This window comes from Balaenoptera acutorostrata, chromosome 10, assembly GCF_949987535.1.
Source record: "Balaenoptera acutorostrata chromosome 10, mBalAcu1.1, whole genome shotgun sequence".
Classification (NCBI taxonomy): Eukaryota; Metazoa; Chordata; class Mammalia; order Artiodactyla; family Balaenopteridae; genus Balaenoptera; species Balaenoptera acutorostrata.
This window is the reverse complement of record NC_080073.1, coordinates 85,263,169-85,324,006: the sequence shown is the minus strand read 5'-3', so window position 1 is coordinate 85,324,006 and position 60,838 is coordinate 85,263,169. Positions and strand designations below refer to the sequence as shown.

The following is a 60,838-nucleotide window of genomic DNA, read 5'->3' as shown; positions in this document are numbered from 1 at the left end:
AACCCTAAGAATTCCACAGCAGCTGCTCTCTAGCATTTAGACAGTTTGGGTCTGTTTGTCTCCATTCTCACCTTCAACTCCTCCAAGCAGAGAGGGTCTAATTGGGTTGGTTGGACACTGTCCAACATGAACCAGTCCTACAGGCAGCCTTTGCCTCAGCGCTGGTCCCTGGGCCAGTCAATTGAGGCCATAGTAGTAGCACTGATTTCAGTCCTTTCTCTTTTATTCATTCAGCAAATATTTATTGAGCAGCCACTATGTGCCAAGCTTGCTTCTCAGGGAATAAACCAGAAAGATCCTGTTTCCGTGGAGATGAGATTGTAGCAAGGGGGAGACAATAAGCATATAAATAAGGAGATGATATGTTAGGAGGTGGCGTTATGGAATGAAGCACAAATAGAACTGCCTAAGGGGGATTATGACTGCTATGGATGGGGCACACAGATTGTAGTTTTAAATAGAAGAATTAAGGTGAGAATTGAGGAAAACTTGAAGGAAGTGAGAGAGTGAGGCTTGCTGTTATCTGAGGTCTGAGCTTTCCAGAAAGAGAGAGGTGCTAGAGCAAAGGCTTTGTGCTGGGGATGCACCCGGGATGGTTATGGATTAGAAACATAAAATACTGCCTGAAGCACCTAGAATAGGAGAAGCTCAGCGCTTGTTCCATAAATGACTGAATGAATGAATGTATACATGAGGTCAGTTTCCTTGGAAAGGGTCACTTGGAGGCTCCCTACCTCACAGAGGGGAGGGAGTTCTCAGGGAAGACTCCAAAGAAGCCACTCTGATCCTGACCCTTCTCTTCCCATGAAGAAGTATAAAAAAAATTCTCTCCAGGCCCCATCCATGTTGGGGTGGACCGAGCTGCATTTCACCAAAGAGGGCAAACCTCCCTCATTACCTAGAGGAAAGTGTTAACACACTGGCCCTTCTGCTTCTAACCTCCTCCTACTCTATGACATAGAGTGACATCAGGATAGAAGCACCTTGCATTTCTGTGCACATAGTGACCCTCCTGTCACTAGGCTCAGGGAACAAGTGACATTTACCTGGTCTTTTTTGTTTCAGATGGAGTGACCAAGACTGAGGACAGAGAGTTGATGCTAAGGAAAGACTGTCCTGAGAGAGTGGAACCACATGGGAAAATGTCTTACGGACAGACCTGGGAGATATCACAGCAGGATCCGCGACACAGAGAAGTTGATGACCGCAAGGGTGGGGTAGAGAGGCACTGGGGAAACCCCTTAGGAACCGGACCACACAGATGTGAAGAATGTGGGAAGAGCTTTGCTCAGAGCTCAGGTCTCGTTCGACATCAAAGAGTTCACACTGGAGAAAGACCCTACGAATGTAATGAGTGTGGGAAAACCTTCAGTCGGAGTTCGGGTCTTTTTAATCACCGAGGAATCCACAATGTTCAGAAACGGTACCACTGTAAGGAGTGTGGGAAGGCCTTCAGTCAGAGTGCCGGTCTCATCCAGCATCAGAGAATCCACAAGGGAGAAAAGCCCTATCAATGCAGCCAGTGCAGCAAGAGCTATGGTCGGCGTTCATTTCTCATCGAGCATCAGAGAAGCCACACAGGGGAACGACCTCACCATTGCAACAAATGTGGGAAAAGCTTTAATCGCCACTGCAACCTTATCCGCCATCAGAAGATCCATGTGGTGGCTGAGCTGGTCTAATCCAAGCTGTGTGCAAGTTTTCCAGATCACTGGCCAAGTCGTGCAGGGTAGGTTGAGACTAGAAAACACCTTTCTTCCTGTCTCCACTAAATGTATTTTGGTCTGGGGACATTCAAAGAGGCAGGTTTGGGTTTTTGAAGCTGCTACTTTCCCTTTGGTTCCTTTGCGCCTTCCTGTTTCTTACTACCCCCATCTCTCTTATTTATTCTCTTTGAGATGGCTGCTAAACTTTTCTAATAATTTAATAAATGGCACTGCTATAGCCAACATGCCAGGAAGATCTGTATCTGTGTTTAATCCCTAAAGATCACGTAGAGCTCTGCTGATGTTTTACAGTAAATGGGTCTTTGGTGTTCCCCGTAACTAGTACCTGCATAGTAAACACATTTTGTGCCTACTGCTTCCCTCTGACACCTGCGTGATGCTCCCCTGGGATAGTGACCAGCATTGGCTGGGTGCGTCGCTGTTTTTCAGAGTGCTTCCACTTAACCACAGTTGGTCCTCACAACAACCACACAGGGAAATGAGTATTATCATTATCCTGTTTTACAGATGAGGAATTGAAGATTCACAAAACCCAAGCCTCAGCACCAAGGCTTAAACCCTGGACTTTTATTTTTAGTAAATTTAAATTATGGAATAATTTTAGACTTATAACAAAGTTGCAAAGATAGATAGAGTGCTCGTATACCATTCACCCAGCTTCCTCTAATGTTAACATCTCACATCGGGTCTTCTTAGTTAAACCCTTGGCTTTTGACTCCAAATTCCAATCTGTTTACAGTGTCATGCTTCATACTGGTATTCTCAGATTTCCTCATTTAAGCTTAGTCACCTGAAATTCCCTTAGTGCTTTCCCATCACATCTTCAGTGTTACAAAAAGTCATCGGTATTCTGAGTACAAGACATCAGAGCGTTGGATCATCATCCATAAGATGCTTTAAAAACTACCGTATTAAATCTCCTGAGTTTTTCCCTTCTGTTGCTTTGTTTAGGTCTGAAGTTGTCTGCTGATGTTCTGATCTGATCTCATGTCCATTGTTTTTTTCACACTTAGGATCCTGGTGAATGCTCCCACTCAGTGTTCTACATACCTTCCCGTATAACTCTGTATTTTCTTTGGAACTGCTATCCTTTATCAGTCCTGACCTTTCCATCTGAAACAATAATCCAGTGAAAAGAAGGGACCTGTTGTAAGGGAGAAAATCTTCCAAATGAAATGCAAGAGTAGGAAGTTTGTGTATATCTGAAAAGTATATGAAGAGGGAATAATATGAGAAGGGCATGAGAAAGATAAAATCTGTGGTGCCAGGGGCCAAAAGAAGAAACAGTGGCCAGAAAGACAGAGAACATGTACGTGGGATGAAGAAAGGAAGGAAAAGTTCAGACAGTGGACATCAGTCGGTAAAAGGACTGAAGATGGGCATAGGAACTTATCCAGAATGGTACAGAATGGTTATGGATGTGTCAAGATTTGACTGTGCAGGGAAAATATGCAACAAACTGTCAACATGGTAACTAGGGTGGATGGGGGATTATACGGCCCTTTCACATTCTGTTACATATCTTTGAACTGTGAATGTGATGATCCTACAGAGGTGGTATGGACCCCCCTTCCCAGTTACTAGGGATGATGCCATGCACACACACAAGAATGTATGAAAAATTTATTACTCTCATCATGGAACTCTCTGGGGATAGCAGGGTAGCACCCAAGCTGGTCCAGAACTGGCTTGAGTAGCATAAGGAGAGTGAGAGCTAGTGGCCCTGGTTTTTATTGTGGTTAGGGGATGGGTCCAGGAAATAGTTCTCATTGCACAAATAGATAAGGGCTTGCATAGCTTGAACTTCCTTCAGGTGCCAAGTGAGGAGGCACTGGGATTTCTTATAAATTTGCCCAAATGTGGGGCAGAAGGGAAGGGGAAGATGGAGGTTGAAAGCTGTCAGTGATCAAACATCAAAAATGGAGTCAAGATTTTTTTTAAATTACAGTTTAAAGAGAATCAATTCAGGAGATGCTTTTATTTACCATGTGATTCTGGTCTCTCTGTCCTTATAAACTAAGGAGTAATTACAAATTTAGCATTCAATCAATTTTTTTAAAAATGTGTGTAACCAGAAAAAACATGTGTTAAAAAACCAAAAATCCATACTTGTCCATTTGACTACCTGAAACTCACTTCTGCAGAGTGGCTCACCTCCCACTGAAGTCAGCTGAGGCTTTCTAGAAAAGGTGAGCCCCCAGAGGCAGCCTTTCCCCTCACCAGCCTCTTAAAGGGGATGTGGCTTATGGGACCAGAGGTGAAGTTTCAGGGATTCCTGATCTGTTTGGAGACATAACAATTCCTTCTTTCCCACTTCCTTCCCGAGAGGATCAGCTGGGACCTATGAGTAATTAAGAACATTTAGATTCAAACGGGCATTACTATGGTAGTGGTTAATTTTAATACACTGAGGACCTATAGTGTCCATCATATTTTCAGAAGGGTTGGAGAACTAAATGAAGTTAAGAACCACTTCTGGAGGGGTGGTGGAATGACAAGAAATAGATGTGGTGGAGCCTATTCAGAAAGAGCCCTGATTCACCCACTTTCGTTTTGTATCATACACACACACACACACACACACACACACACACACACACACACAGTCCCACTTCAACCTTTTCATCTGCTCTCCTGGTTCACCAAGTTCTCTCTCCAGATCCTCCAGCACAGTCACCACCTCCTCTTCACATTCTGGATGACATCCTCACACTCGGACCAGTTGCTGGTCATCCTACCCTTGAATATTTAACAAGATGATATCCAATGCATCAGAGGCCAATGCTTTGGGGGCACTTTTAAGGTATAGAACTAATGGTTGAACAGAAAGGTATTACTATCAGATGAGCTAGATGAAGGCTGTAACCAGGAGATTCTCTGAAGCTCATATAGCAAGAAGTTAACTCAGAACTCAACTCACAATTTGGGAAATTCTAGATGTCTTCTACATTCTGTTCACCCTTAGGAAACTTTCTTTGACTCATAGAGAAAATGCAGGTATCTAGGGCAGTGTTTCCAGGTTTGCCCAATCCCCTTGGGAGCAAGGTAGAGAAATGGAGAGAGAAGGAATATACTAGACTTCTCTTTGAGATCACATCAAAGGCTGGCTTTCATCACAGCTCATGCTGTAGCCTTTCACAGTGACAGTACCTAACCAAGTGCTTGGTGTCATTTGCCACTTTCCAACTTCCTCCTCTTCTATTATTTACTTTCCTGAATCTGTTTCCTTAGGTATGACTGAAATTCCAGTCTTATTCATTGGACTGTGGACTACCCAAGCCAGGAGAGTCACCACTGTTACCTGTACAACAGCTGATGAATAATGTAGGTGAGGGGTACTGTTCATGAGAAATAATATAGGTGGGTAGAAATCTTACTGGATAACTGAAGCTCTGGGTAACAAATCTTCTAGTGCTAATTTTGCTACTAATTAGATGGGGAACTTGAGCAGTCCCTAAATTTCTCTGTGTTTCAGCACAGAAGTGAATCTTTTAGTTTCTAGGGGGTCTTTAAAAGTGACCATGGGGAGGAGTTAAACTAAAATATTTTTAAAGAGTCTACAAATTAGCCATAATACCTTTAATTTTGTCTGGTAGCAAGGTGACTGTTCCTCAAGAGGTAAAAGCAGTGCAAGAGTTAAAATGTGTCTAGAGTGAGTGCTGGCCTCCTATACCAATATATGCATATATCTTGAGGGAATTAGAATTATTAAAAAAGCATTATGCATGCAAAGCTTTATCACTATAATACTGAAAGGGAATATATGTCTAAGGAAAATTCATAAGTAATGCTCCAAATCATGAGATAGATGTGTATGCATAACCAGAGTCTTTGACCCAAGAACAAATACATGCAAAAGGACATCGACAAAGACTGTTGGACATATTTTCTCAGATTTTAGGGGTCTGGGATTTCATTTTACTCTAGTAACAAGCTAATTAACTTAGCCTGTGATTGTTTCATGGAATCTGGCATAAAATACGAGTTCCTGGGTCAGAAACAAAGGATTTTATATGATTCCAAGGAGGCCCAATGCCTTTCACATTTTGCCTTCAGAATTTCATTGTGTTTCTCCAATGCATCGATGTCTGCCCACCTCCCCACCCCCAAATAGCCATACTATTTCAAAGTCCTTGTAATTGTTATTCTTCTCCAATTCTCAAAAACCTTAGGCATGACAGTCCTCCTTGGGCCTTTTGTGCTCCTACATGTCTTGTTGCATGGGTCCAGGATATAAGGCCCTGATCTTTTTTTTACTTTTTTTCTTTTTTTCCCAGCCCATTACTTATAGATAGCAAGCCTAACACTTGTTATTCATAGATAGCAAACAGCATGAGATCATCATATTTGCATCAGTTGCCCTTGCCCCCAAGTCCCAAGGAGGTGACATGATGTGCTCAGGTGGATGCTATACACACAACATGCCTATGTTGCATCCAGGGAAGCCTGAATTTAGGAAATCCTCAGCTTTTATAACAAGCAGTAAGTAAGCCTGGTAATTGACCACTGGGATATGTTATCTCATCTTTCAAGATTACCAGCTACATAAACAATCTTGAGGAATAGACTGGTAAAAAAATGACCAGGGTCTTGTCCTAATTCTGTTTTGTTCTTTTATTCCTTTTTTAAAAACATTGTGCTCGTGACGTCCTATTAAAATTTATGTATTTATTCTTCTCATAGTTTATTTTTTTGTCAATCCCCACTGGAATATAAACTCCATGAGGGCAGAAATCTTTGTCCTTTTATTGTTACTGTTGTGTCCTGAATATCTAAAATACTGTCTGGCTCAGAAAAGTGACTCAATTAACATTATTGTTCATGTACAAGACTCCTACAGGTTAAATAATTTAAAGCTGTTAAGTCCATGTGTATATCATTTTCAACTTTACTATACAGTATATACTGACATTGCTTTTTTTTTTTTTTGGCTGTGCCATGTGGGATCTTAGTTCCCTGATCAGGGATCAAACCCATGCCCCCGGCATAGGGAGCACAGAGTCTTAACCACTGGACCACCAGGGAAGTCCCTGACATTGCTTTTTAAGATGAGCATACCAGCTTACACACCCATCAGCTGTGTACAGGGTTCAAAAATTGTCACATTCTTACTAGCAAATATTATTGAAGCTCTGCAAAATTTTGCTGAGATATGGGTATGAAATGGCTTAAAATTTGTTTTCTCTTAGTAAATAATGAGGTTAAGGATCTTTGCTTATGTTTGTTGGTCATTCCAGATTCCACATCTATGAATTGCCTGTGTATAGTTCTTGTCAATTATTCTGTTTGATTGTTGGCTTTTTTCTTGTTTATTTGTTAATGCTCTCTGTATAGTCTGGATATTGATCCTTGTTGATCATATGGCTTGCAAATATCTTCTGTCAGTCTTCTGTTTGTAGTTTCTACTTGTTTCCGGTATCTTTTGATGTAGTTTTAAATTTTAATGATGTCAAATTTACTAAATTTTTCCTTCACATTTTGTGCAGTTTGTGTATTTTAAAAGAAATCTTGCTTTATTCAAGAGCATAAAAAAATGCTTCCAATTTTTTTCTAAAAGTGAAAGTTTTGCTTTTTGACTTTTAAGTCTTTAAACAACTGGAAGTAATTTGTTATTTGTCAACCAAATTTTATTTTTTTTCCATTTATATCAAAACATTGCAGTGCTATTTATCAAATACTGTATATACACATATACACCTACATGCCTACATCTATATTTATTTCTATAAGTAACTGTAGATATTGGGACTTGAGTTCACACTAATACCTTCAGTTCCAATCCAACACCACAGGATTCATTTCGGCCTTTCTCTTTTTCAGGTTTGTAACTCCTTTTCTGACATGAGGAATCTGGCTCCCAATATCTTGTATATTTACTTAATTGATTAATCCTTCCTGTGTGTAATCAATTTCCCCATGTCGTCTTACTCCTCTCATGGGCTCAGACCTCAGATCTTACGTTGGTGAAACGTGAATGGTGTCTGTGGAGTAGGTAGTTGTAATATTTCAGTGTAAATTCTCCTGCTGTAGCTTCCTTCCTTCACCCCTCTGAACACTCTTCTCACTCACTGGGGCTCCGAACTCACCCTGGGCTGGGCTGCCACCTCCTCTCCCACTTCCTTTGGCCCTACCTAAAGGCTTTTGGATGGAATTATTCAGGAAGGAAGGTAGGATTTTGTTTAATTTAAAAGAAAATTACTATGGAAAATTTCAAACATATATAAGTGTAAAGAGAATATTACAATGAACCCCCCTCTGGCTGTCACGCAACTTCAACAACTCTCATCTTTGCACCATTTTCTTTCTTTCTCTGTTTCTTTCTGAGTATTTCAAAGCAAATCTAGACAGTCTATCAGTTCACCCACAAGTACAAATTTCAGTATGAATTTCTAACAAATGAGGACTTTTTTCTTAACATAAACATAGTATCATTATGGCAACTAAATTGGTAGTGATTCCTTAATGTCACTGTGTTATAGTTTTCCCAGTTGTCTCAACTATGCCATTTTACAGTTGTTTTGGTCTGATTAGGGCCCAAATAAGGTTTACCGTTGCATTTGGTTGGTATATCTATTCAGTCTCTTTTAATCTATGACAGCTCCCCTTTCTCCCCTGCCTTTTTGAAAGATGCCATTTATTTGTTGAAGAACCTGAATCTTCTGTTCTATAGAATATAGAATGTCCCACATTCTGGATTTGGTTGATTACTTCTTTTAAGTATCATTTAACTCATTAATTCTCAAACTCAACTGCATACTGGAATCACCTAGGAAATATTTAAAGTCATTCATGCCTGAGTCCCACCCTCTGACATTCTGATTTAATTGATTTCGGTTTCAGCCAAGGTATCAGGATGTTTTAAAAGCTCCCCAATGATCCTAATGTGCTGAGGTGTTTGAAAACTGCTTAACTTGCTTCTATATCTCACCTATACAAAGGCATTAGGATCTAGAAACTAGATTCAGTTTCACTTATTTTGCCAGTACTTCATGGCAGTGCCCTGTACCTCCTGTGGCAGCTTATCAAGAGAAGAATATTTTCTAGTAGTTTTCCTTTGTAACAGCCTTGACATCTCTCATTTTCTTAAGTTTTATCTCTTTGTTATCCTTTGAACTGCAGAGGGAATAAAAACTAAGGAATAAAAACTCAGGAAGGGGGCTTCCCTGGTGGCACAGTGGTTGAGAGTCTGCCTGCCGATCCAGGGGACACGGGTTCGAGCCCTGGTCTGGGAGGATCCCACATGCCGTGGAGCAACTGGGCCCGTGAGCCACAATTACTGAGCCTGCGCGTCTGGAGCCTGTGCTTCGCAACAAGAGAGGCCGTGACAGTGAGAAGCCCGCGCACCGCGATGAGAAGTGGCCCCTGCTTGCCACAATTAGAGAAAGCCCTCGCACAGAAACGAAGACCCAACACAGCCAAAAATAAATAAATAAATAAATTTATTTTAAAAAACCAAAAAAACTCAGGAAGGTATCAGCATGGTATTCTTCCATTTAATAAACTTCTATCAAACTTGTATTCCATGGGTAGAAAGGGGACTTACTGACATCTTGGTCCACCAAAATAACTTTGCAGTCATTTCTGGCTTAAAATCTAATCCTGCCTGGTTCAAAGGAATCTCGGGGCTTCCATTTTAGGGTAGGCCTAATTTATTATAGGCCAGGCATTGTTCTAAGCACTTTACACAAAAACTCACCTTAATGCTCACAACATCCCTTTCATCAATGCAATAATCAATAAACAGTCTATAATAATAATAGAAAAGAGTTTCATTCGAGCCAAACTGAGGACTGTAACCCAAGAGACATGGATTCAAGAAGCACTTGAATTGTGTTCTGTCAGACTACAAAATGGGGGGCGGGGGCTTAGGTAGGCAAAAAACAATTTGTACACAAATTGTCAAGAATTAGGATTGGAGGGGACTTCCCTGGTGGTCCAGTGTTTAAGAATCTGCCTTCCAATGCAGGGGACATGGGTTCGATCCCTGGTTGGGGAACTAAGATCCCACATGCCACAGGGCAACTAAGCCCACGTGCTCTAGAGCCCATGCGCCACAACTAGAGAGCCTGTGTGCTGCAACTACTGAGCCTGCACGTGTGCCACAACGAAAGATCCCACATGCCACAACTAAGACCTGACACAGCCAAATAAATAAATAAGAATTAGGATTGGAGCTGGCAAGAAGTAAGGGTGCTTGCTAAGCAAGGGTTGGTTGGGGTCCAAAATGGGTTACATAGTTACAAGGGGAGACCTTGAGACCGTAAGGTTGCAGCTGGCAGCTACTAGCAGATATTGTTTTGAGAATAGCTGGTAGTGTCCTTGAGTTTGATACAGTTCAGAAAATTCAGGTTCTCAGTGACGCAGGAACATTTCTGAAACCACATGCACAATGGTTACCCGGTTCCGTTTTGGATGCCTGAACCACAGTTTCATATCTTGTCAGAACAAAGAACAAATATCAAACATGACAGGGGTGCATTCCTTCAAGGTTTCAAAAGAGACAGATTAGCACATACACAGCGAGTCAGCATGACCTTGGTGTCTGGGAAGGGACCCTCATCTTTGAAGGAGTAATAGCATTGGCATCATGGGCGGGGTGGGGGGGCATTTATCTCTATCTTCAAAGTGGACATTGTGAACAATATGGTAAATGCATTCTTTTTTAATGGTTAGAACAGATGTACATCATATAAGTCAGAATGACTTCCCCATACCTCAACAGGTGAAAATTTCCTCCATCACTATCTACTGTTACTATCCCCATTTATAGATTGGGAAAGTCAGGCACAGAGAGGATAAGTAATTTACCAAGGTCACCCAGCTAGTACGTGGTACAGCCAGGATTACATACCCAGGTATCTTGGCTTGAGAGTCGGTGGATCTAACCACTATGCAAGACCATAAATGAGGGCTGGAAAGAAACAAGAAGAATGAAAGCCCAAGATAATATGGTCTCTGATGCCAGGGACTAGAGAGTTTCTGGAAGTGGGAAGCCTGGAAATCCTGGTTGCCTGAGAGGAAGCCATGGAAAATAGAAAGTGGTAACTGTTGTGTGTGGAGGGTAAGAGGGACAGAATCTCTAGTTACTTTTGCAGGAGCAATTTCAATGGCTTTGTTGGCAGTTTGCCGCCTACAGTGTGTTAAGGTGAGGACTAGAGTCAGGGATAGGAGGGCTTTCTTTCAAGTAGTTTAGCCTTGAAAGGGAGGGAAGAATGGCAGTTGGAGTGGAGCAAGAGCCAGGGGCAGCCACTGCTTCTCCAAGCAAGTGCCTGGTGATGTGTTTTTCGATGTTTCTGAGAGAAAGGGCATGTCCTCCTGCCTGGTGCTCTGAGGAAGCCCTGTTTTCTTCTGAATTTTAGTGTCAATTTTATGCCATCTCTGTAGTCAAGCTTTACATCAGAGCATGGGGTGGGGGGCACAAGAGCATCCTTACAGGACTGTAAGATCTAGTCTTATTTCTTATGGTACAGAGCCTGTCATCCTTTTTTTCTCCTTCCCCTAACTGCTTCCCTTGAGTGGAGGTAAGGGCATGGTTGCTAACGGGTTAACTCGGGGACAACCACCGAGAGGTGCTTCCTAGAGAGCCCGGGAAGTGGCATTGATTCCCACTGAGGCTTCCTGTGCCCCAGCCTCAATTTTTCTCCAGCATTTGGAATCTGTTCATTCCACCAAGACATCCTTTGGGGTTACTTATTGTGGGATTCGGGGTGGGGTGCAGAGGAGGACGCTGCAAAGGCACGGACTACAGGGGGCAATCTGTGAAGTTGCGCCCCAGGGGTGTCCTGGGCCCCTGGACACGCGGAAGGGGACCACTGCAGTTTTACAGTAAAATTGTGATTTCCCACCTTTCAAGAATTTTCCGAAGAAATACAGCTCCCAGCTATAGTGAGGCCCAAGTACTGCCTTGGTCCAGGATGGCTAGAGAATCGAAGGAAAGCGCAGCCTTGGACGCCCAGTCTGCAGAGGACCGGACCGGGATCCTGACCGTGAAGGTGGAGAAGGAGGAAGCCTCCGCCTTGGCTGCTGAGGCGGGCGCCCCAGTCAGCCCAGCTCCGGGCTCCGAGCACTCCCGCCAGCGCTTCCGAGGCTTCCGCTACCCAGAGGCTGAGGGGCCCCGCGAGGCTCTGAGCCGGCTCCGGGAGCTCTGCCGACTGTGGCTGCGGCCTGAGGTGCACACTAAGGAGCAGATCCTGGAGCTGCTGGTGCTGGAGCAGTTCCTGACCATCCTGCCGGGGGACCTGCAGAGCTGGGTGCGGAAGCAGCATCCCGAGAGCGGGGAGGAGGTGGTGGTGCTCTTGGAGTATTTGGAGAAGCAGTTGGATGAGCCGATGCCGCAGGTAGAGAGAACAGGTTTAGCCTCTGAAAGCTGTGGTCTGTTTCTTCCTGAAATCTCCAGATCAGAGTGAGGGGCTTTTCTTTAAGATCCAGAAGTTCTCAGTCTCTTTTTGTACCATGAACCTCTTTGCCAGTAAGGTGAAGTCCCTGGACTCCTTCACATAATAGTATTTTTTAAATACATAAAGGAAAATATAAAGCATTAAAAAGAACTCAATTATATTGAAATACAGTTAGCAAAGCATTAAATGTATGATAAAGTTATATATGTGCTTTTTAAAATTAATGCACTAAATAGTAACATCTAGGGACAGGCCTAATAACTAGTATAATTTCAAAGTGGTGATGAATGACTTTGACATTTACCTGGTTGTAATGTGATATGAGAACATCTGCAGTTTCAGTTGGTGACAGATTCCTGTGTACTGCTTATAGCACCTTGGTTTGTGGCTTCCATTCATAATTGAAGGAAATGCTAAATTTTGCTTAGACGCTAGTAAAAATAAAGTTATTTTTCCTATTCACATTCACGGAATACGTGGGAGGGAGTCGGTGGACCACAAGTTAGAAACCCCAGGGTTCATTTTTACTTGCATCTTCCTGAATGTTGTATGAGTCTATTTTCCCTTTGCAGCATTCTGTGTCCTTGTGTGTTCCTTTCAGCGTGTACATAACCAGACCAAAGACTTCTAACCTGTGACCCAGAGATCAAGGTTCTTGAGTTGGCATTAGTGCCCCTTAGCCCTGTAACAGAGAAGAATCATTTCAAGTCTCAGCTTCAGGCTCTTCATTCTTTACAGAAGATATGGGAGATTCTAAGCTGCACATGAGCTAATTATTATGAAAGTGACTTGAAAATTAATTAATGACAAATGTCTGGAAGGAAACCTTCATTTAATGAGGACATACCATGTACCGGGCCCTGTGTTAGGTGATTTCACACACTGCAATCTTATTTGCTGGTCTCCAAAACCCTGTAAGCTAGAAATTATTATTTTCATTTTTTAGATAAGAAAACATATTAGTATTCTCTGAGAACTTAGCCCCAATTCCCAAAGAGTTTTCATAAAAGCACAAATATATATAATGAGGGAGCACAGAGTAATGCTTAAGAGCGTGGGCGCTGGATTCATTCTGCCTGAGCTCCCATCCTAACATTTCTGCTTTTAGCTGGGTGACCTTGGGCAAGTTGCTTAAACATTGTGCCCCAGTTTCCCCATTACAAAAATACAGATAATAAAAGTACCTAGCTCATAAGGTTGTTGCGCTCTGCATCAAGTGAGTTAATATTCATAAAGCTCTTAGAAATAGTGCCTGGAAAATAGAAAGTACTAGCACATAGAGAGTGTGATAGAAGTGTCTGATGAATAAATAAATGAATGACTTCTAGGTCCCAGGTGGTGACCAGGGGCAAGAACTGCTCTGTTGCAAGATGGCAGTGTTGACACCAGCTCAGAGGTCACGAAATACCCAGTTCCAGCCAAGAAAGGCTCCACTCAAGCATGAATCTTTGGGATCCCAGTCCTTACCAGACAGAGGTGAGTATTATCTTCTGGGCAGTATGAATTCTGCAGACTCCAACCAATTTCATTTAAGGATCACCTAAAAGATCTGTTGATAGGTGTCTTATATGCCCCTTGCAGATCTACTTTACTTTGAGACTGAGACTAATAGGGAAATTTCAAACAATAGTGGAAAGCTTTCCTAACCAAACCTGGACATGGTAAATAAGACTTTATTAAAATTGGTGTTTGGAAAGAGTTGATTTTTGTAGCAACACAGTGATCTCCATTCATTCAACATATATTTCTGGAGGCTCCCTACATGATAGCCAGTGTTATAGGTACCAGGGATAGCATTGTCAGTAGGACAGATTTCTTCCTCCAATGGAGCTTACATTCTAGTAAGGAGGATAGCAAATAAATTAATATGATTTCAGATATTGGTGAGTGCTATGAGGAATATAAGGCCGAATATGTAAAGCCAGTCAGAATATTCCAGAATTGTAGGATTTCTACAAACCAAAGAGTATAAATCTTCTAAACCTGTCAGTTAGAACAGGGTGAAAATCACTCAGTAGGAAACTGTTATATGTTCCCGAGTGTTCCCCATGTACTGTGAACATCTGGGCGGATTTCCAAGACAAACAACACTAGGATACACCAGCCAACAGGAAATCTTTATTTCTGAACAGAGGCCCTAGCCTAACCTAACTTGTTTCCTGCCTCCAGCAAAGTTCACCTTTTATAGGAAAACCTAAAGTTGCCCTTTACTTCTCTCAAATCTGAGCAAGTTCTATATAAGCAGACTCCCATTTCCTCCTTTCTGGGCGCAGCCTTATCTGGCTCCTCTTAGTCTTTCAGAACTAAAGAATAAAGCACCCAGGGCTTCCCTGGTGGCGCAGTGGTTAAGAATCTACCTGCCGATGCTAGGGGACACGGGTTCGAGTCCTGCTCCGGGAAGATCCCACATGCTGTGGAGTAGCTGAGCCTGTGTGCCACAACTACTGAGCCTGTGCTCTAGAGCCCACAAGCCACAACTACTGAGCCTGCGTGCCACAACTACTGAAGCCCATCTGCCTAGAGCCCGTGCTCTGCAACAAGAGAAGCCACCGCAATGAGAAGCCTGTGCACCGCAAGGAAGAGTAGCCCCCACTCGCCACACTAGAGAAAGCCTGCTCACAGCAACGAAGACCCAATGCAGCCAAAAATTTTAAAAAAGAATAAAAAAAAAAAGAATAAAGCATCCAAAGAGCTACTAAAGAAATTTTAACAACAACAAAAATCCTTGGCACTTCACTGGTGGTCCAGTGCTTAAGACTCCATGCTTCCACTGCAGGGTGCGTGGGTTCAATCCCTGGTCAGGGAAGTTCCTCATGCCGCGTGGTGCGGCCAAAAAAAGAAACCACAGAAATCCTCTTATTCCCTCTCTCAGCAAAATTCAAGATTAAAGACTCTTCAGATGGAATGCTTTGTTTTGTTTTTATGTTGCTACCATTTCTTACCAAGGATCCAGCCCATCGTTTTGTGCATCTGTGGAGTACACCACATCTCTTCAGGCCCTAGGATTTGAGCTGGCAGGGATCAGGAATTTTGGAAAGACACACTGTATAAGCTTCTTTATGGGAATTTATGCAGTTTTTGAACTTGGACTTCACGGCTCAGGGAGGCTGAATGCCAGGGAGGTTGAATGTCAGGGTCAATCTCATCCAGAGCTTCTTTCCTTCTTAGTTCTCCAGGTTCCTAGGCTTGCCTCTGGAGGGCGCTGCAGAGAAGATGCAGTGGTAGCCACCAGGCTTGCTCCAGAGTCCCAGGTGAGGTGGAGCCCCTGTCCCTCCCCCAGCACCCAGCACCCTTCACTGCTGATGGGCTTCCCATCAGATCCCTTTCTCTCCATGCCTCCTCCACCCTCATCCTGGATCTACATGGAGTTTGAGTATTCTCATTTATCCCAAGGTTGCTAATCATCATCTGTCATTATTTTGGTGTTCACTTAAGAGGATTTTCCTGTTTCACTCCTAGCTTGGAGACTGTGCTTCTCTGCTTTTCCTAGCCATCTGTTTGGTCAGCTCCTTCATCAAGGAGATTTTCTTCTTCAGCAAGGGAAATTTAGCAAATACAAACTGAAGATTTTGTTGTGATGGTGATTTAGTTTTGTTTTTTTAAGTATCATAAACTATGCTGCTAGTGAGGGATATAAAGTCATGCCCGCTGCCCTCTAGGAACTTAAACTTGAAGGAACAGATAGGGCATGTGCTTTTAGTCTAAGATTTAATATTACAATTTGAATAGTCTTTACTTAACTTGGATTTTAATTTCTTACCCAGTCTTTCATGTCCTGCTTGAAGATCTCAGTATTTGAGGCTCTGTAGAACCTATTTTCCCTGGTTTTTCCTCACCTCAGACCTAGATTTCATTGTATTTTAAAATCATTAATACAAATAAGCCCACATCCCCACTTTGCCAAAGCACACCACAAATATTTTGAAAAGTTTGGATATGGTTCCACTCCTTTCACTGCACTGGCCCTTGTTTTTCCAAACCTTTCACCTTCTGGACTGTTCAGATGTTTATATGAAAGTACTGATAATGTGTGTATTTCTTTCCTTTAATGGTTATTTTTTTGACAGAGATATTATTAGAGATAGGGTTAAGTAGGCATAAGTATGCCATACTTGCTTTTTTGTAAAGAGCTCCTGTAAAGGGGACACTCCTTCATTGCATGTACCCAGCTTTGGGAGTGATTTTGGGCAAGAGGAATTACATGGAATTCCTCACTGTTTCAGGGGCTGCTGAAAATGGAAGATGTGGCCCTGACCCTCGCTCCTGGATGGACACAGCTGGATTCATCTCAGGTGAACTTCTACAGAGATGAAAGGCAGGAGAACTATGGCAGCCTGATCTCCTTGGGTAAGGCTAATGGGCACTGATTTCTTATAAGGTTTCCTGGCTTCCTTTGTGTATTAGAATCTACTAGGCTGTTAGAAACTGTTTGAATTATGTTTGGAATTAGAACCACCATTTCTGAATCCCAACTACTAACCAGCTGTGTGACTAGTTTATTAACCCTTCTGAGCCTTGCTTTTTTATCTATCCTGCCAGTGTCCTGGTCAGTTCAGTTTAAGTGGGATGAAGGAGGTACAGCCCTTAGTACAGGTCCAGCTCATAGCAGATGCTCAGTAAATGCTGATTTCTTCCCCTTCCCTTCCTGTTGCTAGCCCTGATAGTGCAGGAGAGCTGAGGGGTCTCTTCAGGAAGTGGGCCATGGGACCATAGAGTGAGAGCTAGAAGTGAGCCAGAGATTGACTGCAGAGCCTGGCCTTAGAGATGAGCGTGCAGTGCAGAGGCGCACAAGATTGCCTGGCTTGTCTGAGTTCACATAGCTCACTACAGCACAGTGCGGGCTCCAGCTCAGATGTCCCAGCACTGATGCCAGTTTTATTTGGCAGACCCTGCCTCTGCCTGGGGTGCAGCCAGAGATGACTGCACCTTCCAGTGGTCAGTGAGTTCTGAGTTCCTACTTTCCCTGTTTCTCATAGAACATTTCAGAAATCCTTTCACTTGCCTTGTTTACTGTCACCTTCTGCTCAGCCCTTTTAGTATCTAACCCTAAGCACATGGCCCTGCCTTACTTTCTTAGAACTTAGAGCATCTGCATTTATCCCCAGCACAGTCTTCAGGCCTCACCACCTTCTCTCCAATCTCTCCATTCCCAGATTGTACCCTTCTTCCAATGGCCCCATTCTCATTCTCATTCCCTCCCCAGCACCCCTGTTCTACCCCTTTATTCCCATCTTTATTCTAATACTTAAATCTTCATCCATGGCATATATACACCTCTATAATTCTTGCCTCCCTGGGACTCATCACAAAGCTTTCCTCTGTGGCAGGGCATAATTGACAGTTGCTGGCCATTTGTTGTTCAGGTGGTGCAGTGCAGACGAAGATCAGGGACCTGCCTCCAGACGAGGACCATCCAGGACAAGAGTCTGGTCAGATACCATGCCACTTGGGTGAAGCCATTGGCCAGATTCCTGCACGTGCAGAAGCTGGTGATCAGGAGGGCAGGTTACAAAGAAAGCAGAAAAGTGCTGCAGGGAATAGGCGGCATTACTGTCATGAATGTGGAAAGACTTTTGCTCAGAGTTCAGGCCTGACTAAGCACAGGAGAATCCACACTGGGGAGAAACCCTATGAATGCGAGGAGTGTGGCAAGACCTTCATCGGGAGCTCTGCCCTCGTCATTCATCAGAGAGTCCACACTGGAGAGAAACCTTATGAGTGTGAGGAATGTGGCAAGGTCTTCAGTCACAGTTCAAACCTTATCAAACACCAGAGAACTCACACCGGGGAGAAGCCCTACGAGTGTGATGACTGTGGGAAAACCTTTAGCCAGAGCTGCAGCCTCCTTGAACATCACAAAATCCACACTGGGGAGAAGCCATACCAGTGCAATGTGTGCGGCAAAGCCTTTAGGCGCAATTCACATCTCCTGAGACATCAGAGGATCCACGGCAATAAAAACGTTCAGAATCCTGACCGTGGAGAGACCTGGGAGAGTCAGGGGAGGATGGAAAGCCAGTGGGAAAATGTTGAGGCTCCCGTGTCTTATAAATGTAATGAGTGTGAGAGAAGTTTCACTAGGAATAGAAGCCTTATTGAGCATCAAAAAATCCACACTGGTGAGAAACCCTATCAGTGTGATACATGTGGAAAAGGCTTCACCCGAACTTCATACCTTATTCAACATCAGAGAAGCCACGTTGGGAAAAAAATTCTGTCTCCATGACCCATGTCTTATATGCCAGAGTTGGTGCTCACTCCTCGTTGAACTGAAGCCACCCTGGAACCCTTGCTGACTAGAAAATTGTGAGCTGGGCTTTATTTACTCCCACATGTCATCAGGTGTTTGTTAGAAAATAGAGACTGGCTGAGATGAATTATCTTCTACATCTTAGAAGGTGATTGAAAAAAGAAAAACAACTTGTTTGATAGGAGGCTATGGGAGAGTTGTCTGGAAGAGGTCAGACCTGAAATGATTCTCACCTTTTAGGCTTAATTGGGCTTCTAGACTGGCTAATTAATCACCCTCGGCCAGCACTTTGTGACGTCTCCTGGGTGGATGGCTCTGATTTGGGGCGCTGCTGCTCTGACTGTTCATTTTGCCTATAATGAATTCCTCACCAGTTGGTTGGATCAATGATGTCTTATACCCCCATTGTGCCTTGCATACAGGTGCTATAAACATTTATTAAATATACCAGTGAAACGACCTTCATAGCTCTGAAAATCTAATGTTGTCTAGATTTCTGAGGACTATCTAAGGCCATTTGTGTTCATCTAATTCTCTGAGGTTCTAGATTCTGGGTCTAGAATATTTATCTAGATTCCGATTCTAGTGTATTTATTGTCAAATACGTAAGATTGTCAGAGTTGGGGTGAAGGAATCCATATTTCTTCACCAGCATAGTAGTTATAGTAAGAATGCCTTAAACAGCTTCTTTATCATTAAGACATTGTGAGACTGCTCCATCTGTACAATTCCAGTCTATAGTCAACATTAACTACATTAGTTCATATTAATTTTGCTACTCTTTAGGGGGAAACCTTTCACATTCAGGTAAATAAAAATGAGTTTATCAAGTCAGATCAAAACTATTATGAATCTTGACAAAAATCCTATGATGCGAGAGTTCCCTGGCTGTCCAGTGGTTAGGACTTCACACTGTCACTGCTGAGGGCCCAGGTTCGATTCTTAGTTGGGGAACTAAAATCCCACAGGCTGCACAGCCAAAAAAATTTAAAAATTAAAAAAAAAAATCCTATAATCCTCAACAACTTGTTTCTCACCTTTCGGTTATCTTGGGCCTAACCAAGTGCCAAGACACCATCCATATCCCTCTCTCTCAACTTAAAGCCAAGTGTGCATGAAAGCTCATGCCAGCTAAGCTTAAACTCCCTCCAAGTCAGAGGATTCACACCAAACACTTATAACAAGTATTGTTCATGTTTTCAAAACTGTCCTGTGGTTGGGGAGAGGAAGATTGGGTCAGAGGCAGCCAATGTTGATAGAGACCCGAGTATGGGCAGTAGGAGAAAATGTATCTTTTCAGAAACACATTGGGAGTCCTGGGTATCTGACCAAAACGATTCCACAACATTCAAAGTATCAACCTGTGAAGTCAAGACTCTCAATAAGAATTTCATGATATCTCCTGTTTTCACCCAGATCACCTTCTGCTAAGTTCTTCAAAGACTGCTACCTTCTTCGTAGGTGCCTGAGTGCCCGTCCCCAGCTTCCAGCTTTAACAAGAATGGGTTCTGCCTCTGAGGAAATCCCGGATCACGTTTTGTTCAGTCCCCAGCATAGCGTTTTCTTCTGTTCTCAAGTACCCTTGCTGGATTCCTGCTCTGAAGTACCCCTGGCTGACTAGGGACTTTGCAAACTGTGTGGCTCTTCCTTTATCACTTTCCTACAATCTTTCATTGCCTTCATTATCCCCTTGTTGCAGTATAATTTAAAACTTTGGTGTTCTAAAATCCTGTAGACGTCCTCCAGTTAATCTTTTCTAGCCTTTTAAAATTTCCTTTTAAATTAACCGTATTTTTGTTACCTCCACAAAGCTAGCCATTTCCTCTTGTCTCCTTATCTTTATTTTTCCTAAATATTTGCTAATAGCCCTGATCTTAAACACTGTTCATTTTTCTTTGGTGTTTGTTTCTTATGTCATGTGAAGAGATACATATAAAGCCTTTCACAAACCAGAAAACATTATACACTTAATAAGTATAATTTATGGAGATTAACAAAGGACCACTGCGCCTCCTTTCGCTCTTTCTACTCCTTCCGAACCTAAAAGACTTCTCCATAGAGGAGGGAAAGATTATAGAAAAATACTTTTGAGTGCCTACTATGCCTGACAATGAAAGCGATAAAGCATACACACACACATGCATACATACTTGGGCTTAGGCTTTCAGTATAGTAACATTGATAAGACTTGCACATAAAAATAAGACAGTGCCGTGGTAAATAACTTGTGAGTGGTGAACTGAATGCTGTGGAAGTTCAGAGGAGGGAAAGGTTACTTCTGGCTGTGTGCTATTATTGCATGGACAGAGTGACATGTTAGCTGAAAAGACTAAAGGAGTTTGTCAAATTTAGTAACTAAGGCAAGTTTGAAGACGTACATACATTGTAGCGGCCTTCAGTGCCAGAGCAAGGGGTTGAAATTTTATTCAGTAACACTGGGGAGCCACTGACATTTTATGATAAAAATATTATTTAGGAAACTATCTGGCATTATTGTATAATTTCAGATTGAAAAGTTACTTTGCTGATAGGCTTTTAGGCACCCCACTTTTCTATATAACAAATGTGTGTTTATAAGTAAGTGAATTATAAAATGGGTTTAACTCTAGCCTATTAAAAAGGATGGTCAAAAAAATTATTTTCAGACGAAATTAGACCCCATAAAATAAGCTGCTTAGTTAGATATAAGCAGTATATAAAGTGGAATAAAATGTCACTTTTCATGCTTTTAAAAATTGTTTTCAGGAATTTTAGTGTCAATTAGCCATTCTGTTGGATTGGCCAAAAAGTTCATTCGGGTTTGGGAAGTTTTTGGCCAACCCAATACTTCACTTCTCCAACTGAAACAATGCTGAAATCCCCCATTTTCTTTCTTCTTCCTTTTCATTAATAAGTAACTAATTATAGCTATTTTTTCTACTTGGGTAGAATGAATAGTTACAATGAAAAGAGATTTTTGATGAATAGCCCTCCTAGATGGGTTCTTAATTTTGGTAAAGATGTGTGTATTCCTGCAGAAGATTCTGTTTCTTTTCCTTCTCCGGCTGCATTGGGTCTTCGTTGCTGCGCACGGGCTTACTCTAGGTGCGGGTGAGCGGGGGCTACTCTTTGTTGCGGTGCATGGGCTTCTCATCGTGGTGGCTTCTCTTGTTGCAGAGCATGGGCTCTAGGCGCCCGGGCTTCAGTTATGGTGCAGGGGCTCAGTAGTAGTGGCTTACGGGCTCTAGAGCTCAGGCTCAGTAGTTGTAGCGCACGGGCTTAGTTGCTCCGGGGTACGTGGGATCTTCTCTGTGTCCCCTGCATTGGCAGGCGGATTCTTAACCACTGCGCCACCAGGGAAGCCCCTCTTCCTCCTCCTTTAGTGGGAAAAAAATAGTAGGAGTGCCAACTTACCTCACAGGATTGTGAGGATCTGCTCATACAAATAAGAAGTGCTGGGTAAATAATCTGAAAACGTTAATATTGGGCTTCCCTGGTGGCGCAGTTGTTGAGAGTCTGCCTGCCAATGCAGGGGACGCGGGTTCGAGCCCTGGTCTGGGAGGATCCCACATGCCGCGGAGCAAGTGGGCCCATGAGCCACAACTACTGAGCCTGTGCGTCTGGAGCCTGTGCCCCGCAACAAGAGAGGCTGCGACAGTGAGAAGTCCACGCACCGCGATGAGGAGTGGCCCCCGCTTGCCACAACTAGAGAAAGCCCTCGCACAGAGATGAAGACCCAACACAGCCAAAAAAAAAAAAAAAAAAAAAAAAAATCCCCCAAATTCTGGCAATTTTTAAGCTAAAAGAACTTCCCAAATTTAAAAAAAAAAAAAAGTTAATATTGATAGAGAAATGGAGGTTAAACACTTTGTTAGCCGAAACCTCTATGTATTGGAATGACAATTGTTTAATAGTAAAGGCTCTCTAAAAAAAAGTGTCCTGACACAAGCGTGTGACAGTGTTGATCTTATCTTGTAATGATGTCCCAAATCATCTGTGTGGTTCCATCTCAATTATTCATAATGAGAACTTCACTCAGTAAACTTAATTTATCTACTTTTCGCTAAACACACTTTTTAGTCTATCTTTTGTTACTCCTTGTGATAGCTAAAATTGGGTCTGATGAATTCAAATGCGGGAACTTTTTTTCAGTCAGCTCTGTAGATGTGGTACCTATTTCATACGTTTCAAATGGAGTTGCTTCTACAGAAATATTTGGGGATGACTACTTTCCTGTGGACTTTTTTTTGTTAGCATAACATTTTATTGTAGAAATATCCTTTTATTTCTGCATCTACCCACATTTCTCACTTTGTACCATTAGCAATTCCTTTCTATTTACCACATCAATCTAAGCTAAGACCTTGGAATTTGAACATAGCAAGTGCTCCTGGTCTCCTTTCCCAATTAATGGCTGAATACTATGATATATTCCTGCCTGTTCCATGTATTTTGTTTATTAGGAATTGGGTTGTCATCCAAAATCCTCTGCACAACTTTCCAAATTCCCATTTTTATTCAAATTCCTAAGCTACTTCAAGATTTTTAAGGGTCTAGAAAAAAAAAATCTGAACAACCCTAATATAACTTATTTGTATAATAGTAATAAACCATGTGATTATTCCTTTCATCTGAGTGAATTCTTTTTTTTTTTTTTTTTTTTAATTTATTTATTTATTTATTTATTTTTGGCTGTGTTGGGTCTTCGGTTCGTGCGAGGGCTTTCTCCAGTTGCGGCAAGCGGGGGCCACTCTTCATCGCGGTGCGGGGACCGCTCTTCATCGCGGTGCGCGGGCCTTTCTCCATCGCGGCCCCTCCCGTCGCGGGGCACAGGCTCCAGATGCGCAGGCTCAGCAATTGTGGCTCACGGGCCCAGCTGCTCCGCGGCATGTGGGATCTTCCCAGACCAGGGCTCGAACCCGTGTCCCCTGCATTAGCAGGCAGACTCTCAACCACTGCGCCACCAGGGAAGCCCTGAGTGAATTCTTAAACAGCTAACACATTGCATAATTTCCGAGCTGTCAGAAAATAACTATAGTTTCAGGTATTAACTAAAGTGTTAAAACTTTTAACCATTTTCTTCCCTCTGTTCCTCACCAATTCTGCCCATCAGCATTGGGATCCTCGGAAATGAAGTTTGTAGCCTTTCAGACCCGCTACAGCAGGGCATATAGAAGCGCTGAGGCATATGTGTGAGATAAATGACAGGCTTACCAGAGCATCCTTAGCCCCTAGCAGAGTTCCTATTAAATGAGTGAATCTGGAAATTAATCCAGCTTGTTCTTTTGTATTATTTGTGAAATAAAATTCATATTTTACGGCAAGACAAGGAAAATTTAAACATAAAAAAATTTTCTCTGGGGACTTCCCTGGCGGTCCAGTGGTTAAGACTCTGTGTTTCCACTGCAGGGGGCCTGGGTTCAATCCCTGGTCGGGGAACTAAGACCCCGCATGCCGCGTGGTGTGGCCAAAAAAAAAAAAAAATTTTTTTTCTCTGCCCTTTGGCCTCCTCTCTTTCCTCTACTGTGCATTGTGTATCTGCATTATGCATCAACCAAACCTCCCCATCAACAGAAATACCTGTTCAACCATATAGAGCATTTCATTAATAAAAATGTGTGGAAATTTGTTTTTTGTCTTATTATATAAGTGCATACATAATATCCTCAATTTTGTCTCTTGGCCCACATAGTCTAAAATATTTACTATTGGCCTTTTACAGAAAAAGTTTGCTAATCCCTGTTCTAGATAATAGTTTTCTTAAGGAACAAAACTATATTCTAAAACTAATTTCCTATATATTATCTGAAAGAGATATTCCATCAATCAGTCAATATTTGAAAACCCCATCTAATACAAAGTGGCTTATTTTATCCAAAAGAATTTTGTTTTACATAAAGTATGACATTTTTACTTACAGAGAATCTGTAATACTTTATCTATTGTGATATTTTCACCATACATGTGACCATTCATTTTTTGTTTGTTTTTTGTTTGTTTATTTATTTATTTATTTATTTATTTATTTATTTTTGGCTGTGTTGGGTCTTCGTTTCTGTGCGAGGGCTTTCTCTAGTTGCGGCAAGCGGGGGCCACTCTTCATCGCGGTGCGTGGGCCTCTCACTGTCGTGGCCTCTTTTGTTGCAGAGCACAGGCTCCAGACGCACAGGCTCAGTAGTTGTGGCTCACAGGCCTAGTTGCTCCGCGGCATGTGGGATCTTCCCAGACCAGGGCTCGAACCCGTGTCCCCTGCATTAGCAGGCAGATTCTCAACCACTGCGCCACCAGGGAAGCCCCGTGACCATTCATTTTTAATACTCCCTCCTATTTGCCAGTTCCTAAGGTAGCATAGTTTATGTCAGGACACCATGCCAGTCCTTGTTTCCTTCAATCACATTACTAAAATTCTACTTAGATCAAATGACCTCATTTGATTCTATTTAATTTAATTTCTCCATTTTATTCATTTAGACTTCTAGCACCAGGAAAGCACCATTCCTAAGTTCTGACTTAACTTTTCTGTCACTTTCCAAGTCTGTCAACTAACTGAGCAGGTCAACTTAACTGTAGAGAACCAAGATGACGGTAATGTCTAAGCACATTTTAAGATCCGGGGGAAGTAATCTTGCATGAAATGTTTGCCATTTTAGAGAGTGAACAAAGTGTGTGCAGAACGTGGTTCCCAGACAACAGTTTCTGAAAAGCTCAACTAGATAAGGAGACATCTACAAACCTGGGTTAGATGCTTCCCTGTGTTTCTGCGAATTTAAGAATACAAATCATGACTCCGGTCCTCACTTAACTCAGGCTGAGCTCAAACTTTGATTTTAAAATAAGTTCTGGTTCTTGCTTCCAAGTGGGATTTGGTAGTCATTAATAAACGTAAACGTCTCTCTGCCATGAAGATGGTGGACAAGGTCCTTTTTAAGGAGTTAACAAGAGGAGCGTGAGAAGTAGGGAAACTTCACCAAGCGGTAAAGATAAACAGGGCGGAAGTGAGAATGATAGGAGAGAGGGTATCAAGATGCTTAAAGGCAAGTAACCAGGTAGAGAAGGGAGTGTTGAACAGTAGAGGGATTCATTGATGCGAATTCCTCTTTTTACGATCCCACGGGGGCTCAGGATGGGGAATGTAAATTCTGACAACAGGTGCGGCCACGCCCCCTTTATCCGCTCTTTTGAAGAGGGCACCACACAGCCTCAGCCAAAGCAGGGGCCTCACAGCCCACATGCTGATTGGGTTTTCTTCTGGCAAGGGCCGGAAGCGGAAGTCGTGCGCCGGACCGTTGCTAGAGCGCTTGCGTGGCCGGGAATCGCCGTCAGCCCCGGTCTTCGTAGTAACTGCCCTTGTGAAAGCGCAGCTCATGGCTCCAGTGTACCGGTCGCGCTACCCCGAGGACACCCCAGGCTCTAGGAGACGGCGACGCAGCTCGTCGGGGAGCCTGCCTTCCGCGCAGGCCAGACCATCCCCGTGGGGCAGCCGTTCCCACTCCCACTCGCACTCCCGCGGCCGCGAGGGCCTCAGGCCTCAGTGGGGTGGGTCGGGCTTCGGCGCTCCTTGTACCTTTAGCCGCTCTGGATCTCGAGAGTGGCCCACCGGGCTCCACAACTACACTTTCTCGTCCTCTTCTGTCTACTATGGCGGATACCGCTACCATCACCACCACTATGCGGGCAACAGGCAGTGGGCAGAAGACTATGAGAAGGAGAAGGAGGAGAGCTATCACCAGGGTAGGCTGAAAGAGAGAAAGAACTGGGGAGTCGGGAGCACCTAAGGTGTGGGGGCTGTCTCCAGAGTTTCCTGAGCCAGATTCTGGTGAACACACCCCGGTTGAGGATGAAGAGGTAAAGACTAAGAAGAGCAGCAGTTCACAATCCAGCTCTGAAGAAAAACGGAAAAAGAAGACCAGTCATTCAAAAAATAAGAAAAGAAAGAAAAAGTCCAAAGGAAAACACAGGAAATATTCTGATAATAGTGACAGTAATTCAAACTACAACACTAGCTCTGATGATGATGAAAAGAGAGCAACAAAAGCCAAGAAGAAAGAGAAGAAAAAGAAACACAGAGCTAAAAAACCCAAGAAAAAGACGAAGAAGACTAAAAAAGAATCCAGTGACAAAAGCTGTAAGGATTCAGAAGGGGAGTTGCCAGAAGATATCTGGATTGAGCAGTCAAAGATTGCAGATAACATGGCTGTAATAGGTCCAGAGGCACCTATAATACACACCTCTCAAGATGAGAAACCTTTGAACTACGGCCATGCTCTGCTTCCAGGTGAAGGTGCAGCTATGGCTGAGTATGTAAAAGCTGGAAAGCGTATCCCACGAAGAGGCGAAATTGGGCTGAGAAGTGAAGAGATTGCTTCTTTTGAATGCTTAGGTTATGTTATGAGTGGTAGCAGGCATCGCAGAATGGAAGCTGTGCGACTGCATAAAGAGAACCAGATCTATAGTGCTGATGAGAAGAGAGCCCTTGCATCCTTTAACCAAGAAGAGAGACGGAAGAGAGAATAAGATTCTAGTTAGTTTCGGAGAGATGGTGTACTGAAAGACAAAAGGGAAAGATGACAAATAAGAACTTTTGTTCTATAGCCGGACTTTTAAGAATTTTATATGACCAAAATTAAAAGGCTTTATGGGGGCTTCCCTGGTGGCGCAGTGGTTGAGAATCCGCCTGCCAATGCAGGGGACACAGGTTCGAGGCCTGGTCTGGGAGGATCCCACATGCCGCGGAGCACCTGGGCCCGTGAGCCACAATTACTGAGCCTGCGCGTCTGGAGCCTGTGCTCTGCAACGAGAGGCCGCGACAGTGAGTAAGCACGCGCACCGCGATGAGGAGTGGCCCCCGCTTGCCACAACTAGAGAAAACCCTCGCACAGAAACGAAGACCCAATACAGCCGTAAATAAATAAATAAATAAAATTTAAATGGCTTTATGGTGCTGCTGTATCTAAGTTCCTCAAGAAAAAACTGCTTTTTGAGATCTCTTTAGTAATTTATTTTTTATTTTTAATTTTAAAAGTAAAATGTGCACTTTTTTAAAATATTCGAACACTACAGGAGGAAAGTCAGTAAAATGTAAGTCTTTTACCCCAGCCCCTGATCCTTCTCCCCAAAGAAATCTCTTTTTGGAATCTTCTATATCTGTCCATAAGTTCCGTGTATATACAAGCATGTATGTTGCAGGCTGAAGATTGAATCTATTAACCTGAAGGTGTTTTTTGTTTTTGTTTTTTTCCCTGTTGCTCTGACTTTTCTCTCTTTGAGGGCTTCATTGCCTCATGGAGCCATTCATTTACCCCAGGGAGAACCAGAAGAACCCCAGAAAGAACAAAGGATTCAATTGAGTGTATACTTCTGGTTTCCATTTAACACTGAATTAAAAAGTAGAGGTTTATTGGCTCATTTTCCTCTTCAGGCTGGTTTCCCTTAAATAACGAAAAGGCTGCCAAAGCTCCTGAGTTTGGTTATATATTTTCCTGGTCCACCTATGAAGAGAGAACATTTTTGTCCTGGCATTCCAAACAAGTATACTGAGATGCAGCCTAATTAGATTAGCTTAGGTCACATGCCCTTCCTCAGAAAAGGAATTGTTGCAAGGGAACTAGAATGGCCTACTCCTGAATCTGCAGGTTTTGTCACCCTAGTGGGCTACATGGGCAAGGAATGGATACCTGAGTGAAAATCAGAGTAATGTTGGGAAGGGGGGGGGGTAGGCAACCAACAAATGCCCACTAGAGTCTTGAATGATTTTTTTTAAAATATAGAATAGAGAGTACAGGTGCTGAAAGCCAAAGTTTTCTTGAAGAAAATCTTGGCTTTGACTTAGAAGCCGAGTACCTGATTGAAGGGGTGATAGGATTTATCCATAAAAATAGACATAAAAAAAATAACGATCCAGAGTGCTTGAGTATTCCAAAGAGTAGATTAGGCACCAGCTAGGCTAGGAGGAGAAAGAACAAAATGAGAATAAAGGAGGAGCTCATGAAAAGGAGATCAGATCAGGAGGGACCAGGTGGACAAGAGAGTTAGCATTGAGAGGCTGGCTAGCACCAATGCTGGAAAAGACTTTTAGAGTGAGCTCCACTGATGTTCTGTGTAAGGCTTTTGTTGTCATCCAGTGACATCTTCCTGAACTCTGAGACTTCAGCGCTAACCAAACTAATTTGGATAAGCCCCTTTTCAAGGCTCAAGACCCTGGTAACCCCACAGAGCTGAAGGTGAAGGAGTGCAGTTCTAGAATCTGGCAGGGCAGAGTGATGTAGAAGGGCACTTTTACCCCAGTATGTGACTTGATTGACACTGGACCACACTAGCTTGAGATTTTCCCCAAAGAGAGTTGGGTGAAAGCCACCTTGTTACATATGTATATTTCCATTTTTAGAAACAAACCATACCACACTATACAGATGGATCTATACCTTGCTTTTTTCACTAAACAATATATATTGGAGATATTTTATATCAATGCATGTAAATCTATCTCATTCTTTTTAATGACTTTATAATATTCTATTGTATGAAAGAACCATGTTTTATCCAATGTTTAAGATGTTTTCTGTATTTTGCTATTATACAATACTTGCAGTGAAAATCTTTGTGGATGTATGAGAGTATTATCTGTAGCATACTCATCTAGAAATAGAATTAATTATTGGGTCAAAAATCCTTTGGGTCATCTAAAAATGGCCATCTAGAAGTGGAATTATTAAATCAAATGGAAGGTATTTATAAGTGCTTTCTATGTGCTAGGCACTATAGCAGATATTAGGGATAAACCAAAGAGCAAGTTAGGCTTGATCCCTGCCATCAAAGAATTTTACATGCTACTGGGATACTTGTAACTCATGGCTGTAATGCAATAGTGCCTCTGATCATATAGAAAAGGAAGCTTTTATTTTAAATATCCTAGGAATGGACCTGATGGAAACATATAGACAACTGTTTTGTTTACAAAAATGAGGATAATCCTGGAAAATGAAAATCTCAAGTTCAAAAATTGACTTGTATTATTAGTGAAATGTAGCTCTGTCCTGGTAAAAATTGCATTTTGATTTGTTCTCACCTTATCTACCTCTACCCCTTCCAAAAGATACAAACAGACTACATAAAAATGCACACCTTGAATTTTTGTTGAAAAACTCTTGTTTGTCAAGCTGTTACATTAAGTGTATTTATTTTTATGGGATAAACAACGCAATGCCAATAATCTCAGCCTTGATAATATGAGTGATATTTAAGAAGCCAGCCATGGTAGGGAGTTTGAAAGGGGGTAAATGAATTAGAATACATTTACTTCCTTTTAAAATTAAAATTTATGTTTACTCCTTGCATAATATTTTTGGGGGAAAGCCTTTCTTTATAAATTTGAAAAATCAGATGTATGTTTTTTCTTCAGGACAGAATATTAACTTCTTTTTTTTTTTTTAATTTTTTTTATTTATTTATTTATGGCTGTGTTGGGTCTTCGTTTCTGTGCGAGGGCTCTCTCTAGTTGCGGCAAGCGGGGGCCACTCTTCATCGCGGTGCGCGGGCCTCTCACTATCGCGGCCTCTCTTGTTGCGGAGCACAGGCTCCAGACGCGCAGGCTCAGTAGTTGTGGCTCACGGGCCTAGTTGCGCCGCGGCATGTGGGATCCTCCCAGACCAGGGCTCGAACCCGTGTGCCCTGCATTGGCAGGCAGATTCTCAACCACTGCGCCACCAGGGAAGCCTTTAACTTCTAATTAGTAAAATATTTGCATTGACTGGATTTGTTAGCCTAAGGAAAAGTTTTTAAGTAAATATATTTTACTTTAACTTTTAAAAGATATTTTCGAGCTCTGACCCTCAAGGAGAAGATAACTCTCCTGATGATAGAATTTTTTTTTTCTTTACTGTTATGATAATTTCAGGCTTGAAACAATATGAATTATGTCATAAAACCATGGTTAGTATGATATTTGTTTCAAAATTATCAATGATTAAACCAAAGTTTGTTCAGGTGTTTTAAAGGGTTTATTTTGTTCACAGACTGTAAAAATACAGTTTGTGATGAGGTGGACAAGAGAGGGAATATTTGTTTTCTTCTGCATAATCTATTTTTGTAGTGATATGATCCCCTGCACCACCCCCTCACCCCCATACATTGCAGAGAATAATTGTTGATTATTCTCTCCCATAGTAATAGACAGACTGTAACTGAGCAGGACCCTATGGGGCCTTCCCAGGACAGACACCTCCCCCATATCCTCTGCTGTAGCTCCTCTCTGAAGTATAGATACATAGATAATAGTATCTGATGCATTCTTCCTGAGTTGTTTTACAGATGTTAAAATTACCACCAAATGGAAGAAATTAACTACTTGATGATCATGAGCCCCCAGACCTACAGGCTCCTAAGAACTGATAATGTTAACCGCCCTGTTACCGCAACACCAACCAATCAGAGAAGTGCGCAGGAGCTTGATCACCGTCACCTGGCTTTTAAAAAAATGCTTTGCTGAAAACCTTTGGGGAGTTGGAGGTGTTTTGAGCACTGACCACGCGTTCTCCTTGCTTGGTCCTGCAATAAACCTTTCTCTGTTCCAGACTCCGACGTTTTGGTTTGTTTGGCCTCACTGTGCGTCCAGCTCACGAACTTGCGTCTTGTAACAATTCTTAATTTTTTATTACCTTAAACCCTTCAATCTAAATATACGTTCATTGTTCAATTTAATCTTCAAAATACTTTGACGTTTATTTTTTCCACTGTATTTGATGACTTTTTAAATTGGGGAGAAATGGTAATATATGTGTCTGTATTTTAATTACGTGAGTAAGCAAAGTGGAATGCCAGCTGTTTGTGATAACAGTAAAGTGAGCTGGCCTGTTTTTTACATGAATAAAATAAATTTCGGCTTAAAAAATGAAAAAAACCGTAAGCGCACACCGGGACGCCCCTCTCAGCCGCGGGACTTGGAGAACGTTCAGCCAACCGTTGGGAGCTTGGCCTCCTCCTGCGAGGCGGGAGCAGAAGGCCATCGAGCCGCGGTCCTCCCGCAGTCCTAGAGCGACGCTAGAGTGAGCTGCGGAGCGAGAGCCGGAGATCAGCGAAGAGCTAAGACGGGGCTTGAGAGTGTTTGGCCCTTCCTGCCGGTCGTTGGAGCGGTGAGTGGTGACTGTGCCCCAGCTTGGGGAGGAATTGCAGCCCGTGGGCTGGGGATTAGCTGATTCCCTGAGGGTGGGAGTGCAGGGAAGCCTTACCCGACAGAGGGGCCGTGTGGACTTGGGGCGGGGGCGGGCGAGAGGTGTCAATCCTGGGCCCTAGGAGGGGAATGATGCTGTGGATCTAGTTATTGGGGCACAACCTTCTGCTGCATATTTTTCATCCACTGAGCTCAATTTTAAACACCTATTAAAGGTAAGCCTTAGAAGGTAACATTTGAGCAGAAACCTGAGGGAGGTTAAAAGATCTGTGTGGTCTTTGGGGGTACGAATTTTCTAAGCAGGGGGGAACAGCAAGTTCAAAGGCCCTAAAGCGGGAGCTTGCTTAACATATTCGAGGAATGGCAGGGAGACCAGAGTGGTTGGAGCGCAGTGAACAAGGGGGAAGTGTGTAGAAGATGATATCAGAAAGACTGGGGGGTGGGAGGAGGCCTGTAGAAAAAGTGGGCATTGTATTGTGTAAGGAATTTGGTCATTTCTTGGCGTGAAGAGTTGTCGGAAAATTTTAAGCAAAGGAAAAACATCTGACATGTTTTAAAGCATCTACAGCTGGGAACTCATGATGAGAACAGACTGTAGGAAGGCAGGAAAAAAGCCGGTCCCAGTTTGAAGGCTGTCAGGCAGGGAGAATTCTCTCTTACTTGGGGAAAGTCAGCCTTTTTTTTTTTTTCTATTCTGGCCTTCAACTGATTGGATGAAGCCCACTCACATTAATGAGAGCGGTCTGCTTTACTCAGTCGAGTGATTTAAATGTTAATCTCATCCAAAAACACCCTCACAGAAACACGAGACTAATGTTTGGCCAAATATCTGGGTACTCGGTGGCCCAGTCAAGTTGTCACATAAAATTAACCATTTTTATTTTCTGTCTAAGAATCATTACTTTCGCAGGCTTTTTTTTCACTTTCATTAAGAGTTCCGTTGCCCCTTGAACAATGCTGGGGTTAAGGGCTCCTACCCCCAGTGCAGTCGAAAATCTGAGTATAACTTTACAGTCAGTCCTTTGTATTCACAAGGCCGCATCGCAGATTCAGCCAACTGCAGATTCAGCCTATTTATTGGAAAAAAAAAAAATCCATGTATCAGTATAAGTGGACCTGCGCAGTTCAAACTTGTGTTGTTCAGGGGTCAACCGCAGCAGGATTGGCTTTTTGAATTATGAGTCCATTTTTGACAGAGAAAAATATCAGCTGGGAGTGCTACTCTAATACACACCCAGGAATATATAACAGCTAGCTGAATTTGGAACCTAACTGGCCGCAGCCACTAACTGAGTGAGCCTCACGCATATTGGTTCAGAAGTGTGTGCCAGCAGTTGGCAGACGCTATTCACTGATTTCTAGAGTCACTCAAGAGTCATCAAAATCAAGAATGCTCACTCTCCACATACCAAGAGCCTGTTTCAAAGGACGATGGTGGAATTCTCTGAGTTCATTTTTGACATGTTGGGTTTGAAAGGCTTTTGTAAGGTATCCAGAAACCAGATAGCCAGAAGGAAATATAGATCTGGCACTCTTGAGGTATCTGGGCTGAAAAATAAGGAAGTCATCAGCATAAAGATAGTAATTGAACTTACAGACATACCTGTCCTCTACATTACCCCCTCCTATCTTATGTCCTAGTTCTCTCCTTCCTTTCAATGTCCTATTTTTTGAAAGTAATTTTTGCTTACTCTTGCCATTTTCTCATTCTCCTGTGGCAAGGTGACTGTCCTCCCTATCCCATGACCAGAATTGCCTTCACAGAGGTCACAATGACCTCTTTGTTTTTTAATTAAGTGCATATGTCAGTTCATAGGTGAACACACCTTCCTAAAACATTTCACTCTTGAACACTGCCTCTTTATAATTCCAATTATAAATCAGTCAGTTGCTACTCTTTTTCTGGGGGTGGGGGGATGTTCCAGTGCAGACCAGAAAACCTGCTAAACAAATTCTAAAAGAGCTGTACCACTATTTAGTTACTATTCTTTACAATTATTATCTCATTTACCTCAAAACATCTCTGTGAATTAGGTATTACCTTCATTTTACAAATGAGTAAACAGTGTAAGTGACAGAGCTAGACTAGAACCCAGGCCTGTCTGAGGCCCAGGCTCTTTCCATCACTCCACACTTACAGAAAGAGATCCCCTTGGCCTTCTACATACTACTATCCTTGTTTTCCTACCTCTGCAGTTGTTCCTTCTTACTTCTCTTCCTTACATGTCGGTGTTTCCCAGGGTTCCAGCCCCACTTAGCCTTTTCCCAGCCATAACTAACAACTACCCTGAAGATGTGAGGTTTTCCAACAGTTCTGTGCTCAGACTTTTCTCTGTCTGAAAAACCCTTTCCCGATTTTCTAGCCTAACTTTCACTTGTCTTGTAAGAGTCAGAAGGACTCACCTCCAGAAAGCCTTTTCTTTCTTTCCTTTTTTTTTTTTTTTTTTTGCTATTTAATTGCTTTATTAGCTTTACATTTTTCCATGCAAATGGGTGAAACTCTACTGTTGACAGAAACTTAGATTGGGTGCCAAGGCAACCTCCAATGAGAAGCTGGTAACCCAGAACCCACCTGACACATGGAAATTACATAAGGTTCACAGCAAATGGATCAGTAAAGGCCTATCAGGAAAATGCAAGGAAAAGGAGAATGACAGTGGGAATCACAGTATTAATCTCGTGGAAAATGGCAGGAGTCAAGGCATAAGGCAGAATTCATCATGATGGTCATGGTGATTAGAGAGCTCCCCCCTAAGGATACACAGACAGTTCCTCAACTGCAGCTCCCTAAGTTTTCTCCTGATTTCTCTCATCTCCTCCATGAACATTTCCATATCATCTCCATCTCCACCCATCCCATCGCTGACCTGCCTCTTGGGTATGGCCCATCGGAAATTAGGGGCAAGTTGGCGAGCCTGTCCCTGTCTATTATTTCCTGCTGGCTGGTGGCTTTTGCCCCCTCCCAAAGGGCGGTCTTCCTCTCCATTCTGCACAGGCTGCTCTATTTCTTCGTTTTCCTGGACCTATCCTTGCTGCCTCCGCTCGTGATTCTCGCCACGAGTGCGCCGCCTAGATGCTTAGTCCCGAAGACCTGCAAAGGGCCGGGGTGGGGGCAGGGGGCTTCAGAAAGCCTTTTCTGACCTGCTAATTCACTTGAGATTTCTTACGGAGCAGAGAGCTGTAAAGGCCAAGGAGTTCTTTTATCTCTGTATCTCAGCAACTAAGAGAGTCTGGCACATTGTAGACAATCTGTAAATGAGATGAGTTATGAATATCCGTATATTCTTTTAGTTAATTCTGATACTGGCTTTAATTAATGAACCTACAAGCAGTTTTACTCATTTTGTGTCTTTTTTCTCCTCTCAACATTTGGAGAATTTTCAAATCTACCGAAAATTTGAAAGAGTAGTACAATTAATACGATATACCCCTCATATAGCAGCAGCTGTGAACTTCCTGCTACATTTGTGTTCTCTCTCTCTCTCCACTTACCGCCCCCCATAATCCCCCCTCCCCAAAACATTTGAAAATAAGTTTTAGTACCATCTCCTGAGAATAAGGATATTCTCTTACGTGACCACCTGAGAAAACTCTTAAGATCTACACACTTTTTCTGTAAAGGGCCAGATAGTAAATGTTTTGAGCTTTGCAGGTGATACGATCTCTATGGAAACTACAGTTGACCCTTGAACAGAAGGGTTTGAACTGCATAGGTCCACTTATGTGCGGATTTTTTCAATAAATATATCAATAGTATCAATACCTGTGTTTTCATTTTACAGACCTTTAAGTGTGGGGAAAAGTTTGTGTTTGATTAGAGATCACAATATGTGGAGTCAAAAGAACTAGAGTTTGAATCCTGATCCTATCCAAGCTGTTTCAGCTTCCTACCCTTGGTCGTCTACCAGTTCCTTTGTGTTTGAGGCAGAAATCGTAAGTAGTACACGGATTTTTGACTACACAGGGGTCAGTGCGCCATTGTTCAAGTACTCAGTCCTGCCAGTGTATTGTGAAAGCAGATGTAAACACTATCTAAACAAATGGGTTTGGCTGTATTCCAGTAAAGATTTATGTACGAAAACAGCCTTTGGGCTCTATTTGGTCTGCTGGGCCATAGTTTGCGTATATATATTATTCATATTCAGATTTCTGAATTCTTCAAAACATACTTGTATCTTTTTTTTTTTAACTCAAGAGCAAATTTCACACATTGCATTTTGCTGTATCTCTTTAATCTAGAAAAATACCTTCCCCACACCTTCTTTTTATTTTCACGAAATTGATTGTTTGGAAGAGTACTTGCCTATTGTAGAGAAGCTGCATTCTGGACATTCTGGATTTATCTGAAAGTTTCCTCATTGTTAGATTCATGTTAAACACTTTTAGTAAAAATGCTACATAAGTGATAAGGCACAAGGTCAGTTGTCTTGCTGTTGGTGTTACTAGGTTTCATTTGATTAAGTTTGTGACTGCCAGATAGCTCCATTCTTCCCCTTGTAATTCATAAGCAATTAGTGTGGTGATTCTCTGAGACTATGAGATTGTCCTTTTCCCCTACTCCTTTCACCCAATGATTTCACCCATTTGTGGTCCTTGATTGAAACAGTTATTTCCTCAAGGGCTACAAAATGGTGATTTTTTTCAAATCTGTTATTCCTGCTATGTTAGCTGGCAGTCTTCTGTAAAACAGAGTCTTCTCATTTTGTATGGTTGTTTCAGAGAGAAAAAAAAAAAAATGGATAGTAATTATCGGAAATGTATAAACCCAACAAAAGGGTATTGCTATTGTTGTTATTATCATTATTATTACTATACTATTACTGTTTCTGTGATTCTTGTTATTACATTTTCAGGGGTATCCCTGAGGAGGCAGTCAAAAGAAAGTTCTCCAGAACAGCGAGAGCAGTCTGAAGCTGGGGATGGCGACAGCATTGGCAACCACTCCTTCCCCAGCTCCTCTGAATCTGAAGAAGGAGGGACTTCACTTAGTGAAGGAGGGTCACCACTGTACTCGGGAACAGGGGGTCAAGCTGCAAGGAAACGGCGCAGGCCTCGGGCAGGAGCCATTGTGCAAACAGTTCAGGCAGTTGCGCTATGAAGAGACCACAGGACCTCGAGAAGCACTGAGCCAGCTCCGGGAACTTTGTCGACAGTGGCTGCAGCCCGAGGCCCACACCAAGGAGCAGATCCTGGAGCTGCTGGTGCTGGAGCAGTTCCTGACCATCCTGCCTGAGGAGTTGCAGGCCCGGGTGCGGGAGCATCACCCAGAGAGTGGGGAAGATGTGGTTGTTGTACTGGAGCATTTGCAGCCAGAACTGGGAGGAACAGAACAACAGGTGGTAAGGGTCAGATGTGCTCTTTTGCAGGAAAGCAGGAGTTGAGACCTCTGGCCAGAGCGGTGGCCATGAGCTCACCAGTGGGAGAATCGCTAAGCTTTGGTTCAGTTTCTTTTCAGTCTGGCTGTTCATTGCTGAAGGTCTTACCTCAGCCTTACCTGTCTCTGCTGGGAGGAAACTGAATGTGCTCCAGGTTCTCCAGCCTCTTTTCTTTGCCCTTCTGTCGTTTCTCTTTGCTCTCTTTTCTAACATTGAAGTGCTTTTCTGAACAGCAGTTTCCTCCTAAACCCACGTGTACCTAATCATCCCTAGGACCCAAACCAGGCAAAGAAACAGAAGATGCTTGTGGAGGAGACGGCCCTTCTGAAAGCAGTGCCGAAGCAGCAGGTCCAGCCTGAGGGTGCAATTCCCAAGCCCAAGAGACAGAAGGGTAAGAAGTAGACTGCATCTTCCTGCATGTGAGATGTGGTGGGCTTCGTGGTGCCCCCCGACCCGAGGCCCTGCTCAGCACCCTTGGCATTTTGCGTCTTGTTCTTCTTGTTTTGAGTCAGGTTTACTGAGGTATAAATTACACGCAGTAAAATTCACTCTTTGTAAGTGTACAGGCCAATGACTTTTCACAAACATGAAATAATTGTAGTTGTCTAATGATCACCACAATCAAGATATAAAAGTTTCCATCACCCCAGACATTTCCTTTTTCCCTAATCCTTGTTTCTGTTTTTGGATGCTTCTAGTTTGGGGTTTTTTTTTGTTCAGTTAAAACTGAATGCTTCTCCTGTGTAGACCTTCACCTTCCTCTTCTCCCCATTACTGTAGGGGTGAATTAAAAAAGGAGTGCTAGTTTCTTACCCAAGGCAAAGAATTCCAACCACATGATTCATTACTCGTTTCTTCTTACCACATTCAAATTATTGTAAATGACTACTATCTTTTACTTCTAAATGTTGCCTGAATTATTTTTTATTTGCTCTACCATATTTTCTTTGACTCTGAATTTCTCTTTCGAATTTCTATCCCTTTCATTTTCTCCTCTTTCCAGTCTGATACAAGCCCTGCTTCTCTTTTTGTTTTACTGTCTGTCATTTTAGTGCTTCCACTGAAGTTAAATTACCTCCTGTTCATTCTCTGTCATTTAAACACATTCATTAATGTTGCTCTCCTCGTTAAAGCCCTTCAGTGAGCTAAGTAATGTTATTCTTTCAACTTTTTTTTTTGATGTTTGAAAAATTCCATAATAAAGAGTAAAAAATAAAAACCAACCCACCACCTTCAGTGACTCCCAATAACCTTTAACAAAGGCCTCACACGGCATGTTCTGGCATTTGTAGACCTTGCAGCCCCATGTCCACTAACATCACCAGCTTGCTCCGATTTGCTTGAGACTTTTAGCTCCAGCTGTTGCATGTGCTGGGAAACCCCTCAGTCCCAGACACATTGGGACAATTAATCGCCTTTTGTCCCACCTGCTCACACTGTGTGTTCCCCCTCATGCTGAGTTGCATTCCATTTCCCATTTGCTCCTCTTCTGCCTGGAATACTTTTTCCTCACTCTCCCTGGCTAATTCCTACTCATCCTTCAGGACCTAGCTTAGATATCACTTTCTTTGTCCTTCCCTAATTTCTCCAAGTCTGGATCAGTTTCCCCACCTCTGCTGCTAGAGCTCCAAGTTTTCTCCTACCATGGAACTGTTAGTATTATATTAGAGTTGCTGGTTTACTTCTCTTTTTCTCCCACCAGACCAAAAGGGCAGGGGCTTTGTTTTGTTTCCTGAGTCTGCTACTGTCCCTGGACTAGAGTAGACCTTCAGTAAATGTCTATTTGATGAATGGTTGATTTCAATTCTAAAGGCTTCTTTTACCTACTACCTACTCCCCCTGCTCAATTTCTGAGTCTGCTTCAAAAGTCCTCTTCTTCTGGAAGCTTTCTGAGTAAAGTCGCTGAAAGAGAGAGGCCTACCTTTTCTAAACAGCCTTGCAGAAATGAATTTATGCTGTGTAATCAGTGATGGGTGTTTATTTTAAGTATGAAAAGTAGATTTAGCAATAGTAGATTCTTGAAACTGTTCCTTACCCTCTAGATCTGTTGAAAATGTTATTTTATATTCTTCTTTTATTTATTTACTTATTTATTTACTTTTGGCTGCATTGGGTCTTCGTTGCTGCCCACGGGCTTTCTCTAGTTGTGGCGACTGGGGGCTACTCTTCGTTGCGGTGCCTGGGCTTCTCATTGCGGTGGCTTCTCTTGTTGCGGAGCACGGGCTCTAGGTGTGCGGGCTTCAGTAGTTGTGGTGTGCAGCCTCAGTAGTTGCGGCTTGTGGGCTCTAGAGCACAGGCTCAGTAGTTGTGGTGCACGGGCTTAGTTGCTCCGCGGCATGTGGGATCTTCCCGGACCAGGGCTCAAACCTGTGTCCCCTGTGTTGGCAGGCGGATTCTTAACCACTGCGCCACTAGGGAAGCCCTGTTATTTTATATTCAAGTTCAGGTTGTTTTTCAGTTTTGCAGGCCCCTGCCTCCCCTTTTAGTTGTGTCTGTCATTATAAAATCACTGGAAAAGAACCTCTCTTGTTCTCATCCCTTAACTCTCACTCCCTCCCCCATGGAGGTGACTTCATCCTCTTGCAAAAGGCCTTTACACACAGTACATGTTTTTAATCTTCCCTCTCCCACATGTGCTTTTACTTTCCCTGATGTCTCCTTCCCACACCCTTCACTTTCTCATCTACTCTCACTCTTTAAATGATCTGCTGCCTTTATCTTGCTTACACGGGGTAACCCTCATTTGCTTGTTATGAGGCTGCTTAGATGCTCCCTCTTCTATTTTCTCCATCCATCTCCCCTTTTACTCTCTCATTCTGACTTTGCATCTCCTTTCAGGCTCCGGGACGTAAAAGACTTATCCTATCTACTGTTCCCTCTCACCCTCTTCCCTGTGTGTCTGAGCTAAGGTTTTATTCAGCACACATTGTTATAATTTACTTATATGTCTTATGTTCCAGACATATAAGCAAATTATTACAGCACTGAGATATAATAGCTCCATTGAACCACACAGGAAAGCAGTTACTGCTGTCCAAGGAGATCAGGAAAGGCTAAGACATTTTTGTGGACTTCTTTTTACCCTCAGGGCCTTGTGGCCCAGTGTTTTTGATTTATTGGTGAGGACACTGAGCCTAGAGGAATTACCTAAGATTACACAGTTAATCATGATAAAATTGGCACCACGTCTGCATGTCTTCATTTCCAGTTTATTTCTTCATTTCTGGTACTAGCCCTTTCTTATTGGCCCCAGGGTACTCAGTTGACCTAGCTTTCTAATTTTCCACATGAGGCCATTATCAAGAACGTACAGCCATGCCCTTTATGACAGTTTGCTTGCTTGCTAACTTCTCTGTGTGTGTATGTATGTATAGATGTGCGTATCACATGATAAACCTCAAACCATTTAAAATAAGTTGCCTCTCACCATAATCCCCCAAAGGCAGCCACTGTTAAACAGTTTCTTATGTATCATTCCATGTATGTTCTATGCAAACACCAGCACCCACAACATTTCCACTTTGCACACATGGCTTGATTCAATTTTTTTTCCTCCTAATTGTAGATTCCTTTCCCTAAGCACCAAAAAACAAGTAACTGGTGGTATATATTTAATGTTTCAGGTGAGGAGACAAGGACTGAGAATGGGAAGCTGGTTGTAGACACAGACTCCTGTGGAGGAGTGGAATCATCTGGGAAAATACCTGAACCCAAAGAGGCTCATTATGAGGACTCTAACTTGGATAGGCAGCAGGCCAAGGCCAAGGAGAAGACTGACTATAAATGCTCAGAATGTGGGAAGGGGTTCATCCAGCACTCAGACCTGATTAAGCATGAAGGTTCACACACGGGAGAAAAGCTCTGTGAATCTGAAGTGTGTCAGAGTTCTAGTCTTACTGGACATCAGAAAATCCACTCTAGAGAGAAAGGTCATCAGTGTCATGAGTGTGGGAAAACCTTTCAGAGAAGTTCACACCTTGTCAGACATCAGAAAATCCATCTTGGCGAGAAGCCTTATCAGTGCAAGGAGTGTGGAAAAGTCTTTAGCCAGAATGCAGGCCTTTTGGAACATCTCAGAATCCATACTGGAGAGAAACCTTACCTGTGTATCCACTGTGGAAAGAACTTTCGGCGCAGCTCTCACCTTAATCGACACCAGAGAATTCACAGTCAGGAGGAGCCCTGTGAGTGCAAGGAGTGTGGGAAAACCTTTAGTCAGGCCCTGCTCCTCACCCACCATCAGAGAATCCACAGCCACTCCAAAAGCCATCAGTGTAACGAGTGTGGGAAAGCCTTCAGTTTGACCTCAGACCTTATTCGACACCACAGGATTCACACTGGAGAAAAACCTTTCAAGTGTACTGTATGCCAGAAAGCCTTCCGACTAAACTCACACCTTACTCAGCACGTGAGAATCCACAACGAGGAGAAACCGTACGAGTGTAATGAATGTGGAGAAGCCTTCAGGCAGAGGTCAGGTCTTTTTCAACATCAGAGATATCACCACAAAGACAAACTGGCTTGATGAGGTGTCCTCTCCTTATGGACCATCAGAGACAGTACATTAACAAGCAAGCTGGCACTTTAGGAAAAGTCACTGTAGCCAACTCTGGCAGAGAACTCTTGGGCACCAAGTTGGAGGCTATCTGCCTCCTCTCTCTTTCCTTCATTTTCCTTGTAGTCAGCTTTGGGCCACAGTAATTTGACCCTAGACCCTGGGGGATCAAAGGTAAATAGCATTCTTTACTGCAGGACTTCTCAGAGCCTTTAGCATGCTAAATGCATAGCTATGCATCTCCAAGTAGTAGAGAGCCTCATGATTGAGTGAGGGCTTTAAGTCAGCAATGAATCAAGTGTCCACAGATTTAAACAGGCTTAAACAGAACAAGAGCAGGTTGATATTTTTGCATATGCTACAGCAACAGACTCCTATACAATAAAACCAATGATGTTTGGAAATATATCACACTCAAAGGTATCTTAAAGCACAGGTTAATGGTGAACATTTTCGCCCACTGGTTTTACTACCCTGCCTGCCCCTAGCATTATCCCCTCCTTCCCCACCCCCAATCAGCATTTTGGAAAGCAAAGATGATCTAATTTTACCATTTTGCAGCCCCATGCCTGCCATAATACCTCACTGATTCAAGTTAGAAAGTAAGGTTTTATTTAGACTATGGAAGAGATTTCATAAGCCATTTAAATGAACTGGGCTGAATTAATCCAAGTAGCAACTATCTTACTTCATAACTCCAGTGTCAGTATAGTGGCTGCTGCATAGAAACTTCAATAAATGGGGAAAGAAATTGGACTTTTTTTCCTTTAATACTGAGGACAGAATTTTAAAATGCTGCTTGTTCTGGAATTTTGAAAGTCAAATCAGAAAATCAGCTTGGAAGAGATCATGATCTTCATGTTGTGAATGCCAAAATGTCATGGTAATTATGAAGAATATTAAGCTTAGGGAAGTCCACTTCTGAATATATCACCAGGATGATAAACATCACTTGCTGATTGGTGGTAGCTGCTTGGGGTACTTCTCAGTCTGTCACGTGAGTGGGAAGACTGGTGAGCCCTCATGTTTTGCTGAGGTTTTTGTTGAGCTGCATATAGTTTAAAAACAAAAAAAAGTGGGAATGATGTAATAAAAGTTCGTTTTTCTCTTAAATAGAAAAGGCCAGAGACAGCAGTCCAGCACTGGTAAGGTGGTTTCATGACATCACTAGGGAACCCAGCCTCTGCCTTTCATGCCATCATTCCTTAAGGTCATCATATGATCCTTGATGGCTGCTGAAGCTCCAGCCATCACATGCAAAATGTGGACAAAAGGCAGAAGGACAAAAGAGACTCCTCCTGGTCAGTCAGCTCCCTTTAAGCAGCCTTCCCATAAATCACTTCAGCGGGTGTATCATAGGCCAAATCTTAGAAAAGGGAAGCTGGAAAGTGTGTCTTATTCTGGGTTGCAGAATGCCCAGCTGAAAATCAGGCTTCTGTCACTAAGAGTAAAGGAGAGAATGAAGGCTGAAATAGGCACTTAGGGGTCTTTTATATAGATATAGATATTTTTATTTTTATTTTTGGCTGCGTTGGGTCTTCCATTGCTGCATGCGGGCTTTCTCTAGTTGAGGAGAGGGGGCTACTCTTTGTTGCGGTGGTGGGCTTGTCATTGTGGTGGCTTCTCTTGCTGCGGAACACGGGCTCTAGGCGTGGGCTTAGTTGCTCCATGGCATGTGGGATCTTCCTGGACCAGGGATCAAACCCGGATCCCCTGCATTGACAGGCAGATTCTTAACCACTGCGCCACCAGGGAGGTGCCTGGCACTTAGTAGTCTTTGACCCACTTCCCACTCGGATCTGAGTGGGTGCAAGCTGACCAGAAGCAACAGTTAATACCATTATCTGGAGGAGGACCAAATCAGCAGGAGAAGCAGCTGTAATTTTTTGAGAAATTAAAGAATTTTATGGAAAGTCAGTCATATTCCATTGCTTAGGAAACCATAAAGGTATGTGTCTTTATTCTGCCTTTATGAGTAAAATTAAGTTGATAACAGGGATCTTTCCAAGAGTTTTGAGGGGTGTGCTGAGGTTAGTACCTAAACATTTAGCTCCATGTCGTAGTTTAAATCTATTTGATTCTGTTCAGTTTAAGGAAAGAACATGGAATATCTTTATTATTCTCATTAAAAAGCAAAGATAATTAAAAGATTCAAAGTATGAAGAATTGATATATACCTTAAATATCTGGAAAATTTATTTTGGCTTTCTCTTTTCATGATGATTCCATAGTATAGGTATTAGAAGCAATCTAAGTTCATTGACACCTTAACCTAATTCTTCCTTACAGTTCCAAAGGAAATGGTGTTCTCATCTGTACCCTGGGGCAGATCCATAACCACCTGGGCAAAATTTTGGATACAGATATACTTAAATAACGTGTTTTCCTTATTTATTCTTGAAAATTATAGAAACATTGAACAAAGGGCAAATGTTATAACAGATCTTGATTGGGGTTTTGCTTGCAATGTAAGACATCCTAGACACCCTAAAAGGCAGTTAAAAATCTTTTCAGAGAGCAGAAGTCCAGGAAGACTAACTGTATTGCAGCAGTATCTTCTACTGATCAGCCATTTCTGTTTGGGTCTGCGTTTTTTGTTTTTTTTTTTTTAATTAATTAATTAATTTTTGGCTGCATTGGTCTTCGTTGCTGCGCGCGGGCTTTCTCTAGTTGTGGCGAGCGGGGGCTACTCTTCGTTGCCCTTGTGGTGCGCAGGCTTCTCATTGCGGTGGCTTCTCTGGTTGCGGAGCACGGGCTGTAGGCACACGGGCTTCAGTAGTTGTGGCACGTGGGCTCAGTAGTTGTGGCTCACAGGCTCTAGAGCGCAGGCTCAGCAGTTGTGGAGCACGGGCTTAGTTGCTTCGCGGCATGTGGGATCTAACGGGTCCCCTGCATTGGCAGGCAGATTCTTAACCACTGCGCCACCAGGGAAGTCCCTGGGTCTGCTTTTTAAAGAGTTTTTAAAGAATAGTTTTACTGTCAAAATTGAAAGTCTTTTCACATGTTAATTGGTTGGTAAGTAACATGTTAATTCTGATTTTGAACCGCTGTGTTCACCTTGGCTGAATTATGCTATTAGATTCTCCTTTTACTCTTAAACAGCAGTGCCCTTAAAAATTAAATAAGGGAACTGTATATCAAAATTTAAATGCACATGCCCTTTGACAAATAAATTTCAGTGTGTGTAATATTTTTATCTAGAAATATACTCATAAAACCATGTAAAGATATTCAATGGTGTTCTCTACTTAACAAAGAAAAAATATGGTAGGAATAGTTAAGTAAATTAACCCGTACAATGGAATACTAGTTAGCTGTTAAAAGATAAAGTGGTATGGAAAGATCTCCAAGCTTTCTTAACTGAAAAAGATAAGGTGCAAAATTATATTGTGATGCCAGAGGTGGTTTAAAATACATACTTATTAAACAGATGTTTAATGAGTGCTACTATGTGGCTGTTAGCGTCCTGGGAAGATATACACAAAATATTAACAATGGTTAACTCTGGGGAGTGGGATACTTTTCATTTTATAGTTTCTATGCAACTTGTGTTTTAATTGTACATATATGATCTGTATATTTAAGCTTTTAAAATTTGTGCTGCTTGCTGTATTGTAATCTTTATTCATCTGTTCCCCCAGCAGCCTGTGAGGACTCTAGAGACAGAAACTCACTTTTGTCTTCATCATCTAGTTGTTTTTTAATTGAAATGATTGCAAAAATAAGGGGCAGGCTGGGAACATCCCCATGGCCTGGTGGGGACTCAGCAACTGAGCAGGGCGGGCGGTGGCTGCGGGGGTCCGCCAGGCGTACCAGTGAGACATGCGGCCGCATTCCTAGAGAGGCATGGAGCCGGCCGGGCTGAGGTTAGGCTGCCGCACGGCGGGAGGGGAAGTCTGACCCCGAGTCCCGACGGCAGGAAGCGGCACATGCCCGGGCCCTGCGGGGACAGGCGGCTGGCTCTTCCCGACTGTGGAGAGCCGGGCCTCCGCCCTCCGGTGGGTCTTTTCACTGGGTCAGCCACGTCTTCGTTGTGCATGTTCTTTGAACTTTTGGTCCGTTAACCAGCAATTAGACACTCACCGAGTGCCCGCTATATGCCAAGCGCTAGGAGCTGGGGGGCAATCGCAGTAAGATGCGTTCTGGGCCCGCCGCAGGTCCCGGCTACCGACCTCCCAGTACATCTACGTACCTCCGGCCAGTATTTGTTGAATACCAGGTAAGCCCGGGCTCGCTGAGGTCATGCAAAGATAAACCCCTGTCCTCAAGGGGCAGGGGTGGTGGTGGTGATAAGGGGTGTGATCTGTAATGCCGGTTGGAGAGGGAAACGGGTTGGTGAGGCAGGTTTGGGCTCACTTTTCCATGGGAACACCCTCCACCTGAGTGGCTCAGAGGACAGAAGACTGTACATTAGGTTTGGGGGTGGCATTTGCACGGGGCCTTGGGAATATACCGTTAGAAGACTGGTCGTGGCCATAAAGTACAAGGTTGGTGGAACAAATCTGAGTATCAGCTGGCAGTGATACGAGGCATTTGGGAAGACGATGGCTTTCTTGGAGGTAGGGTCTATGTCTTTTATTATGGGGTTAGCATTATGCTTGGAAAATGACCTGCTCGATAAATGTTTATCGAGTGACAAACACGGAAGTCAAACTCAGTTAAGATCAGATCCTGGGGAGTTTAAATTTAGTTCAACTAGGAGCAGTTGAAACCCGCTTTTTGGTGGGACAGGTGTGTCGAATATGTTTCGAATTGTGCTTTAGGAAATATCGATCCAGTGATGATGGAGTGTGTGGTGCGGCAGGAATACCACACAGAAAACGATTGTAATAGCGAATGCAAATCGTAAAGCAGGAGTAAAAAGGAAGGAATGGCTGCAAGAGGCGTTGTGGAGGAAGAACTGACTGGACTCAGGATGATTATATATATGTAAGCTGGTTTTGAGCCTGAATGCATGGAAGGTGGTGGTGATGCCAATAGAGACTGAAAAATACAGAGTGAGTGCAGCTTTGAGGGGACTCTGATTTCAGTTTGGGATGTGTTGAAATTACAGTGCAGGAGAGGCCCAAGATGTGAGTTTGGAATATGAAAGGCAAGTCAGAGCCAGACAGAGATTTAAGTGTTCTTAGAATAGAGACATATTGAATTTTGATTAATTGAGATCACAAAAGGAACGGGTGAGAAGAGAAACAGAAGTTGAAGTATTTCTACTGTTTGTTATCTAGTGTTACATAAAAAAATAAAGCCCCAAACTTAGTGGCTTAAAACAACCTCAGCTTATTCTTATGATTCCATGGATTGACTGGGCAGTATTACTGGAGTTACTCATGTGGCTGCTGGTCAGTCAGCTGGGGACTAGGCCCAGCTGGGCTCCAGCTGGGGTTCCGTGGTTCTCTTGCACGTGACCTCTGCATGGCTAGCTTGGGCTTTCTCACAGCATGGAAGTCTCGTGGCTGTGTGTCTGGCACTACAAGAGCATTTCCTCTTACATTGTCATTTCTGCCATATTCTATTGGTTAAAACAAGTCACAGGTCAGCACAGACTCAAGGGAAGGAAAAGTAGACTCTACCTCATGATGAGAAAAGTGACAAAATCTCATCATAACAGGTTTTAGGGGATGAAGGCTTTGGAAACAGTCTACCTCACCTACATTTAAGGTGGAGTATTCTGTGAGAAATATGCAGAGATAGATGAACTTTAAGAGTATGTTAATCTGTCCATAAAGGCAGCCGTCTGGCTCCTCCATGGATCAAATTATCCCTTCCCTCCATCTAAAGTATAAGCTGCTCAAGCATTCTTATTGTTAACCCTTCTTCCCTGGTATCCCTACCTTACATCCCTTACCTCTGGGCTCAACTCCCTTAGGATTCAAGGTAGACTTCTGATTAATTTCACTGATATTGGCAAGCAGGCTCAGTTTTTGAGCATCACTTAGAGTGGGGACAAAAATATAAGTATGTTACATAGAGTTTTGAAGCTCTTATAATTTTTATGTTACTGATCAATTCTTATGCTTCAGATGTACATTTGGAAAAACATTTCTGGAACATAGACCTCAGCTAAGTGAACCTTTTTCTAGCCTTTAAGGTCAACATGGATGAAGCTTCGCCAGGCCCCGCTCCTGAGAATGGAGACAGCCTTGTGAAAGTGAAGGAGGAAGATCCCACATGGGAGCAGATGTGCAGCTCACAGGAGAGCAGCTCCCACACTCTGGAGCTTTGCCGCCTGCGCTTCCGGCAGTTCTGCTACCAGGAGGTAACCGGGCCCCGGGAGGCTCTGGCCCAGCTCCAAGAACTTTGCCATCAATGGCTGCGGCCGGAGACCCACACCAAGGAGCGGATCCTGGAGCTGCTGGTGCTGGAGCAGTTCCTGACCATCCTGCCTGAGGAGCTCCAGGCCTGGGTGCAGGCGTATCCTCTGGAGAGCGGGGAGGATGCAGTGACAGTGCTGGAGAATCTAGAGAAAGACACAGGAGACTCAGGACAGCAGGTGGGAAGAGAATGTGCATGGTGGCCTGGGAGAAGTAATGGCGAACATTTGTCTGTTAAGTTTTAACTTTTTACTTTGAAGTAATTTACAATTTATAGAAGTTTTGGGAGAGTAGTACAGAGAACTACTGTGTACTCTTCACCCAGATTCACCAGTTGTTAACATTTGTTACAGGATGTGCCCCTCTCGTGTGTGAGCACGTGCTCCCTCTCTCTCTCTCTCTGTATACGTACATATATGTGTGTACACACACACACACACACACACACACACACAGGCTCACACATTTTTTTTCTTGAACCATTTGAGATTGGAGTTAGTTGGGGATACCATACCCCTTTATCTCTAAACACTTCAGTGTGTATTTCTGAAGAAGAAAGATATTCTCTTGTATAACCAGAATACATATTATCAAGTTTTGGGAAATTAAAATTTTTATGATACTATCACCTCAACAGTAGTACTTGTTTAGACACATCCATGATAACCCAGTAGTATTCTTTATGACAGTTTTGCCCCAATCCAGGATACAGTCCAGCATCACACATTACATTTAGTTGCCGTCTCTTCAGTCTTCTTAGATCTGGAAAGGTTGTTCAGTCTTCCTTTGTCATAACAATGACATTTTTGAAGAGTACAGACCAGTTATTTTTTGGAATGCCCCTCAATTTGGGTTTGCCTTGTATTTTCTCATGATAAGACCCAGGTTGTGCATTTTGGCTAGAATACCACGGAAGTGACATTGTGGTCTCCTCAGTGCATCACATCAGGAGGCACATGGTGATGGATTGTCCCATTACTGATGAGGTTAAGGTGGTATCTGTCAGATTTCTCTACTATAAAGTTACCATTTTCCCCTTTGTAATTAATAAGAAATTTGTGGGAGGCATTTTGAGACAGTGTACATATCCTATTTCTCATTGAACTTCCACCCACTAGTTAAGCATCCATCTGGGTTTTTGTTTTGTTTTTCTAGGCAGGGATCTTTGCCTGTCTTGTGTCTCTTCTTTGCCACTATATCCCCAGCATGTAGAACAGAGCCTGGCTTTTAGTAGGCATTCAGTCCATATTTGCCAAATGAGTGAATGTCTCTGTCTTGCTACTCTGTCTTACTTGCTGCTGCTTAAGGATTAAATGGGGCTTGTCTGGTGTTCCCTTGAGGATATCCCTAACTGTTGTTTGGTCCAGTTCCCACCAGGATGCCTTTTCTTTTCTTTTCTTTTTTAACATCTTTATTGGAGTATAATTGCTTTTCAATGTTGGGTTAGTTGCTGCTGTATAACAAAGTGAATCAGCTATATGTATACATATATCCCCACATCTCCTCTCTCTTGCGTCTCCCTCCCACCCCAGGATGCCTTTTCAAAGTGAACCTTTTGTCCCCAGGTTTCTGTCTACAGTCAGGGACAGGACATGCACCTACCAGTGACAGAATATCAAGGAACCTCTTTGGAGTGTCAGAGGCCCCAGCTACTGCCTGGGGTAACCACCTTGAAGTGTGAGCCCCCAGAGCCCCGCCAAGAGGTCGCCCAAGAAGTGAGTGGTGAGTGCCGGAGGGTGAGTTTAGTAAGGACACTGGGAGCAGGCCGCTGGCAGGTGCATGGCCTTCTAAGTAAAAGCTTGTTTATCTGTGGGTTTTTTGTTTGTTTGTTTGTTTGTTTGTTAGCCCTATACCTAAGCAAACTTTTAAAAACATTTGGAATTGTAAAATGTTAGAAGTCTAAGATCTCATCCAACACCCTTAATAGTTAGGAAAACCAAAACTCAGAGTTTAAGTGACTTGACCAGGGTCAACAGAGGCAGAGTTAAGTCACGTGACCTTCTGACCAAGATTCTCTCTTTACTATATATCTCTATTCCACATTTCTAATTCTACATTTGTGAATATTTTAAATATTTACTTGGTAGCTTTCCATAAATTTGTCTTTTTCCCATGGTAACATTTTCTTCAGTAGCCTCCCTGCCTCTAATCTTTCAGTAACTTACATACAGCTTTAGGTTTAAACAGGTTCTCTCCTTCCTGCACTTGGAGTGTACCCTCCTGTGTGCACGGCTCTCTCACTTTCCGTATCCATCCCAGCTACTGGTTACATTTCAGCTGTGTGCAGTAGGATAGGCCATGCAAAGAAGGCAAAGTCTGCGGCCTGCAGTTTGCAGATGGCTTGAGAACACACAGAAGCATACAGATCGTTCAAAAAGGAGACCTCAGAACTCCGTAGTGCAATGTTTTTTAACCTTTGTGGTGAGGGATGCCATCATTTTCCCCCAGAATTTATTGAAAAGGATTAACTCTCTTCACTGGAAAAGGCGTACAAAATGACGCACACAACTTCATGATTTACCACATTGGTTTACAGTCACCACATTGGTGATCTGTGAATATTGATATTTTGATATTAAGTACAGAATAAATGGTTCATATAATAAATGATATGAGAACATTCAAGGGAGATAAAAGAAAATGTATGAGGCTCAGATTACTTGTGATATTTACCCACTGGAGCATAAATAGAACTTGATATTTCCCTACTTACTTGACTGATAGTTCTTATTTCTTTGCTTATTAAAAACCACCATGACATGAAGCCCAAATGTTTTACGTGAAGAAGTTTAGAGGTGGTAGGGAGCCTTACGGCCCTGGGGTTGGGAAAGCTTTCCTGGAGGCATGAGCCTGCATTGAGCCTTGATAGATGAGAGGATTTGCAGTGGAGCAGGCATAGGGTGAGCATTCCCATCTACCTGTGAGATGATGAACATGCATCTGCTGAAATCAGTTTCATCGCATTTTGACTGTGGAGGGGGAGGGGTAATGAAGAATGGAGGTATTTGTCAGAATGGTGATGGTAATTGACAGAAAGATAGCAGCAGTCATAGGATATAAGATTCTTTTGTGTGAGCATGAGCTGGCTCACAGAACTGGACTCCAGCAGCATCTACTGGGTGGAGGGGGGGGCTTCTTCGGTTCTCTAGGTCCCCGTGCGATGCGCCACTGCTGTGGTGTGTGTAATCAGGATGCTCTGTGGTCCTTTAGGAAGCACACCCTGTCATTCTCAAGGGCTTTTTATACCCTCTTAGGCCCTCCCAAATATTCTAGAGACTCTGGCTAAGGGCCTCCCTGCCTACTAGTCATAACCCAAGCACATTTCTCCAGGATACCTGCGACCAAATGAACTGAAGATCGATTTCCCAGGCTACCTGCATTCCCTCCTCTCCTGCTAGTATTTTCAATGGGGTAATAAGTCAACCAGCATGACAGGAGGGTGGGGTTTGTTTAGGGGAAAGAGTGGGTGGGGGGAATGGGAAGGTCAGTTGGGGCCATTTTATGGGGTGTTTAAATTCAAACCAGGAGGTTTGGACTTTATCATTAAAAAGTTGGGTGCCATTGAAGCCTTTTTTTAAAGTCAAAAATATGATTTATAGTGACTGTGTTATTTGTGTGTATATAGTATTTCATTCTCACCTGTCATGGAACACTAGATTTAAAATGAAAACTATTGAGTACTTTATTTTTGCCAGTCTCTTAGTGCTCAAATGTGATTGATTCTTAGGGTCAGACACATTGTTAAATTTTCGATATGTTGATGGAGAAGTAAAAAAGACCTTGAGATCATTTTATTCATTGCAGCTTAAGCCCATTTTCTCTTGTTCTGTCTTTGGCAGAGATATAGAGCAACAGATCAGTGTGGTATTTGTAGTGAACTTTAATATGTTTGAAAACATTCCTCTGCCTTCTTCCCAGGCTTAACCCTAATGCTTTTGCACTTCAGGAGGATTATAAGAGGCAAACACAGAGTCTGATCTGACCTTTGCTCTCTCAAATTTCCCATTGCTGTTGATCTCTTTCCTCACTGCATTATACCTTTGCCCCCTTCCATTCTCTCTTGCCATCCTGCCCCTCCTCAGCTTAGCCCTTTCTCTGACAGCAGACCTGCTTTACACTGTGCTTTTTAAGCTGTTGGTTGTTTGGCATATATGCATTGTGGGGAGGTAAGGTAGTAACAGTGAATCAGGGGCAAGGCTATTTTATTTTCCTAGCAAGGCTTATTTGCTCTAGATATGAAACAACAGCAACAAAAAGATTCCACAGTGATCCACTGTGTCTGGAGCAAGGAAGAGGGGTACTATGTTCTATGTTATATTTTGGGTTAGAATTATCCCCTGTGCTCTTCATTTAGTGATTTTGGGCTCCTTATATTGTTGCCATCTTGAAAAATAATGATACATTACCTTGTGTGGGGTCTTACAATTTACAGAGGGCTTTTACAGAGAGTTTTTATGTTACCTGAATCTTCATTAACCTTGTAAAGTAGACTGTGTTCTCCCCATTGTACAGATAAGGAATTGGAAAGAATCTTTTTAAGTAACAGTGCAGTGCCTGGCACCTTGCAATCATTATGACTGTCTGAATTATTGTTACAGTTTCCAGTGTGGCAGATTCTCAAATGTTCTCCTAGCTCATGGTTAGCATCTCTTCTATGTATGTATGTATGACTATTTTTGTGTGTGTGTGACTCTTTTTACGGATGTACAGTTGATTTACAATGTTGTGTTAGTTTCAGGTGTACATGTATGACTATTCTTTTAGAGCAGTTTTATGTTAAGCAAAATTGGAAGAAAAGTACAGAGATTTCTCATCTACCCCCTGCCTCCCCCCATACGTTGCCTCCCCCATTATCAACTCTATTTTTTGTATCTTTATTTTCTCTTTTCATCTTCCTCTTATCTGCTTTCCTGTTTCCCCTTTGCCTTATCTCTCTGTTCTCCACTTCTTTTCTTTCTTCTTTGTTCTCTGGTTAATGTTTCCTTTATCACCAAGTTCTGCCTTCCCTCTCCTTATTTTCATCAATAATTTCTAATTTTTCTTTATGAATGTGAAAGTGCATCACTGTAGAGCACCTCATGAGTTCATAAACACCACTTATTTTGTGGGTAGGGACCCTAAAGTTTTAGAATTTTAGAATTCTGACAGAATGAAAGCAGATATGATGTTCTAGCGTAAGATCTGTATCTTAGTTCCTGGATGTTTAACAAACATAAGAAGATTTGGGGCCTGGGTCCCCCACAAAGGGCTCTCTCCTAAAAGCCACTGTGTCTCATTCAGGACTCTTGTCTCCTCCTTCCACAGGGCCCGCTCCCCAGGGACCAGCCCCTCCCCAGGAAGAGAATCCCAGAGACCAGGCAGCAGAACCGGGGTCTAACTCAGCGAGGTCCCAGGTGAGCAGGCTGCCCGGGCTATGCGAACCTCAGTAGCAGCCCTCCTTCCCTCGACCACCTATCCCTTGCCCTTCTCTTGGCTCACACTGCTCACCCTGGGAGCCTTTCAGGTGGCACAGTCCCTCTACCTTCACCTTGTCACAGAATATCACAGACCATTTGTGCCTCATCCAGCGAGCTCACATAGATTACATGCAGTGGCCTCATTCCATACCGTATGCAGGAGGCCCATCCAAATCTCAAGGTATGAGAATAAGGGGCAGAGTTAGACCCTTGGTTTCAGAAAGTGCCTCTACTCATTTGATGCTCAGTGACTGATGTGTTATTTTTGAGGGGCTCTCTGGTTTCTCTCCCCAGTCTGAGAAGCAGTACTCTTCCTCATATTACTTTATAGTCCCAGTGTTCTGCACATACCCAATTAATATTTGGTGATGATAATGGAAATTCTGTGTATCCAAGGCAAAACTTCACATCTTCTTCACAGAATAGACTCTTGGTTTTTTTTCCCCCTTATTCTCTTAGTGGTCCAATCATTTTCCTAGTCATTTAGTTAAAAAATATTTAAGTCTCCTATTTAAGTCCTCTGCTGCTGAGTCAGTTTCCTCAAGAACAGGGTCTTCATGGAGTCCTTTCCTCACTCTGTGACTTTTAATTCATTCTTAATCCTATCAGACCTAGTGCCTCCTGTTCTTAACAAATACTTCACCTTCCTGAAAAGAAATGTATAGCAAGTAAAACTTACCTATATGTATATTTAAATCAATATAATTATCTAAAATGCTATATAATGGAGAAACAAAAAGCAATTTATTAAAAAAAAAGTATTTCAAAAATGCAAATGTCTGGACATGATCACACCAAGAAATAACAAAGTAGTTAAACGTTTGCACTGATGTGTAATCATTAGGTTTGAATTAAGGAGGAATAAGAAGATCAAAAGGCTAGGCAAACGAAAGGGCAGAGATGTGGGTGGACAGTAGAATGAAACTAGCATTGAGTCAAATAATGAAAGACCAGCCAGAGAAAGAGAAAAATAACATTAATTGAAGTAGAGCTAAGATGAAGTTATGGCTTGTATTGTGTCCCGAAAAGATATATTGAAGTCCTAACCCCAGGTACCTATGACTGTGATCTGATTTGGAAATAGATTCTTTGTAGATGTAATCAAGTTAAGATGAGGTCCTACTGGAGGAGGGTGGGCCCAGCATCCAACGGTCGATGTCCTTATAAGAAGGCCTTGTGAAGACAGGGAGACACACAGGGAGAAGGCCATGTGAGGGCAGAGGCAGAGACTGGAGTGATGCATCTACCAGCCAAGGAAAACTCAGGACTGCTGACAACCCCCAGATGCTGGGAGAGAGGCAGGACAGTCGTCCCTTAGACCTTCGGAGAGAGCAGGGCCCTGCTGGTTGGCTTGGTACGACTGGTCTGCAGTGTGGTATTCAACACCCTTCACACCTGGACCCCTTATCCTTACCACAGTGAAGACTGAGAGGCCATTTTTTGCCTTTTTAGACATCAGTGAAGACTGAGGAAGCAGCAGCCCAGGCCCTTGTCCCAGAGGAGTGGCCACATCTGAGTCTGGCCCAGAGGAACATCTATGGAAACTCGGCTCAGGAGAAGGTTACAAACATCAGTCTGATGGGTAAGGACAGGCCTCTGGCTGGTCCCCAGCTGTGCTCACCTTTCCCATCATTAACCCTGACTCGGCCCTTGTGAACCCACATTTCCTACATGCCCTCACCCTTCTTTCCCCTTCTTCGGGCCTCTGCCTCCACACTTCTCTCAGCCCCTGCCAGTTTGAATCCCTCCCAATCCCCTTATCTTCTTCTGTTGCTAATCACTACTGATTCTTGCTGTTATCTTCTCTGATCATGATTCCCTCAACATCTCCTCCTCTGCTCCCTTTTTTCTTCCCTTTTCAAGGGTCCCATATAATTTGTCATCTTCAGACATCCCTTAATATCTGAAAGTTCCACAAACACCCTGCCTCATCTCTTCTTTACCTCAGAGGACGTTCTCTTCACTCTCTGTGAACACTACTGTCTATGTGTAATTTTCTTTAAATATGCTTTGCCCTGTTAGATACTCTCCCCTGCAAATTGACCTTTCTTATTATCTTCCTATACTCTGCCACATTTTTAGGACCGTTGTGACTGCACTCCTGGTACACCTGTTGATTTTTTGTTTGTTTTAATTTGGAACATCCTATTCCTTACCCTAGAGATTGTTTTTTCTAGATTGAGGCAACAAATGACATTTAAATCATTAACATATTACTTCAGCTGAAGAAGTTGTAACTAAAGATGGATTGTTTAACACAAAGCAAGAAACTTCTGAAGAAATGGAACGAGGTGCTGAGGTCTCAGGAATACCCAACAGGTGAGTGTCCATGGTCCTAAGTAGAACAAATCCTACAGATGTAAGAAGAAATTGAAATGAAACCGGAGAAACAAGTTGGTAAAAGCCTGCTTCCCTGAAATAATACAGAAAGAGTAACACTCACTTCTGTGATCATAGGGGGTCCCATGCCAAGGAGGTGACCTGCCAGTATATCATAATTATACAAAACTTTCAGTTGGTACACAGTTGCCTCCAAGAATCCTCTGACTCAGTTTACCTTGCCTGATCACTCTTCCCCTGGCTCCCTTATGTTGTGGGGCTACAGATACTGAAGCCAGAAAGAGAAGAAGATAGAGAAGCAGAGGATTTAGACAAGAGAGTGAGGGCTGCAGGTAAGGTTTGTTGCCATGATGGTTAAGAAAGAAATATCATCAGACCTGGAAGAGGACTTAGGGAAGACAGGTAGGGTATCTTCGACCTCCATTAGGAGAATCCTGAGCAAGAATTAAAAGGAGAGTAGCTGATGACGAAGGGACAAACTAAGGATAGTAGTGGGTGCTTAATGAGTGGTGGTTGTGGAATGAATGTCTAGCATAGGTGCTCCTAAAGCAGAAAGAGAGGGACCGGATCATGAGCAAAGGTTGGGTTCTGGTGAGGCCATTAACTCCTTGGAGACGTGAGAAGAGAAGAAAAAGGAAACAGCGTGTGATAATTACACTGAAGAGTAGGGCCGGGGATGAGGATTCTCCTTATTGACATTTGTTCATCTTAGGGAAACAGGGAGCTAAATCTCAGTTAAAAGAGAAATGTCCTGAAGCCTAAGAAGAGAAGTAAGATCTTTCATAAAGCTGGTAAAGTCCGAGCCAAGCTGCACTAAAGTAAGAGAGAGAACACTCTGACTTAGCTCAGAGTTATAACTGGAGAATAGGAACCTGCTGTTGTGTCTGTCAGGTACGTTTACATCAGGTAACAAACCATCACTCACAGTGCCTCCGAGAATCAAGATAGCTTACTGTTTCACATGACAAGAAGTCTGAAGGGGTAGGATGTTCTAGGTTTGGTGCTCCATCATGATGTCAAAGACTGAGTGTACCCGCCCCCATGCCCCCAGCAACCTCCCCACTCATTCAGCAAGCATTTTATCACTCATATTTAGTCATGTGTAATACAGAGACCCTACCTTCAATAAGTCACATGAGGGTACAGTAGATGAGAAAACACAGAACACAGTGCAGTATGATGACGTGCCCTGTAGCTATGATAGAGCATGCAGGAGAGGACTCAACAGAGATCTGGATACTGGAGAAGACCTCCCAGAAGAGGTAACATTTGAAACAAGCCCTGATGAGTAAGCAGGAATTTACCAGCTAAAGAGGAGGTGGATCAGAGAGAGGCAGAGAAAGAAAATGCAAATGCCTAGAGAGGATAGGAGAAGAACTAGGAGAGAAGAGTCACAGGAGCCATAGAAGATCATTTTATTATTTTATTTATTTATTATTTACTTATTTAGCTGCGCTGGGTCTTAGCTGCGGCATGCAGGATCTTTTAGTTACGGCATGTGGGATCTAGTTCCCTGACCAGCGATCGAACCCGGGCCCCCTGCGCTGGGACCGCAGAGTCTTAACCGCTGGACCACTAGGGACGTCCCAGAGGATCATTTTAAAGAGCAAGTTTCTGCTTGAAAAATTCTGGGTCCTCTTTGGAGTAGGAAAAGAAGTCATGTTTGGAGATAGACTGGTAGATTTGAGAAGAGTGTTGAAGAGTGATGAAACACCTGCTGTGGGGAACAGGGAAGAAAGGAACGAGAGGACATGAGAAGGATTTCTGGGCAGTGTTGAGTAACTAGCTGAGTTTTGGAGACCATCATATTTAGCAGTGTCAGTCTACCTAGTTGTTTGATTTCTCTGGCACTATTCACTCCTGGGTTAGGAACAGAGAAGACTAAGGATAGGGTTGATCTGGTGCTGAATTTTGCTGGTCCACCACTACAGAAGGACACTGGGGCAGGGTGATTGATTGGTGATCCTGGCAAGAGAAGGACTAAGGTGATGATGGATCACGAGGTCTAGACAGAATAGGAAGGTAGGTAAACACAGGAGGAAGTGGAGGAGTCAGAGTGAGAAGGAAGAACAGGTATTGTGGGACAAGAGTGTGAGGAGGCTAGAGTGAAAAGAAATTGGGGCTACAGAGTGAACTCTTGGAGTTTAGTTTTCACCAGTGGAAAGTCCAGTGTAGTGACAGGATTCAAGGAGGGTCCCTGAAGTTGAAGATGTCAGGGAACTCTAAGATGGATCTACCGAATGGATCATACACGCAGACATTAAAGACACCCAGGATGATAAATGCTCTAAGCAAACAAATAAATATATATAGTGTAAATTATATTACAACATACTCTTTTCACTGCTGTTTCCTCCCTTATGTCTTCTTAAATTAGTCTAATTTAATGTACCAACAGGACATTTGTAAATGAAATGCACATTTCTAGAATTAAAGAAGTTTGTGTAAAATAATACTTTCCATCTTAGTAACTTTAGCCTAGTTCCTTGAAAACTGCATAAAAATCAGTCCAAGGGCAATAAGTTTGAGTTTCTCTTTTGTTTCACCCCAGAAACAGTGCGTCCACCAGATGAATGCAGAACAAGGGGAGGCTAAATTGTTCCATGTTCAGAAATTCTGTGAGAGGTGAGGGGGCTCAGTAAATAACAACCCATTTCCTTGTCCAAATTCAGAACCAACTGATAGAGACACAGGAGTAAAACAGATGATTCTGGAAACCTCTGCTTTATGACTGACAGAAGCTAGACTGATAAAGCCGCTCAGAGGCAGAGCTAAGTGGCCGCATAGTGACAGCAGACCCTCCACCCCCCCCCCCATAGGCCTTCCTGATCCATCTTGGGAGAAAAAGGAATATGGAATGTCTACAACTTCCTTCTAAAGAGGACAGCCCAGTTCTTTCTCCCAGATTCAACAATTAGTTAAGTCATGAGGAGTGAGTGGGAAGTGGGAAGAGGCCAGAAATGTTCAGTCTGGCCAAAGCCCTCCCCATGGAAACATGAGGAGTGAGAAGGAAGTATTCCCCACAAAAGAATCCTTAGGCGTCATGGATTTATCCTGTACCAGTGAATAAGACTGAGAATTTTTATAGCATACGTTCTTTTTTCTTTCCCAGAGATTGTGTACCCCAGGCCCCTTGTAGTACCCCTGTTCCTGCTGAAAGGACAGTTGCACATTGGAACACTCTGAAGGACCGTCACCCTGCTGACATGTGGACTCGGATGCACATCTCATCCCTGGAATACGCTGCAGGAAACATTACCCGAAAAGGGAGAAAAAAAGACAAAGCTCGAGTGAGTGAGCTGCTCCAAGGCCTCACATTTTCTGGTGATTCAGATGTGGAAGAGGATGACGAGCCTGAGACTCAGCCTGCTCCAAAAAGACCAAAGGTGTCAAGCGTCCCAGAGAAGCACTGGACCAAAAGAGACATTAAACCCAACTTTCCAAGCTGGTCAGCACTGGATTCTGGACTTTTGAATCTCAAGAGTGAAAAGTTGAACCCAGTGGAGCTCTTTGAGTTATTTTTTGATGATGAAACATTCAACTTGATTGTCAGTGAAACCAATAATTATGCTTCTCAGAAAAATGTCAACTTGGAAGTCACAGTTCAGGAAATGAGGTGTGTGCTTGGTGTCCTGCTTTTGAGTGGCCTTGTGAGGCGTCCCAGAAGGGGAATGTATTGGGAAATGTCTGATGCCGATCAGAACCTGGTTAGAGATGCAATCAGAAGGGACAGATTTGAATTGATTTTCTCATACCTGCATTTTGCAGATAATAGCCACCTAGATCAAAATGATAAGTTTACAAAATTGAGGCCTCTCATAAAGCAAATGAATAAAAATTTTCTCCTGTATGCTCCCCTCGAAGAATACTATTGTTTTGATAAGACAATGTGTGAGTGCTTTAATAGTGACCAATTCCTGAATGGGAAACCTATTAGAATTGGCTATAAAGTCTGGTGTGGTACAACCACACAGGGTTATCTGGTTTGGTTTGAGCCCTATCAAGAAGAGTCAACTATGATGGCAGGTAAAGATCTTGATCTTGGTTTAGGTGGAAATCTAGTGATGAATTTTGCTGATGTTCTTTTAGAGAGAGGTCAATATCCCTACCATCTGTGTTTTGATAGCTTCTTTACAAGTGTCAAATTGATGTCAGCCTTGAAGAAGAAAGGGGTGAGGGCAACAGGAACAATTCGTGAGAACAGGACTGAAAAATGTCCCCTGATGAGTGCAGAACATACAAAAAAAATGAAGAAGGGGTATTTCGATTTCCGAGTAGAAGAAAATGATGAGATAATTTTGTGTCGTTGGCATGGTGATGGTATTATCAGTCTGTGCTCCAACGCTGTTGGCATAGAGCCAGTCAATGAGATATGTTGTTTTGCCGATGACAAGGAGATCCCTCAGATAAGTCAACCTTCCATAGTGAAACTGTATGATGAATGCAGGGAAGGCGTAGCTAAAATGGAACAGATCATTTCCAAATATAGGGTGAGAATAAGAGGCAAGAAATGGTACTCAGTTTTGGTGAGCTACATGATTGATGTAGCCATGAGCAATGCATGGCACCTGCACAGAGCCTGTAATCCAGGTGCCTCTCTAGAACTCGGGGATTTTCGGAGAGATGTTGCCCATTTCTACTTGGCACATAATGCAAATATGTCAGATTAAGGCAGGTAAAACAGGTACAATGTAGACATTAGTAAGACACAGAAGAATCACAACTACACATCAGATTGTACCCAAAGCAAACCTGATGTTTGTATACAATGAAATTATTAATTAAATGCCTAATATTTCTTTTAAAAAATCTATGTAGAGTTTCAAAAACTGTTATAACAATGTTAAAAATGATCTGTAAAAATGTTGAAATCTATTGGTATCTTTTTCTATGTCTAATTTTGATATCAAACGTGGGAAATCCTTTATTAGTTGAATTGATTAATTTGTGCATTTAAAGAATGAAATCCTGCCTCCTTTTCTTTTTTTCCTGGTAGTTTTCTCTGGGGAATGCCATTTTTTTTCTTTTTTTGGCTGCATTGGGTCTTCCTTGCTGCGCAGGGGCTTTCTCTTGTTGCGGCGAGTGGGAGCTACTCTTCATTATGGTGCGTGGGCTTCTCATTGCAGTGGCTTCTCTTGTTGCGGAGCACAGGCTCTAGGCACACGGGCTTCATTAGTTGTTGTGGCACATGGGCTCAGTAGTTGTGGCTTGCGGGCTCTAGAGCACAGGTTCAGTAGTTGTGGTGCATGGGCTTAGTTGCTCCGCAGCATGTGGGATCTTCCT

The 60,838-nt window shown here is 42.9% G+C and overlaps 6 protein-coding genes and 1 non-coding gene across 12 annotated transcripts in view; 5 read left to right on the top strand and 2 right to left on the bottom strand.

Annotated features, from left to right (window-relative positions):
* ZSCAN9 (zinc finger and SCAN domain containing 9) overlaps positions 1 to 5,047 on the top strand; it is an 8,776-nt gene extending 3,729 nt beyond the window's left edge. Inside the window, exons 4-5 of one of the 2 annotated variants that reach the window (XM_028165667.2) lie at positions 1,066 to 1,729; positions 4,959 to 5,047. In XM_028165667.2, coding sequence (XP_028021468.1) covers positions 1,066 to 1,682 — 617 coding nt within the window. In that variant the 3' untranslated portion in view covers positions 1,683 to 1,729; positions 4,959 to 5,047. Of the gene's footprint in view, positions 1 to 1,065; positions 1,785 to 4,958 lie in introns of those variants that run through there. The other variant, XM_028165666.2, reaches the window with a different exon arrangement.
* Positions 5,048 to 11,351: 6,304 nt separating this feature from the next.
* ZKSCAN4 (zinc finger with KRAB and SCAN domains 4) lies at positions 11,352 to 18,834 on the top strand. Its single transcript, XM_028165689.2, has 5 exons — positions 11,352 to 12,064; positions 13,453 to 13,600; positions 15,293 to 15,375; positions 16,348 to 16,471; positions 17,488 to 18,834. The coding sequence occupies exons 1-5, from the start codon at positions 11,642 to 11,644 to the stop codon at positions 18,348 to 18,350; spliced, it is 1,641 nt and encodes a 546-aa protein (XP_028021490.2). The 5' UTR covers positions 11,352 to 11,641; the 3' UTR covers positions 18,351 to 18,834.
* Positions 18,835 to 25,619: 6,785 nt separating this feature from the next.
* Positions 25,620 to 26,928, top strand: NKAPL (NFKB activating protein like). Its single transcript, XM_007198414.2, is given in 3 exon segments — positions 25,620 to 26,094; positions 26,096 to 26,863; positions 26,865 to 26,928. Coding segments are annotated over 3 exon segments (1,209 nt in total). The 5' UTR covers positions 25,620 to 25,717.
* Positions 26,929 to 31,332: 4,404 nt separating this feature from the next.
* On the top strand, positions 31,333 to 41,425 carry ZSCAN26 (zinc finger and SCAN domain containing 26). Of its 2 annotated transcripts, XM_057554189.1 has the most exons (5): positions 31,438 to 31,480; positions 35,301 to 35,451; positions 36,372 to 36,857; positions 37,167 to 37,284; positions 40,517 to 41,425. In XM_057554189.1, exons 3-5 carry the CDS (start codon positions 36,438 to 36,440, stop codon positions 41,416 to 41,418), a joined length of 1,440 nt encoding a protein of 479 aa, XP_057410172.1. In that variant the 5' UTR covers positions 31,438 to 31,480; positions 35,301 to 35,451; positions 36,372 to 36,437; the 3' UTR covers positions 41,419 to 41,425. The 2 variants fall into 2 exon arrangements, with proteins under 2 accessions (XP_057410171.1, XP_057410172.1); XM_057554188.1 differs by lacking the exon at positions 35,301 to 35,451 and having other exon boundaries at positions 31,333 to 31,480.
* On the bottom strand, positions 33,431 to 33,492 carry LOC114237386 (U7 small nuclear RNA). The gene has a single exon (XR_003623059.1). It is a non-coding gene; the product is annotated as a U7 small nuclear RNA (small nuclear RNA).
* On the bottom strand, positions 34,086 to 35,877 carry LOC130709130 (protein BEX3-like). Its single transcript, XM_057555776.1, has 2 exons — positions 35,818 to 35,877; positions 34,086 to 34,541 (listed from the first exon to the last, which is right to left on the bottom strand). The coding sequence occupies exons 1-2, from the start codon at positions 35,875 to 35,877 to the stop codon at positions 34,215 to 34,217; spliced, it is 387 nt and encodes a 128-aa protein (XP_057411759.1). The 3' UTR covers positions 34,086 to 34,214.
* Positions 41,426 to 41,523: 98 nt separating the features above from the next.
* Positions 41,524 to 60,507, top strand: PGBD1 (piggyBac transposable element derived 1). Of its 4 annotated transcripts, none has more exons than XM_007179051.3 (7): positions 41,524 to 41,622; positions 47,529 to 47,938; positions 49,325 to 49,481; positions 53,064 to 53,152; positions 54,668 to 54,797; positions 55,438 to 55,534; positions 58,668 to 60,507. In XM_007179051.3, the coding sequence occupies exons 2-7, from the start codon at positions 47,543 to 47,545 to the stop codon at positions 60,223 to 60,225; spliced, it is 2,427 nt and encodes an 808-aa protein (XP_007179113.2). In that variant the 5' UTR covers positions 41,524 to 41,622; positions 47,529 to 47,542; the 3' UTR covers positions 60,226 to 60,507. The 4 variants fall into 4 exon arrangements, with proteins under 4 accessions (XP_007179113.2, XP_007179112.2, XP_007179111.2 ...); XM_007179050.2 differs by lacking the exon at positions 41,524 to 41,622 and adding an exon at positions 45,529 to 45,667; XM_007179049.2 differs by lacking the exon at positions 41,524 to 41,622 and adding an exon at positions 46,237 to 46,377 and having other exon boundaries at positions 58,668 to 60,506.
* The last annotated feature ends 331 nt before the right edge of the window (positions 60,508 to 60,838 follow it).

Bases quoted from the DNA above. Each gene is read 5' to 3' on its own strand.
- PGBD1 (XM_007179051.3), top strand. From the start codon at position 47,543: ATGGATGAAGCTTCGCCAGGCCCCGCTCCTGAGAATGGAGACAGCCTT. The intron at 53,153-54,667 runs GTGAGCAGGCTG...TTGCCTTTTTAG, and splicing joins CTAACTCAGCGAGGTCCCAG to ACATCAGTGAAGACTGAGGA. The intron at 54,798-55,437 runs GTAAGGACAGGC...ATATTACTTCAG, and splicing joins TACAAACATCAGTCTGATGG to CTGAAGAAGTTGTAACTAAA.
- ZKSCAN4 (XM_028165689.2), top strand. From the start codon at position 11,642: ATGGCTAGAGAATCGAAGGAAAGCGCAGCCTTGGACGCCCAGTCTGCA. The intron at 12,065-13,452 runs GTAGAGAGAACA...AATGACTTCTAG, and splicing joins TGGATGAGCCGATGCCGCAG to GTCCCAGGTGGTGACCAGGG. The intron at 13,601-15,292 runs GTGAGTATTATC...TTTCCTTCTTAG, and splicing joins CCAGTCCTTACCAGACAGAG to TTCTCCAGGTTCCTAGGCTT.
- LOC130709130 (XM_057555776.1), bottom strand. From the start codon at position 35,877: ATGAGGAAACTTTCAGATAAATCCAGAATGTCCAGAATGCAGCTTCTC. The intron at 34,542-35,817 runs GTACTCTTCCAA...CAGCAAGGATAG, and splicing joins AGCTTCTCTACAATAGGCAA to GTCCAGGAAAACGAAGAAAT.
- ZSCAN26 (XM_057554188.1), top strand. From the start codon at position 36,438: ATGGCGACAGCATTGGCAACCACTCCTTCCCCAGCTCCTCTGAATCTG. The intron at 36,858-37,166 runs GTAAGGGTCAGA...AATCATCCCTAG, and splicing joins GAGGAACAGAACAACAGGTG to GACCCAAACCAGGCAAAGAA. The intron at 37,285-40,516 runs GTAAGAAGTAGA...TTAATGTTTCAG, and splicing joins CAAGCCCAAGAGACAGAAGG to GTGAGGAGACAAGGACTGAG.